Source organism: Lissotriton vulgaris, chromosome 5 (assembly GCF_964263255.1).
Source record: "Lissotriton vulgaris chromosome 5, aLisVul1.2, whole genome shotgun sequence".
Classification (NCBI taxonomy): domain Eukaryota; kingdom Metazoa; phylum Chordata; class Amphibia; order Caudata; family Salamandridae; genus Lissotriton; species Lissotriton vulgaris.
Genome location: NC_141693.1, coordinates 1,949,191,413 through 1,949,263,501, shown reverse-complemented (window position 1 = coordinate 1,949,263,501; position 72,089 = coordinate 1,949,191,413). Strand labels below are relative to the sequence as shown.

The 72,089-nt window shown below is 46.9% G+C and overlaps 1 protein-coding gene across 1 annotated transcript; it reads right to left on the bottom strand.

The window, feature by feature from the left end:
* Positions 1 to 20,466: 20,466 nt before the first annotated feature.
* Positions 20,467 to 23,660, bottom strand: C5H6orf47 (chromosome 5 C6orf47 homolog). The gene has a single exon (XM_086924612.1). It carries the CDS (start codon positions 23,523 to 23,525, stop codon positions 22,707 to 22,709), a length of 819 nt encoding a protein of 272 aa, XP_086780738.1. The 5' UTR covers positions 23,526 to 23,660; the 3' UTR covers positions 20,467 to 22,706.
* Positions 23,661 to 72,089: the final 48,429 nt, after the last annotated feature.

The following is a 72,089-nucleotide window of genomic DNA, read 5'->3' as shown; positions in this document are numbered from 1 at the left end:
GGAGACAAGCAGGAGCCAGGCTGGAAGTTCAAATCCATTAATCAGCCCCTAATTCATTATTGTCAGTTGGGGCAGGGCAGGTGTTGTAACTAATTTTGCAACAATGAAAGCACTTAGCAAGTGCAAAAGACCACTAATCAGGAAGCACTAAGGAAGCAGGTGCCAGCTAAAAAAATATTCGGTGACACATTAATCAGCCCCAAATTAATTCAGGTCACTTGAGGCAGGGAAGGTGTGCTTGCGTTGCCACAATAATGTACACTAACTGGGCAACCAGAGGGTGCTGTGATGAAACAGAGGGTGGCATGGGTGGGCCAGAGGGTGGCATGAGTAGTCAGAGAGTGGCAGTGGTGACAGAGAGTGGCAGTGATGAAGAAGAGTGTCCCAAACAGGCTGGACACGTAGAAACAACAAGTTCGCGAAACTTGCGACCCGACAGGTAAGTTCGCGTTTTGCGAAATTGTACAAAACCCTCGCGAACTGGCAGAAACCCGCGCGAACACAAAAAAAATCCGCAAATTCGCGAGAATTCGCGGATTTTGCGGATTGCGAGTTCGCAAATCCGCAAAATTCACGAACGCGAGATTCGCAAAATTCGCCCATGCTTAGTATTTGTTCTTAAGATAAACTAAAGTTTGCATGGAATTCACACTTATTTCACTAGCTCAACTTTGACAGGGGTGTACTAGGCTGTCCTTTGCCCCTTCTCGTGTATAATTACTCACAGGGTTATAAGCAACAAGTAACCTGGATCGAAGTACTAAAAGGTGCTGATAACTTCTATGAAAAGCACTGTTTCTAACCATAGGGTCTAAAGCCACAATCCCAAAAGAGCCGGTGAGCTAATGCTTACAAACTTGCTTCACATACAGGTGTTGTGTATTTTTACCACTTGGGTGTCAGTCCATGCACTCTGCATCTAGACAGCAACTAGCCTTTTGGCTTTGTCAAAAGTAACTATATTTTGTCATGGCTTTTGTAAAATAGTATTGGGGGAGCTGCCCGGCCAAAGCCAATATATATATTTTTTTAAGCATTGGCTGACATTTTTTGTTTAATCTCAAAAATCACACACTGCCATAGTAATTCCTGGAATAGAATGAAACTACTTTGTGTGTGGATGTGCCCTTTGTGAAACTGCAGAATGCCACCAATCACAGAGAAGTCAGCTAATGGCTTCGGTTGGTTTATTTGCTTCTCGAAGCTCTATGCTAGGATTCTCCAGAGAATAGCTTATGAGCTACTGGTACCTATCAATTTATTAGTAAGTAGCTCTCCTCTGAAGCCCAGCCTAATAAATTAGAAGTTTTTTCTTGGCTGAATGAATACAAGCATAACCCAATTGAAAAGTGTCTATTTGAGACGTAAATGTGTGTATTTAAAGCGGATATTTGAGCTATGGCTGTTGTGTATTACACATGCTGGGACGTTCCAAATTGACAAAGCCTTTTTATATGACTGCTGAAAACCCTACAATGGAGGGAACCATTGCTGGTAATCTTGCACAGAGTGGCCACCGATGTAATCTTGTTTGATGTTGTCATTACAACACTGATAATACTAGTAGCTTGGGAAGACTTTCATTGCACAAGTAGACCTCATTACTGAAGAGGGAACCCCAGCTGTAGTGGATGGAATGTAACTTTACTTTATTGCATGATTAATAAAAATCTTTGCAATAACACTTTATATAAAAAAAATACAAGAAGAATTTCACAATCATGAGTTTTGCAAAAAAGCAGTTAAAAATCGATAAAAGAAAATTCAAAGGATGGACGATGAATCTATACAAAAATGGTACAATGAGTTGCAAATATTTAAAAAAAAGAGACCGTTCAGCATTTACTAGGTTTATGTTGGTTGAAAAAGATTTTTCTTAAGGTAAAGGAGCGGGTCTTTATGAGTCTAATTCAATCGCTGGTCTCAGGATTTTGGATCGTATTAACTATTTTCATGAAGCGCACTAGTCGACAGGCCAGTTGGATATTTTCTCCTTTAAAGCTGATCAGCAAGGCTTGTCTGCGAGTTCGCACACCGTATGGATTCCAGAGCTGGATTAGTAGGACCCTTCGGGCACTGTCTAGGGCTTTACAGCTGCATAACAAGTGTAAAATGTCCTCATTTGGATTATCGCAAAGCCTACAGTTGGAGTTGGATTCCAGGCGTTTCCATGGGGGAAGATGGACTTTTGACGGGATTACTCCCATCCTCAGCCGCAGGAATTCTTCCTTCGCCTTCCTTGAAAAGCTGGTACTGAGGTATGGTTGGGGTGAAGCGCTGGTGTAGCTTTGGATTTTGAACCTCCCATGTGTTCTCCTGGTTAACGCTACTTTATCTTCCTCCATGGAGAGAATTTTTGCTGATTTGTTGACCAAGCGCTTGAAGCACTTATGTGAACAGCTCGACTCCCAAAGGTCTTTTAATGCAAGGGTTTTTATAGCTGCTTGGAGGTAGGCCATTGCAGAGGATCCCTTGTTTGTCTCCTGCTCTTTCCAAAGGTGGGCGTTCAGGGAGTCTGTTACAGCGTGCTTAACTTTGTACCAGCATTTTGCATATGCGCCCTTGCGTGCAATTTGCTGCTTCTGTAGTGGATGGAAGCAACTGTGAATGACAACAACAAACCAATGCATAACGAGGACTAGCTGAAAGTCATGTGTTTATGATACATATAATCATAATAAAATAAGAAGGACTTGGGTAAAGGCAGCCCTAAAAATGATTGCCCAACTGCAACTTTTTTGATTAAATGACTATCGTTTTGATTTTTAGTCAACAGTGTTGCACTAAGGAAGTACACCCAGAAAGGCGGTGGGCAAATATAGCCAAATCACAAAGGCACAGGGTCAACTCCACAGGAATAAAGACCCAGTACCAGCAGCATAAAACAAATCTAGGTACACAGGGCAGTCCGTGAACAGCACAGCCACAATCAAAGGACAATCCACTAGCAGCGTGAACAAGGAATTACAAAAACACAACAGGTCAACAGAACAAATCAAATGCATTCAGTGAACAGCACAACTCTACAGTAGAAGCAGGGTCGGACTGAACACAAAGCAGCCCTGGCAATTCTATCGGACCGGCACCCAGGAAGGGGTGGGGTGGGGTTGGGTCAGGGGGTGGTTGAGGGTGTTAGTGTGAAGCAATGCTACTTTTGTAACTGGGGGCCAATATTGCAGCAGTTCTGCAAAACCGGCCCCAGTAAAAACAAGCCTTTGCAGTGAAATAGTTATCGCATTTGTGAGTGTTTAAGATATTGGTATTGTAAATGACAATGTCTTTTATTGATCTGTTTTAATAATTAACACATAACAAGCATTTGCAATGCAATAGGTTTCGCATCAGGAAAGTTTGAGCTATTGGTATTGTAAATGACTAATATTTTATTTATGTGTTGGTTTTGAAAATAGCGAAATTAATAGCTTTCTCATTCACAATGCCAATAGTTTTAACTTTCGCAAATGTGACACCTATAGCATTTGTAATGCAATATGTGTTGTATTTACGTGACTTAAATGTATTGATTTTACAAATAACAATGTCTTAATTTTTTTTAATAATTAATACTTAAATAAAAGTTATTGTGATTTATAATGGCAATAGGTTAAAGTTTTGTAAATAACTTTTGTGAAGATTATGTTCAGTGTGTTTTATTGTGATGAAAATCCAAGACCAGAAGTGAAATATTAACATCTTTTTGTGACATTTGTAATAAAGCTTGAAACATTGAGAGAACATATTTGAACTAGTTGTTGTTGAATGGTTGCACAGATTGATGTTGTGGTGGCGACGAGTGATGCTGTGGCATTCAGTGATGCTGTGGTAGCGCATAGTGATGTTGTGGTGCCCCGGAGGGATTCTGTGGTGGTGCCGAGTGATTCTGTGGTGGTGCCGAGTGATTCTGTGGTGGTGCCGAGTGATTCTGTGGTGGTGCCGAGTGATTCTGTGGTGGTGCCGAGTGATTCTGTGGTGGTGCCGAGTGGTTCTGTGGTGGTGCCGAGTCGTTCTGTGGTGGTGCCGAGTCGTTCTGTGGTGGTGCTGAGTCGTTCTGTGGTGCTGAGTCGTTCTGTGGTGGTGATGCGTCGTTCTGTGGTGGTGATGCGTCGTTCTGTGGTGATGCGATAGATAGAGTGAGGGCGATGGATAGAGGGAGGGCGATGGATAGAGGGAGGGCGATGGATAGATAGAGGGAGGGCGATGGATAGATAGAGGGAGGGCGATGGATAGATAGAGGGAGGGCGATGGATAGATAGAGGGAGGGCGATGGATAGATAGAGGGCGTAGGGTACTGCCCCTAGAGTACCCTATTCCTGCTGCAAGCAGAACACAGCATTGATGACACATGAGCTGTCCTGCAAAAAGTGTACATTTGTGGTCCCGGAGGATCAGTTTTTGCCCCTTTGCTCTAAGACAGCAAAAGTGAGAAAGAATGAGAAATAAATAGAGATAGAGAATGTGAGAGAAAAATTAAAAGAGGAGAGAAAGAGAGAGAAGGAAGGATGACAGAGTGCAGAAAAACATGTAAGAGAGAAAGAAAGAAAAATAAGGCAGAGAAAGATAGGATATGAAAATAGAAGAAATAAATTAGGATAAATAGATATAGAAAGGAGCAAAAGAAAGGCAGTGAAGGAAAAAGATACATTAGAAGAAAATTAAAGGAAGAAAAAACGAAACAGTGAAATGAATGAATGAAAGGAGAAGAAAAAAGAATGACAGAGAACGGCATAAAGAGACAAATAAGAAAATCAGAATTGAGAGAGGAATGAAGGCAAGAGAAAAAAAGACAACAAGAAAAGGATGTGGTGTAAGGCAAGAAGAAAATGAGAGGTACAAAGGCAAAGAGAGAAGAAGTTTAAATAAAATGGGAAAGAAAAAAAAGGATATATTTTGTGAGTTATTAATGTCTTGAGTAGATGTTGTTTCTTGCAGTTATTGTAATGATGTAAATAAATCTGTATGTGTTAAAGAACATCCTATATAGAAGACACGGCCATGATCTAAATATCAAAAGATGATGCAGATATTGAAAATACCACTAGTTACATTAATCACCGATACAAGAATATTGATACATTAAAAAAGCGTAATAGGTTATTGTTGTTAGATAGCTAGGAATGTAATTAAATAAGAATGAACCCGGCCTAAAAGCATAAAAAGTCAACATTTTGTAAATGTCAGTGTCTTTTACTCTGCATCATGTTTGAAACTGCAGAAAGTGAGAGGTGTCTGCCTTATAGTGTAGAGTCTGCAGCAATTATGACGGTTTTGTCATAAACAGCTTTGCATTTAAAATATACAAGTCCAGACCAGCAGTGCGCAACAACTTTTAACTCCTTACAGAGTCAATAGATTTCACGCTAACAATTTTTTTAAAAGGTCAAAAGAAAAGCCGAGCGCAAACATTTCCTGAGCCTATTATATATTGGGGTACTTTGCGCATCGGGGTTGAATGATAGGGTAAAAATGCGTGAGCTAAGTAGTACTATGCACAAAGTGGAACAAAAGTGTCTATTGTCTATGTCCTTTTCCCATTCAACAGACACATAATGGGTGTGAAAACTGTGGTGTGAACGTAACCCCAATGATCGCATTGCTACACAAGTATAACTCATGTTACATGAAATGACAAGTTTCACATAAGTACGCTCACCATTACATTTTCTTACACAGCCCAAAGAAATTAAATCTCAAATACTGATTATCCACGACAGATTAACAAAATACACCTGTCAGTTAATACGTTCCAGTGCTTAATTTGTAAAATATGAAGTCCAGGTGCTAAGGTTTTGTAGGAGGCAACACCCACTCACTCAGCCCCACCCACTTCCTCCACTGGCTCCACCCACTTACTGTACTGGCACCGCTAAAAGCCAGATGTAATACTCGATCTGAATTTCAGCAAGAGAGCCTTCCGCAAGAAAGGTTTTGATAGGAGGTTTCCTCCGCCACCAAAAAATGCTTTTCAAAATGAAACCAACAGTGCATTCAAAGCACAATTTTGAAATAAATTGGATAAAATGATGAATGCTTTGAAAAGGGAACAAGGTTGAACCTGTACACCAGGGTGTAAGTCTTTATCCCATTTAATACCTGGTCACACTATCCCCTTTCCCACAAACCATTTAAAACCTTGGTGCTTAGCTCTTTCATATGATAGAGCGAGCATGTTTGCAAACATAAAGAATGCAAATAAAATCACTTGTGCTGCAAAACAATATGCATGAAAAAAAACAGCTGGATATGTGTTGCAAACAGATATTAGAAACACTAAAATATGTCTGTTTAAAAAAAATAAGCTGCAGTAGCTTGAAACATATAGAAAGTGTAAACATATAGGAAGAGATTCTAGCTTTTCTTTCACTTTGACATATGAGTGGAATCTGTGGCAGCACTTTGCAGGTAGTCATTGCAAGTCAGATATTATTTGGAGTTCCCACATGATTCTGCTAGCAGTCTCATTGCTGTGAAATTAGAACTGCTTTGCTGTGCCCGAATCTCAAGCACAATGTTGTTTTCCTATAGTAAATGCACATAAAAATGTGATTTGACATGTAGCGATTTTAATGTGGTAAATGCTCTATTTTGTGAATGTGGCGGACTGCTCCCTGATGCCATCACTGGGCATGCAATGAACCAATCACATCGAAGCCTGTGCCAAAGGCTAATAGGGGCTTAAATTAAACCACTGAATGCTCTCTCACAAGATGGCTCACTTCCTGGAAATAAAACACTGCCCTGGTGAGCATGTGGCACCCTTCAAACTAAGCTGCAGTCACTGTGAGAGTACCTGCTGCAAAGTAATGTGGGGGCCAGTGCAGGGGCTCGTATATGAGGTCTCAACTCCACATTGCAGTCATCCAATTGTGTGATCTTCGGCCTAACAGCCTGTGCCCTACCAGCATCTTTGGGACAGATTATAGCACTCACTTTATTTGCTCATGTACAAAGGTCAAGTTTTGAGTAAGATGTTCAGATCTGTCAGGAGCTTATTTATAATCCTGCCGATAGTGCAGCCAACAGCACCCCTAATTAGTTGCATATATACACACTTTATATATTTTCCCAAGCCCTGGGCTGAGCGCTGCTGGGTTACAACACAATGTCTTCCTACAAAGCCCCAGGCCGAAGCCCTTAGCAACTAATCAGGGCCTTGGAAGAGGAACATAGGCTGTTGGTCTTTAGGATATAAATTGTCAGTATTAGCTATTTGAAGCTCCCTGTCTGCATCTATTTTATTAAATAGAGGTCACGCTTCAACAAAAAAAAAGCCTTGAGTCTTCCATAGATAGCGATGTTATGACGCCACGTCTTATACTTTTTATTGTGTGTTAAATCACTTTCATAACACACTAGCAATAATTCGCGGAGATAACCAGGCCGGACTGTGTGTGCTGGAGGCACACAGCCATTGATAAACCTACTCATCGAGACATCCACCTTCTTTTCAACCATTCCAATGTAAGCTTTTACGTGCCGGTTTTTTATCTGCCCATCTTCCCCCATGCGCAGCATTCACTGAAAAAATACAAAATGCTCACTCCTCATGTTTACGTCTGCACAGTAAATTGTGAGCCATCCTCATAGCTGCCAAGGTTCCAGATTGCTATGTGTGACATTTTCAGAATTGTTGTGTAATTATGAGTGACATTTCAATGATTATGAGTGACACTGCCTTGCAAGCAAAAATCTAGCAATTTAGACGAGGGAATCATATAAATATTAGAACTTAGACCCAATTGAGCAAGGGACTACTTACTGCAAACGCCTGCGGCAGCTAACTCATATTTAAAATTAAATTATGAAAATGTTACACATAGCAATCTAAAACCTTGGCAGCTATGTACATCTAGAAAGCAGGTCACATGGCTCCGCTAAGAATTAACACCAAAAGGAGCAAAGACCTGCGTTTAGGCTGTAGAACCACTGGAGCGAAGCTGTGCAATAAGTCCCACTGGCAAGACAACAGTTTAGTAGAGAACACAGCTCTTTACTGGAACATGCCCCACCAATGTAGAAGGGGTATTGATGGGTGCACATGAGGCATTCAGAGGTGTGGTGGACCTGGGCATCACCAGAGCCTGTCCTGATGTCCTGGCATAAATATCTCTATTGTCACACAGGGCGTCTGCGTGATCCTGCGAGTGACAAGTAACACACCAAGCATAAATACACCAGATGACACTTCTGGCAAAAATTGAAATGTGTTGTCTGTCCATGGGCAAGAAGTGAAAACATTGAAACGGCACAAAAGCAGCATTGTCTTAAGTCGGGTAATGTGTATGCCCTGTAATGCTGCTTGAAGCCTGGAGAACAGCAAGTGTCAAAAGTCCCCTGAATCCAACACCTCGCCTTCAGATTCAGGCACACACGGGTAAGTTCAAATGTAGTCTGTCTCGAGTGACAGTCAGTACGCACGCTGAAGAGTCTGTGAACTGATGGACTAAGGCTGTTTAGAGAGAGCCCAAATAATAAAAATAAATAAACCAGGCGAGGAGCTTCACTAAACTCCATGCCGCTCTCCCACACGCGACCTGGGCCTAGACCATAAAGCTGACTCAGGTCTGATGCCAAAAATTAATAAATCAGATGACTCCGGCCCCAACAGTCTGCACTGTGATACCATGCTGTTGAAGCCTCAGGAGAGCCTGCTACACACATTGCTGTTACAGTCAAGCAGGCTGATTATTTATTTATTAAGTTTTATATATATTTCAAAAATTATTTTTAAAATGACACAGCAGTATAATTAAGTGAGTGGCCCTGGGGTCCGGTGCGCTGCTTACTACTACTGCGAGTTTAGTTAACACTTACTTGCACAATTGACTAAACTAAGAGAACAGCGCGTACTCGGTATTAAACATAAACTGTAAATGTCATTTTAAAAACACACTCACTTACAGCATACATGCTTTACTGGTTCACCCTTCAGAGGAGCTTCTCTTCCTGCTGCAGAGTACTTGTTAAACTAGTACTACCAATTTAAATATTTTACCCAAGTAGTATTAATTCGAGTCAAAATAGCAAAATACTGCCCCACAATGTGCAGCATTATGCCACGTAATTTGCGTTTCATGCAGCACAATCTAGTAAACTTTACTTCATAATGTGGCCCTCCATTGCTGCTTATTGGCCTAGAGTTGCTCTCTCTGCCTATAATTTTCCACTGAGCAAAAGCAGTCCGTAGACAACTACATAAAAGCCCAGGTTAAATGCATTTACTCAAAACACGCAAAGCTAAAATAAGATCCAAACGCTCGATCAACCTTAAGCAAAATTAAAGCACTGCCCCCTTCTACTCCTGTCGAGCGACGTTATGTCACAGATAAAGTATGTTTTCTTGCAGTGCTGTGCAGCAGAGCACACACAAGCTCCACCGATGCCGGCAAACATATTACTGACTGGCTCGTGCCCTAATTAAAGCGCGGCTGCATCATGAACAATAAATATGCAGTAAGGGACTTCATCATGTAGTGTACAGTGTGAGTTTGACAACACAGTGCTACTACACAGTGCTACTAAAGTGGCAGGCAGGTTGCCTGGCAAAGTAACTTACTGTCTCAGTTGTGCACTAGTTCGGCAGCATGCACCCGGGGATAGTGACTCCTCCACTGGTGTTTGAGCGAGTTCTGTCCGTAGGTGAGCCGCACCACCGTCGCACTCTGCCGCGCCTGAGGCCTGAGCCTCTCAGGCACCATGCTGATGCTGCCGATGAGACAGTATAGCCCAGAGCTGATTTTCGCCGGCTGGTCCGCCGACTGCTGCAGCCAGCCTCAGGTGCGGGCACAGGCAATCGATTTGCGGCCCCTCTCGGCCGCGGCTGGTGGCCTGTCATCAGTAGCTGTACAGAAATACCACCACCAGCGATTCAAATACCCATTACTCATGTTACTGTGTGAGTGTGACCCGCTGCGTCACCTCGCACATGATGTCGTGCTGAACTGAAATGGTGAACAGTGAGTGAACTATAAAGCAAGCAGCTCAGCTCACACGTGCCTCAATCTTCCACACGACACAATACCAGGTTCACATAAAAGCAGCATTATTTACGGACTTTGAAGTACCTGATTCAGAGGCCTGCAACTGCACGTCATGCTGCTTGAGTCTTCAACTGACTGGCTAGTGCAGCGGGGCGGGTGAAAGGTTAGGAGACTGATTCACATTGGTTCGAGCCCGACTCAGGACACCTGACTATTGAACGCCAAGGAGGGGCGGGGCGGGGCGGGTTAATATTGCTTGTGGTGCCTTGGCGGGGCTTGCTGAGCTTGCTTGTGTGCTTCCCAGAGAGACAGGAGATTAGGAACACGCGCGCGCGGCCGGCTCCGATCGCTTTCCTGAGCGTGCGCGTGACAGTCTCCTGTCTCCTGGGAAGCAGACCCGGCAACTATAGTATCGCGCCTGCGCGATGGCATATGGCTTCGCCATATGCATCGCAGGCGCGAGACCTAAAAAAAGACTGATTTACAATGCCAATAGCTCAAACTCTTGTAAATGCAAGACCTATTTCATTTCAAAGAAGCGGCCATTGTACCAGGCTGCTTGGAAAGTGGAAGCGTGCACTGGCGCACTGAATGTTGCTGGAAAGCATGTCGTGCCTTCAGTATGAGAAACTTGTTAAAGAAAATTGTGCTTACAAACTAAATGAAACATACCGTGTAACAACAGAAGTAAAAGGGCCAGTCCTCAAGGAAGGTTATAAATCAAGACAAGGAGGTACTAAGGAGGCACTAACAAGCCTATTAACGAATCAGAAGCCAGCATTTACAAAGGACAATGACAAGCCAATGAAAAATATGGGTGGACAGTGGGTAGAGCTTCACGTCTATACTCGAATACAGCATGCCTCGCAGAGCAGCTAATGCACTTCCCAGGCTCGACCTAAAAACAGCCTTCATCACTCCAAAATCGGGCCCCACCATCTAGCTCATGCAGAATTGCTTGATGCCCGCTGTTGCCAGTCCAGCACAGAGTAAGAGAGGAATCACTGCTCAACGACCAAAGAATCACAGAGCAATCAAGGGAGAGCCATACAGAATAGAGTAATCAATGAGGGGCACACCCAGAAACCATAGGGAAATCAAAGAATAGCTTAACTATAGAGTCACACAGGAGTCAGAAATGACACACACCATAACAACCATACAAAACAGAGTAAAGAGAGACCAGCCCAACCCTAAAGTCACAGGTTCAGCAGCAGACGGCACAACTAGAGTCACAGAGCTCTCAATGACTGGTACAACTAGAGTCAGAGGCCAAACCTGTGAACAGCACAAACTGCAGACTAATAGAGAAGAGAATAATTATACAAAACAGGGCAATCATTGAACAGCACAACAAGCGAGTCACAGAGCAATCAGTTAAACAGCACAACCAGAGTCATGGAGTACCAAGTGAACAGCAGTACTAGAGTCCCAGAAGTCAGAAAAGAACTATAAAAACAAGGCAATTAATGTACAGCACAACTAGTGTTAGGTGGCAATAAGGGAACAGCAAAATCAGAGCTGGTTACCAGCAAACAGTGCAACCAGATAATTACAGAGCAATCAATTATCAGCACAGTTTTACATCTAGATAGTTAAAGGGCAATCAGTGGACAGCACAACCAGAGACTCAAGATCAGTCAGCGAAAGGCACAAACGCAGAATCACAGGATCAGCAGGAGCGGCTGGGGTTAATGCAAGTGAGGGCCACCGCCCTTCCACCCTGGGCAGAAAGAAAAAGATAAGAAAGAAGACCGAGCTACTGGAAATAAATTGCAGTTGTTGCTCGGTCCCAAACTGGAGTGAATCTCAGATTTTTTCTGGGGATAGGAGTTAGAGGAATGTGGTCTGAGGCTCCTACTCATTGCGCATGTGTTGGATGAGCGAGGATTTCCTCGCCCAGGATGCACAAGTCAGGCCCGTAACTACATATTGGGGTGGTGGCGCGTGGTGGATTTTCATTTTTACACAAGTTTCTCTTTGGGACGTTATTTAAATGGCCCAGGGTGGGAACAAAACTGTGCCATCAAACTAAATGGGCAGGTTGTGTACACAAAGGAGAAGTAGGTGTGTATTTGACTATACCTCCTTCAAAGCTACCCAGCAAATACTTGCTGTGGCGAGAAAAAGGGGGATAGCTTCCTTCTAGCTTAAGTAACCGGGTCGGAGGTGTTATGCTCCGGGGTCTGAAACTATTTCCTGCTAGTTCATGTCCCCGAGATGTTGTATCAAGGCCAGCAGCATGGTGTGTGTGATCTGTGCTGTAATCGCTGGGGCTCAGAAAGCAAAAAACTGGGAGCGTCGGGAAGGTGAGAGCCTTCCCTGCAGTCTTCGTCGTGAAACGCTTTTAATGACTTCCATTTGCAAGGCATGAGGCGTTTTGTATGTGCCAAGTTACAACGTATGAAAAACAAACAATGCAGTAGTGTGCAAGACACACACCTGTCATAATGCATGTTTAAATCATTCCCTGTGTCTGCATTGGTGCTATCCAAATCGTGTTCCTTTTAATTGCTCCATGCTAAGAACAATGTTCCGATAACTCGTTTAGCTTTTACCGTTCCCCCTGGTGCTCCGACCGGCAGTCTTGGTCTCTTACATAATAATTCCACAAATCGCTGAATACACCATATCCCTACTTTACGCTTTTGAATTGCTCTCCGATAATTTACTATAATGTAAATACCAGTCAGCACAATAAAATGTATTACATTATAATCCCATTTGTGTGATTATTCGTATGTAAACAGGCGTACCAACCTAAAATGTTCAGACACAATAACCACTTCCTTGGAATATATTCTCTTTACCCTATGGTTGTTTATTTTTCACAACATATCTCCTTCATCCAAATCATCTGAATGATCACATTCTAAATTCACTCCTTACATGAGAGAATGCTTTAAACAAACAGAGACAATGCTACAGGCTTGATCACTGGAAGATAGGGATGTCACCTTTTCCACAGAAAAATACAAGCCATCTGTTTGCGTTTTAAAAATCTGCAAATGCCTATACCCGATTATTACGTAGAACTGTATATGAAATAGGCTGGATTTGTTTTTAAAGTGTCCTTTCTGTCTTTGATTACTTACATTTACAGTCAGGGTTCATCAAGGTAGCTTTAGAACACATCTTAAAGTGTTTTCTTCTGACATTTACTGTTTAAATTATGAACTGATAAGGGGAAAAATAGCAGTTTCAGGTGATTTTCCAAATTTGTGTACCAGTAGGAAAGAAAAATACTGGTGTACCAATAGAAAAGTAAAATACTGGTTGTGCCGGTACAAAACCAGCTAGGTGGCAACCATATTGGAGGGGATGAAATGAAATGAAAATGCGTTTTATATAGCGCGAAATAGTTGCCCGGAGGCGTCCAAGCGCTGAGATTGCAAGGTGTTGTAAACAGCAGGGCGAATGACATAGAAGGGGAGGAGAACTTATTTAATGAACAAAAGAGTTTTCAGATGCTTCCTAAAGGAGGTCAAATCTGGATTGGACCTTAATTGAAGGGGCAGGCTGTTCCACAGCCTAGCAGCATTGAGGGTAAAAGAACGGCCTCCTGATCTAGCCCGGTTACTTTGGGCACAATAGCAAGGAACGCGCTGGCGGAGCACTACTGTCTGCTAGGGAGGTAAGGGGTGATTAAGGGACGATTGATCAGTGGGCCAGTGGCCCAGAATGACTGATGGGCAATACAAAGGGATTTGAAAGTAATCCTGTCCCTAACAGGGAGCCAATGCAATCTTATTAATCCAGGTTTAGCAGAAGACCTACAGGGAATTTGAAGTAGGGCCCGGACTGCACAATTTTGAATCACTTGCAATTTCCGCAATGTGAAATCAGGGGCTCCAAGATAAAGTGTGTTTCCGAAGTCCAGCCTAGAGTGGATCAATCCCTGTACAACAATTTGTTTGGCTTGGAATGGTAACAGGGGGAGAATCTTCCTCAGCATTCTGATAAGGCCAAAACAGGTGGCAGACAGCTTAACAGCCTGGTGGTCTAGCGTTAGGGACCTATCCAGCCAAATGCCCAAGCTCTTAATGGCGCTTTAATCAGAACTGTGCATGCAGGTCTCATAGATTGATATGTTGTGTGCATTTTAAGAAAGGCCTGACATGCCAATGTTTGGTAAGGAATTTTGAGGTGGTTACGTTATTACGGAAAGGGGATGAACACTGTGCTTGAATTGTCTCTATTAAAAGACAGATTTAAACAGCAAAGTTTCCACATTTCTCCAAAACGTGTAATTTCAGTTTTTATATATTCAGGAATATGTGTTCCAAGTTAGTTGCTTTGCAAGCTAATCCTCTGAAACCTTAATGTCGTCGAAGCCCTGAAAACAAAGCTAAAATCAATCTTGGAGGTAGTGGGGTTTGACCATGTTTTTCCAAGATTAGAGGTTCCCATTCCTTGCCTCCCAAACTTCTCTGAGGTCTCTCAAGAGCACACTTGAGGTCTTCAGATATGGCAAGAGTGGCCTTGCGTCATAAAGCTGAAATGTAATTTAGGTAACAGATACATATTTGTTCACTATGAGTAGTGGCCCCAAAAAGATAATCTTTAGAACGCATGCTTGCAAATGAATTCAGGGTATGACTACTGGTGATTAAAAGGTCCCGACCGGCACGTGAAGTGTTTTAACAAATCAAGACATTGTTCCAGAAACTAGGAAGACAGCCCTAGACAATCAGAAGACTATACGCAAAGGATGTGGAATCTACGTGGCAAAGGCAAGAGGCAGCATGGGGTGAAGAAGTGAAGTACATTGTGATGTTGTTGCGATTTAAAAGATAAGTGGCAGTAATATGTATAGTCCTTTAACAAACTATAAGGAAAATTATACTGGAAAAATTCACCACTCAAACTTACCAAATGGAAGCTAGATTTGCTTGTATTACCATCTTGATAAAATTAGATGCAGATCAAAGTGGTGGTTACACGCCACCACTTCAAAGTTTACTAGCCACCACTGCAGTACAGCCCCAATGACAGAAAGGCAAAAGTGAATCAATGGGGTCCCAGAGTCATCATAACAATCAGTCAGAAGTACAACCTGAGCAACAGAAACAGGAGAACACAAAAGAGCGGAATTATAAAGTTGCGTCATTGCTGCACAAGGTCAGCAGCACATAACCACGCACTGACAAAGCCAGCACCGCATAACTATAGAAACAATAAGTTAGAAATTAACAATCAAAGCCTGTGGGAACAGGGTACAACCACAGACACTTGGAAGTCATCAAGGCAGAACCACTGAGAAATGGAGACAGCATGACACAGCCAGGAGGACAACGATACAGAGACCTGGAGCCAAGAGCAACACCTTTAAGTCAAAGCCAGAGGCATACACTAATGGAGACATGGGGTCAGCATGGAAGAACCAGAGACACAAATTGAGGCAGCAGCGATCAACCCTGGAGTCAGAGACAGCAGAATACAAAGACATAAGGGCAGCATGGCACAACCACAAAGGGAACAGAGCAAAACCAGAGTCTGAAGCATTGGGCCACAACTTTAGAAGAATGGAGCCAGCGGGTCATAACAAAACAGGTATAGAGCCACAAGGGCGTAACCATAAGACCAGAGGCAAACAGCAGTGAGTTCGCAACCATAAAACCGGGAAGATAAAATGATAAAGACCTGGAGCCAGCAAGACAGAACCATAGAGCAGCGAACAATCACTGAGCCAGATGCAGCAGGGCAGAACCCTAGGCATTAGGCTAGAAAGGGGCATACATGGAGCCATGAAGCTAGTAAGTCACAGAGACATGGAGCCAGAAGCACACTACCACAAGGCCTGCGACAGGAGGCGTAGCCATGGTGAAACGGGGCCAATATTCAACAGCAACAAAGCCAGAGTCAGCAGTGCCAAACATCAGCCAGCAGAGCACAACCATAAAGTCACAGGATAACCACTGAATAGAGCAAATGGATCTATTTAGGACCGTGATACACAGATCTGAAGGCACAGGAACAGCAGTGCACAGCCCCAAAAGTAACAAGCATTAGAAATGCAATAGGTCTCGCAGCATTAGAGTTAGTGCTTTTAGAATTGTTTATGGGTTTTTTTGTAAATCTTTAGCATGAGGTTGAGGGTGAGTGAGGGTGAGTGAGGGTGAGGGGTTGAGGGTGAGTGAGGGTGAGGCTGAGGGTGAGGGGTTGAGGGTGAGGAGTTGAGGGTGAGTGAGGGTGAGGGGTTGAGGGTGGGTGAGGGGGTGAGTGAGGGTGAGGGTGAGTGAGGGTGAGGGTGAGAGGGTGAGTGAGGGTGGGTGAGTGTGAGTGAGGGTGAGTGTGAGGGTGGGTGAGTATGGGTGAGGGTGAGGGATTGAGGGTGAGGGATTGAGGGTGAGGGGTTGAGGGTGAGTGAGGGTGAGGGGTTGAGGGTGAGTGAGGGTGAAGGGTTGAGGGTGAATGAGGGTGAGGGAGGGTGAGGGGTTGAGGGTGAGGGGTTGAGGGTGAGTGGGGGTGAGTGAGGGTGAGGGGTTGAGGGTGAGTGAGGGTGAAGGTGAGTGAGGGTGAGTTAGGGTGGGTGAGTGAGGGTGAGTGTGGGTGAGTGAGGGTGAGTGTGGGTGAGTGAGGGATTGAGGGTGAGGGGTTGAGGTGGGTGAGGGGTTGAGTGAGGGTGAGGGTGAGTGAGGGTGAGGGTGAGTGAGGGTGAGGGGTTGAGGGTGAGTGGGGGTGAGTGAGGGTGAGGGGTTGAGGGTGAGTGAGGGTGAGGGGTTGAGGGTGAGTGAGGATGAGGGGTTGAGGGTGAGTGAGGATGAGGGGTTGAGGGTGGGTGAGGGTGAGTGTGAGTGAGGGTGAGTGAGGGTGAGGGTGAGTGAAGGTGGGTGAGGGTGAGGGGTTGAGGGTGATTGAGGGTGAGGCGTTGAGGGTGAGTGAGGGTGAGGGGTTGAGGGTGAGGGTGAGGGGTTGAGGGTGAGTGAGGGTGAGTGAGGGTGAGGGGTTGAGGGTGAGTGAGGATGAGTGAGAGTGAGGGTGAGTGAGGGGTTGAGGGTGAGTGAGGGTGAGGGGTTGAGGGTGAGTGAGGGTGAGTGAGGGTGAGGTGTTGAGGGTGAGTGAGGGTGAGGGGTTGAGGGTGAGTGAGGGTGAGGGTAGGCGAGGGGTTGAGGGTGAGTGAGGGTGAGTGAGTGGTTGAGAACTGAGACAGCACCCTATAAAAACACAGGTCATATGGTCCCATACGTGCAAATGGAAATCTCACATGTCAGAAGAGTGTGCAGGCACCCAGGCCATTTTGGAAAGGGGTGGTGGGGAAACAAACCACTATTTACAAACGGGGAGCAATGTGCGTGCTCAACACACCCACCCCATCGGCCAAGGGTGCAGGATTCGCTGTCAGCCTGGAAGCAGGAGGGAGGTGGCGCCTTTAAATCTCCTGCAGCCTCCATGTTGTCAGATTCCAACTCAATTGACATTTTTCCTGCGTCAGAAGAAAGGTGGGGAATGGAGGGAGTGTTTCATGAGACCAGCCTTTGGCCACTAGGCTGCGGCCGCACACATTATCCCGGAGCTTCTTAGTGAGTGAGTAGCAGTAAGTAACTAAGTGTAATGTTGCTTACTTCCACCAAATGAGGACCAGGACCCAGGTTTGTAGGTTTGCAAGCCAGTTATTTATTCATAATTACTGTACGCAGAAACAGCGCCGAGTGTGCATACAGCGCTACCGCTCCGGGCACTCTCGCGCACTAATCCGCTGAGGCGTGTTGCGTCACACGCACGCCAACGGAAAGCTGGAGCGCACACTACACGAAGGTCACTTGCAAAGAGGGCTTTAAGCAACGTTCCTCCGTGGGAAGCACCGTCAAAGCATAACAAGCGCGATACCGCAAAGGCAGCCACATTTTTATTTTCCCATCGAGCTTTCACTTGAAGTTAAAGCTCGATGGGAAAATAAACACGCAGCTGCCTTTGCCAAAGCAGAATGAGGGGAAAAAAAGTGCATCCCATCTAATGGGGAAAAGAGTGTCACGCCGCCGGTAAAAGATCGAATCCCGGTGCGCGTGGCCAAAAGGACACATGGCAGCAGCAAGGAGGGACTGTTCCAGTTGTCCCCAACCATCAGAAGGGCCTGCTGCACTGCCGCCAGCAACCTGGGGCGTAGATATTGATCAGTGTTACGGGTTCATCGTAGATAAGAGCTGTAACGCCAACCCATCCTTGATCAGACCAAGTTTTCTTCAAAGGTAATGAAATATGATTCTTTATCAGTATGGCTAAATCCGCTCTTCTTTGCTTCATGTATAAGCCTTGCTTAGGGCCATCTGAAGCCTGTTCTTTCAATACCAATGCAATGAGGGCAACAAAGCCCCACAGTTTGTTATGCCTTCGCAAGTACTTAAGACAAGCCGGAGGAAAGAGAGGGGAGGGGGGAGGAGAAATGCGACACGGCGGGAAGGGGAGGGGGCGGAACGGGGGAGGGGGCGGAGAGGGGAGAGGTGCGACACGGCAGGCAGGCAGGGGAGGAGAGGAGGAGGGGGGAGGAGAGTAGGGGAGGCACGGCCTAGCGGCCGTGCAATCAAGTAGTGAGGGGGCGGAGCTGGGGGAGGCTGTGGAAGAGAGTAGGCAAGGCGACACGGCGGGAGGGGGCGGAGCGGGTAAACAAAGACGGACATGCACGCGCCCGTGACTTTTAAGGTCAATGCGCATGCGCATAAGCTTAATGCGCATGCGCATTGACCCTAAAAGTCACGGGCACTGCAAGGAATCGCCACGATTCCTTGCAGTGTGGATAAAGAGTGGATAACTCGCAATACTCTCGCCTTGCTCGATGCGCATGCGCATCGACAGGCGAGACCTAAAAAGCTACTAAAGCAAAATCATACAGCCGACGAACTAGCAGTGAAGGTAAAAAGTGAATTGCAGGTCGAGGAGTGTTCACCCACAGAGAGACACTAGGACAGGCAAAGGCAGAGTCACCAGGGAACTGGAGCAGGACCAAGCTACAGGTACGTACAGCAGTGCATAATTACAGGGTCATAAAGACAGTGGTGACACCCCTTAAAGTCAAAGCAACAACTGTTGAGAATCACATGACAACAGCGAGCAGGCAGTGCACTCCATGAAGTCAAAGGAGGGTTAGTATCCAACCACAATCACAGCACCAGCATCGCGTAACCACAGATTCACCGTCCCAGCAGCGTATACTGGAGTCAGACAGCACTGCAACACCAGAGAACCACCGAGCGATCAGTGAAAAGAGAAATGTGAACGAGCAGGGGCGACAGTGCCGAACGACAGTCACTGTCCCAGCAGTGCGCACACACTCAGTAAGAAAGAGCACTGCAACACCAGAGAAATCAGTGAACAGAGAAAGGTGAACGAGCAGGGGCGGCAGTGCCGAACGGCAGTCACTGTCCCACTACGTACGTACATACGTACGTACGTGTCCCTCCCCCCTCCCAATCCGCCGATAAGTGAACAGAAAAATGTGAACGAGCAGGAACAGTGCCGAACCACAGTCACTGTCCCAGCAGTGCGCACACTCACACACTCAATCAGAGCACTGCAACACCAGAGAACCGCAGAGCCAGAAGTGAACAGAGAAAGGTGAACTAGCAGGGGCGACAGGGTGGAAAGACCCAACACAGTCATTGTCCCAGCAGTGCACACACATACAGTAATAAAGAGCACAGCAACACCAGAGAACCACAGAGCCAGAAGTGAACAGAGAAAGGTGAGCTTGCAGGGACAACAGTGCCGAACAACAGCCACCGTCCCAGTAGTGCACACTCAGTCAAACACCATTTAGACAAGGAGATAACAGAGAAAAGTGAACTAGCAGGGGCAACATTGTAGAACCACAGAGTCACCAGAAGAGCACTGCAGGACCAGCCATTAGACAGCAGCGCAGAAACAAATGGTGAAAGAGAACAGCAATTCAAATGCAATCACTGGGACATCAAAGCATACCAAAATCTTGACGTCAGACTAAACACACAAGCATCCCACATTCATCAGCAGCCATTTTGGCCTTCCACACCCTTCCGAGTCAAACTCGTGCAAGACATTAGAACCAAGATGGAGTCAGCAGGAGTTTATGCCCGTCTTCAGACAGCTACAAGTAAGTGTATTTGTGACCTCACGCTGCATTCTGCAATGTGCAAACTAGTTGGAAATAAAGCTAGTCAAAAATGATCAAAAGGTCATTTCTGTGGGAAGAAACAGTTAGTACCCAGGCGTATTTCGTTTACTCAGAATGCCGAGGTCGACCTGTCTCAGCATTTTAACACGTCACACGTGGACAGAGGAGTGACCGGGACTGACTACCACGTGTTGGCCAGAGGTCAAAGTCCGTGGCACTCCCTAGACAGTGAACTGTACACCTGGCATACAATCTTCAACCCTGTGAAAATAACCGATAAGGAATGACAAACCCCAGCCCCACCCGGAAGGGCCCCCCCAGTAGTCCAGGGCCAGTCACACAACCCCACGTGGTAAATTGGGAGCAGTGCTTGAATTAGTTGAGAAAAAAAAAAAGAAAATGTGACACTAGTGATCTCCATTTATTGTTATACAGGTGTAACACGTTGATATAACCACTCCTGCAGTGTGACGCACAAGTAGTGAAGAAGTGGTTTGTAAGTTCTTTCCGAGAGATCAGTCGTTATTGGTGCAAGAGTACAAGTCCCACGGTCCAGTGTTTTAATTAAGATGCCAGCTGCGAAAATTACATTAAATAAACTCTTCACAGTTGACGAGGCAAAAACAGTTTTAAAACTGGAAATATTCTCTTTGCTTATTTTTTTTGTTTTGTTTTTAAAAACGTTTCTTCACTGCTGTTTAACTTTTTTCACATCTGTACAGCATACGACATTTCATGTAATGTTAAAAGATGTTTTTCTTCACACACAAGCTCAGACAGCCTGGACTTCTGAAAGAAGAAATGGCGCCAGCACCATGATGTGATGTCATAGTTTGACTTAATGTCGGGGAATGATTCCATGTGTCCTCTCAGGCTGCTGAAATGATGTCATACATAGCTTGTCGTCAAGTTCCTGTAGTGACTTTACAGTCACGGTTTGGACAGAAAGAAAGAGAGCAAACACTGTCACATCAGGAATCTAAAAGTCAAGCTGTGTTATTGCTCCAGGAACCACAGGTCAAACAAGTAACAACGCTTCTTCGACATCACCTTAGCACATGACATCACTCCAATAACCTGAGGTCACACTGTGCCTGTCATTTCAATAACGTGACTTCAAACTGTAATTAAACTTCAGGACTCAGACTAGGAATTCGGACCTCAAACAATAAATCAGAATAGGACATCACACTTAGAAGGTGAGAACTGCTTCCAGGCACCCAGAGAATGTATGGTTCTCTTCCCCAGGCTGAACATCGAAAAGGTAACTCTTTTACACTGAAAGCAAATCACTCCTGGTGGACGAAGTCAACAAATACAAATAAATAGAAGGAACACACCATTAGACAACAGTGGAGTAAAAAAGAAAACCAAGGAAAGGGCATATTTTAAACAAAAGTGAGATTACACTGTCTTTTTAAAACAAGGCAGACTTTTGCTGACGTCTGCTATTTCTCATTCCGTACCCCAGTAAAATATTTACGCTAACACAAATCACACTGAAACCTACGTCCGGACAGTTTTAAAAAATAATAATAATAGATTTAACGGCTCTTAATAGTGTGCAAATGCGATAAATCACGAAAGGGTTCAAAAAGTGTTCTTTAAAAATATATATATATATATATATATTTCATACAAATCCCACGTCGGTGACGCAGAGTACCCTCCCCTCGCGGAGCAGTTCATGTTCCCTGATTCGCTGACGAAGACAGAAGTGGGACTGGAGGTGGGGTAAAAATAGACAAGTGTGAGGGGTGGGCGCACCTGTCACACTTCAGTGTTACAGAGAAGATTTGCTCAACTTCTTCCCCAGCGCTGATGATTGTCTGTAGCAGATCACGTAATCACATAGCAGGTCCAGAAACGATCGACGAGACACCATCTCCACCCTGCAGTTTATCAAACGGTGCTTAATACTGGAGCTTTCAGTTTATTGTAATTGACGAAGAGACAGGGAGGTAAAGAGATTTGCTATAGGCAATCCAATTTGGTCAAGGTGTTAAATAGTTCAGAACTCAAGATTCCTTGTTTACAGCAGAGCCACTAGGCCACATCGCAACAACCTGGAAACCATCTAGCCACCTTTCACCCTAGGAAGGGTCGTTTACAAACTCTCTCAAACACCTGATTGAAGAAAAAAAGGCCTGGTAATCAAGACATTGGCCATTTCTTCGACACCAGAGCATTAGACACATAGTCCTGGTGATCACTGGAAGCTTCAGCAGTAAAGTGAGATTTGCCCTGGAAGGTAATACTGCTTACCTATGGTGAATTATCACGGTCTTCTAAAGCATATTGCTGTCGGAGAAGACTTGTGGTAATGACCAGAGGAGAATTTTAAAGTACTCTCAAAACTCTCAAGACATATTCAGAGTATTGCAGAAATAATTTCTGGCAAAGTAACTACCAGTACAGTCTCTTCTAGACATGTTCTACCTATGGACTATGGGTCACTGCCAGGTCCCACCAGAATACTACCGCCTGTCTCAAATTAGTCACTTAACATCCGACCTCAGCCTCTAGACCACATGTCAATTTACCTTCTAGATTATCTCAAGTTGGCCAACAGACCACATCTTATTTCAGTCCCTTATCCCATCTCAAGTTAATCACTCAAACAAAATCCCTCTCTTAGGCCATTACTCGCGTTTTATATGCTCTGTGGGAGACTTTTCCTGCGAGTGCAGAAGCGGCTTTGGCGTGTCTTGGTCAGTGTCGTGGTCACTCCCAAGGACGAACCCTCCCTTGGCAGGGGTGCCATCATCATCCTCCACTTCCAGACCTGCCTGGATGCTGACAGAGAGCACCAGCACCTGCAGGAGGCCAAAGAGACAGGCAAACTGGAGCAGGTACTCCTGGACCAGCCAAAAGACCAAATGCAGACCGTAGGAGGCCACCAAGAACATGGCCATGCCGTGGAGCCAGAGCTTGACCATGCCCCGCAGGCCCACAATGTCTAGGCCAAGCCGGAAGACAGGTGAGCTGAGCCACAAGAAACTGACAACACACAGGTCCACAAGATGGCGGATGAAGTTGAAACAGATCTGGTAGTGTTCAGGGGTTTCCAAATCACTGGGAGGCCTGGGGGTTCTGCGAAGAGCCCTGCGGAGGCCCCACTGCATCCCCTCTCCTGGGGACGCATCCTGTACTCCAAAAAGCGCAGGTTCCAGCGGCTCTGACTTTACAAATGTCGTTTCATCAGAAGCAACATTGACCCCATCGCCCTCGTCAGGCGCACTGTGGCCCCACCACCTGAAATACCCAGAGATGGAGGGCACCTGGAAGTTCCACCTTAGCCATGCTCTTCCAGGTGGCTCTGTTGCCAACGGTGGTAGGGTCTCCTCTTTTACTAATTCCTCATTACCTTCCTCCTCCTTTTTGGGGGTTTCCCCCCTCCACCATATCACCTTGTAGAACAGCTCCGGCGGCGACCAGGACAAGGCTTTCCTCAAGAACATCTCCTTTGTGGGCTCAACTACTCATAGGCAAAAACAGGTTGTGGTTTGTAGATGCAGTCGGAGATGAAGGAACAGGTGGCTCGACCACCACAAAGCCTCTTCCTCTAAAGAATAATCCACATGAGGACAGCAGGTGCATCAAGAAAACAGGTGGCATCCAAGTGCCAAACTGGTCAGAAAACAAGCAGAGCAGGCCCAGGCCTCGCACTGGGAAGCCCCAGCTCGGAGTAAACAAGAGCAAAACAAAAACGATGAAGTCAGACGCCCCCAGTGTTTAGCGTTCAATCCCACAAGGGCCAGATGAGTGTGGTCAAAGTCCTCAAAGGGGGCTCTCCAGGTGAGTGTGGTCAAAGTCCTCAAAGGGGGCTCTCCAGGTGAGTGTGGTCAAAGTCCTCAAAGGGGGCTCTCCAGGTGAGTGTGGTCAGTCCTCGAGGGGGGCTCTCCAGATGAGTGTGGTCAAAGTCCTCAAAGGGGGCTCTCCAGGTGAGTGTGGTCAGTCCTCGAAGGGGGCTCTCCAGGTGAGTGTGGTCAGTCCTCGAAGGGGGCTCTCCAGGTGAGTGTGGTCAGTCCTCGAAGGGGGCTCTCCAGGTGAGTGTGGTCAAAGTCCTCAAAGGGGACTCCTCGGAGGAGTGTGATGAAAGCCCTCAAAAGGGACTCTTTCTGTTCGAGAAACACCACCCAATCTTTCTCTGCTGCCAAAGTCTAGTTTCCAAGGAAACCTCTGTTTTTACCCGGATCTCAGGCACCTGCCTTGGGGCGTTGGCGAACCGCCGAGATACGACATGTTTTCCCGATCTCTGTGAATGCCGGGCTGCTCGTCCGCCTCAGAGGTCGCCGTTGTTCCTTTCCTCGGATGTTATCGCCGATGCCGCCACCCCGGGGCGGGGGCGTCTATCCCTGGATCCGGTGGAGAGTTGGGGCTCCAGCTGCGGGGGATCCTGGACTCCGCTGCGGGGGATCCCGGAGTCAGCAGCAGGGTTTACTTTCAGCCCTGGCGCTTCGGTGTTTCCTCCAGGGCCAGCAGCTCGGGCCTTTCCCCCACCGGAGGGAGAGGGGACGGGCAGGAAACAGCTGGGCGCGGCGGCGCCGCCCCTGAATGCATTACAGAGAGTTTAAAAACCTGGGCCGAGCTACGGCGGCCCGCTGGAGGCAAACAGTCGCGAAGGAGATATAAGTACGGCGGCCCGCTGGAGACAAATCGACGCGATGGAAATGAAAGTATGGCGGCCCGCTGGACACGAACCGACGCGAAGGAGATCTTGGAAGTCATAACAGAACAGAATTAAAGTGCGCCTAGTTGCATCAGCCTCTTTTACAGTATTTCATTATTGAGCGAGAGAGGGTGAATTCTAGTGGGCTTTCAGCCACTCCCGGTAGTCTCCAGCACAGCTGCCGAAGTTTAATTTTACTTTATTTTATTTAATGTGATTTTATATAGCGCGAACGTTACCCGAAGGTGTCGGAGCGCTTTACATACGAACCAGTTGCGATACATAAGGACTTCGGATTACATGAGTTACATTAAAGATACAAACAGAAAAAAATCACAAATGTACAAGTTGTAAATTCACACAAGGAAGAGATAGAAACAGAAAAAAATTGCAATGTACAAGTTGTAGTCACACAAGGAAGAGATACAAACAGAAAAAAAATAGCAAATGTACAAGTTGTAAAGTCACTCATGGAAGAGATACAAATGGATAAACTCTAAGATGTGTTTGGTTGCATCCCCCTGTTTGCACACTCCTTTCTGTTTCTCTTTCAGAGAAACTAAATAAAGTTCACATATTCAATTCTGATTTTAATATCTTTTATTGTTTTTGTGTTTTCATCTTCATTTTTTAGTTCGTAGTATCCTTAATATTAGATCAGCATTTCACACATTATTTCTTTTCATAATGCTCCAATGCATTTCGAGCCATTGCGCTCTTCTTCAGGGAGCCACTCTATTGAACAGAATAAATGCACGAAATGCACGCATATGAACACATTTATGTTAACACATATATTACTAAAAACTCTAATAAACTAAATTATGGTTAAAACCAACATGTGCTTTGTGTTTGATCTCTTCGTATGTGCCCGTGTGTATTGCATTAGATCATGAAAAAGAGGTATGTGTGCTCATCCGAGTGTGTTTCATGAGCTAAGTGACCAAGTTTTTAACCACCGGACATGCCGACAAGTGACTGTAGTAGTGTTTAAAATATAAGGATATGAGTGCCACACGCACTGTGATCCCCTTCTCAACGACCAAACATGCCTATTGGTTACTCACTGAGTCTTTGTCAACGTTACGAAAATTCGCGATGGTAGCTATAAGAAAAGCAATGTGAGTTTTCGTTAGGTTGTGCGCAAGCAAATACTTAAACTGTAAAAGTCACATAGGAATGGTAGAGAGTATAAAGGTCTACTACATATACTAGTGGTTAGAGTTATCTCTATATACACACATATATATATATATATATATATATATATATATATATATATATATATATATATATATATATATATATATATATATATATACATATATTCAAATAGTAGATTGTCTCAGGTCAAGACCCAAAAAAACAGGAGAGCAGAATTCCATTAAGTGGGGTCGGCACCAAGGGAGGGCAGTAGAATGTCTGCTGTTTCGCAAGATGGTGGACTAAGGACAAGAGTGACAACAGGAGACGGTCCCAAAATGGCGTGACGCACATGTGTTTCCAGTCCAAAAGTTACGAGTGAGTGCTCCCCCCGGGCTCCATCTTCGGGGCCGGGCGGCTCCTTCGCCCACATTTGAATGCATTTTTTCCCTGTGGGATGTATTTCTTTGTTAGGGTGGGGGCAGCAAAGGGAGGGTGGTTTCTCCTCTTGGGGGCCAGGCGCCACCTTTCCCCGTTCCGATTCCTTTCCTACGGTGGATTCATTACTTTGCAGGGGTGGGGGCAGCAAGGGGAGGGTGGTGCCTGGGGAGACGCTGCCCGGGCAGCTGCAGGCTGGCAAGGTGGAGGGGTTCTGCGGCGTGCAGTGGTCTTGTTTGGGGGGTTGCTCCGGCTGGCCCGGGGCACCTGGGACCTGGCGGTGCGGGGGGGCCTTACCTGCAGCGGATGGCTGCTTTCTCTCCACCCGGTCCCCGGGGGAGGGCGGGCTGCGGTTCCTGGTTGGGCCTGTTTTCCATGCCAGGTAGCGCCCCGGTCTGTGAACAAAAGAAGGGGGTTCCCCGTTGGGTTTCTTAGAGATATAGGCAGGCCATAGGGGGAGAAACAACTGTCAATAGAACAAAAGAAAGCACCCTGCCTAGGGATATAATGGCCCTAACTAGAGGATCCAAACAATATATAAAAGGGGTGATTAACCTAGGAGCTGACACTGCACACAACAAACACAAGGTCAATCCAAGTAAACTCGACAGAACATATTAGAAATATATATATTTTTATTACTTTTAAATATATTTTTTTAGAGTTGAAGTAACAAAAATATAAAAGGTAAATTGTACTTTAGTTTCACGTGATACATTTAGAGCATAAAAAGGACATACACTGATGTGAGGAAAAGCAACGGAAGGGGAAATTAGTACTGTATTAAGACCTACCCAGTAACAGCCACACACCAAACATACTATCACACTTACTTATATAAATTTTCACTCTACCTAATATTCTAACATTCAACTTTCATTCTTCCATTCATTCTTCTAATCCTGGCGTGTGCAACACATAGATGGTCAGTATGTTGCATAGATCGGGATGTTATTCCAGGCAGATGACATTAATACGGGTCCTGATGTAATTAGGACAAAGAACCGTATTCCTGGAGACACAAGCCGACGCGCGTTTCGGTGACAGGCCAATGGGGCCACACCTTCGTCAGGGCTGGGGGCAGTATACTGGGAGGGGCACAAGTATAAAATCTATATTTTTTTATTAAAAGGAACCACAGGCGTATAGTTGGATCTGCTACGCTGGGGGGCTAATACTTTCTACTTCCATTGACTGGACTCCGAAGGTATTGATCCTGAAGGGTCTTATAAAATGAAGTCAGGCGGTAGTGGGAGTAGGTTAAACTTCAAGGCACAAGGGGTTAATAGTTTCCAAACCACTCCCTGGATATATTAGTTATCCAGAGGCAATATCCAGCGAAATTCAAATCGGGAACAGGAAGGTCTGAGAAGTGGTCTAAGGGTGCCGTATTTCTGATGGTTTAAGACGGCTGGTAGCTATCGGTCGAAATTTCGCAAAAAACGGTGCGCCACACGGAGAGCCACTGCTGTGTTTTCTGCCACAAGGGAGAACGGGTGAATTCGAGTCCTTCAAGGAATAGTCAGGCGTTTTTAAACGGAGTTCCGCCGACCTCACCGGTCGACCTACTGCCACGAAGGAGGACGGATCGATAAGGTTCCTTCAAGGAGTGGTCCGTCGTCTTTAAATGGGGTTCCGCCGACTGCACCGGTCGACCTACTGCGGGAGACAGGATTCTAGCGCCCCGGTCTGTGTCAGTATCTGACACATAAGTTTATGGGGGCGGGGAATGCTTGTTCACTGTGCCACTGGAACGAAGCTACAGCTCGCTGAAAAGCTCCAATCGGGGTGAAACCTGTTCAGGGTTGCTTGTCTTCCAGTTCAGAAAGCTACTGGTTTGGCAGTTCGGATAGACTGTTTCCATTGGAGCAGGGTCAAGCCTGATTTTCATATGGCTGGATCTAATCTGAGGTTGTATGGTGGGCAGAAGAATGAGGGATTGGTATGCTACCCGAGCGGGTACCAGAGATTAGATTTATTGCAAGCATTCGTCCCATCACCTTTTGTGCATTTGCTGTGCTTATCTGCCCATTTTCTTCACTAGTGAGGCAGAACTTGATATAATTGAACTACATATCCAAGAAAGAATATTCTTCATTTATTACAGATAAGCCATTACTGCTCTTCAAGACCAAGATGCTAAGGAACACCCTATTCATGTGCAGTGATGTAATCTGAAGCTCAGGCATTACTTGGGATATACCAATATAGCCAGGGTACGAGTCCTAAAAAAAGAAGTGGAGGGACTAACCAAGATAATCAATCAATCAATCAATACATTTGTAGAGTGCGCTACTCACCTGTGAGGGTCTCAAGGCGCAAGGGGGGTGTGGGGGGGAGTGCCTCTACTGCTCGAAGAGCCAGGTCTTGAGGTGTTTCCTGAATGTGAGATGGTCCTGGGTCAGTCGTAGGTGGGCGGGGAGTGAGTTCCATATCTTGGCCACAAGGTAGGAGAATGATCTTACTCCGGCGGTGGTTCTGCGGGTCCGTGGGACGGTGGGGAGGGCGAGGCTGGCGGAGCGGAGTTTGCCTGTTGGAGTGTAGAACGTGAGGCAGTTTTTGAGGTATTCAGGACCTATGTAGTGGAGCGCTTTGTGTGCGTGGGTGAGAAGCCTGAACGTGATGCTTTTGTTGACGGGGAGCCAGTGCAGGTCTCTCAGGTGGGCTGATAGGTGGCTGTGGCGGGGGATGCCGAGGATGAGTCGTGCGGATGCGTTCTGTATACGTTGGAGTCTTTTCTGACGTTTGACTGTGGTTCCTGCGTATAGGGCGTTCCCGTAGTCTAGTCGGCTGGTGACGAGGGCCTGGGTGACCGTCTTTCTGGTTCCGGTAGGGATCCACCAGAAGATCTTAAGCAGCATGCACAGGGTGTTGAAGCATGAAGATGAGATGGCGTTGACTTGCTTGGTCATTGTGAGAGAGGAGTCCAGGATGAATCCCAGGTTGCGTGCGTGGTCAGTGCGTGTCGGTGCGGTGCCCAGTTCTGTGGGCCACCAGGAGTCGTCCCAGGCGGATGGGGATGGTCCGAGGATGAGGACCGCCGTCTTTTCTGAGTTCAGTTTCAGACGGCTGAGTTTCATCCATTCAGCGACGTTTTTCATTCCTTCCTGTAGGTTGAGTTTGGCGGTGGCTGGGTCTTTGGTGAGGGAGCGTATCACCTGGGTGTCGTCGGCGTATGAGATGATGTTGAGGTTGTGTTTGCGTGCAATGGTGGCGAGGGGGCTCATGTAGATATTGAAGAGGGTTGGGGTGAGCGTTGAGCCTTGGGGTACGCCGCAGATGATTTCGGTGGCCGCGGTGCGGAAGGGAGGGAGGCGGACTCTCTGGGTTCTGTCGGAGAGGAACGAGGAGATCCAGTCCAGGGCTTTACCTTGGATCCCGGCGTTGTGGATGCGGGTTATTAGGGTGCGATGGCAGACTGTATCAAAGGCAGCTGAGAGGTCTAGGAGGATGAGGGCGGTAGTTCCCGGTTGTCCAGTAGGGTCCTGATGTCATCGGTGGCTGCGATGAAGGCGGTCTTGGTGCTGTGGTTGGTTCTAAATCCGGACTGGGATGGGTCGAGGGATCCATTGGCCTTGAGGAATGCAGTCAGCTGTTTATTGACGATCTTCCCGATCACTTTCGCCGGGAAGGGAAGAAGAGAGATGGGCCGGAAGTTTTTGGGGTCTTTAGGGTCCGCTGTGGGTTTCTTCAGTAGGGCGTTGATCTCTGCGTGCTTCCAGCTCTCTGGGAAGGTGGCAGACGTGAGGGAGTTGTTTATGACGTTCCGTAGGTGGGGAGCGATGATGGTGTCGGCTTTGTTAAAGATGTGGTGAGGGCATGGGTCGGAAGGAGAGCCGGAGTGGATGGTGTTCATAGCGTGGGCGGTGTCTTTGGTGCTGATGGGAGTCCAAGCGCTGAGGGTGGTTGTAGGGGGCGTTTGTTTGGTGGCTGGGGCGGAGTCTGAGGGCCAAAGCTGTTGTGGATATCGGCGATCTTGTGGTGAAAGACGTGGCGAGGGAGTTGCAGAGGTCTTTCGACGGTGTGATATCGTTGCTGTTGGCGTTGGGATTGGAGAGCTCTTTTACGATGCTGAAGAGTTCCTTGCTGTTGTGTGTGTTGTTGTCCAGCCGTTCTTTGAACAATGTCTTTTTGGTGGTGCGGATCAGCTAGTGGTGTTTGCGGGTGGCGTTCTTGAGGGCTGTCATGTTTTCTGTCGTCTGTTCGCGGCGACAGGTTTTCTCGAGGGTTCGGCAGGATTTCTTCGATTCTTTGAGGTCGTCGGTGAACCATGTTGTTTTCCTGTTGCCGGGCTTGCCTGGAGGGTTCTTGAGCTGTGCAAGGGTGTCGGCGCGGTTGACGATCCACTGTGTGAGGTTGCGGGATGCGTCGTTGGTGTCAGTGGTGGTGATAGGTGGGTTCTGGCTCAGTGATGTAGTTAGCTCGTCTGCGGTGACTTTGCTCCAGCATCTACGGGGGCTCTGTTGCCGGCGGTGGTGGGATGTGGTCTTCTTAAAGGTGAAGTGGATGCAGCTGTGGTCGGTCCAGTGTAGTCCGGTGGAGTGGCTGAAGGCAACGTGGCTGTTGGCAGAGAAGATGGGGTCGAGCGTGTGGCCGGCAGAGTGGGTGGGGGTGTTCACCAGTTGCTTGAGTCCGAGGTTGTCGAGCAGGGTGGTGGTGTTGTCATTGTTGTTCTCCAGGTGGAAGTTCAGGTCCCCTAGGAGGATGTAGTCTGATGAGCCGAGGGCATGTGGGCTGATGAAGTCGGCGATGGCTTCACTGAATTGTGTACGTGTGCCCGGGGGTCTGTAGATGAGGGTCCCCTGAGGGTGGTCTTGGGGTTGGTGTGGATCTGGAAGTGTAGGTGTTCGGCGGTGGTGAGGGCATCTTCGGAGTTGGTCGTGACGTCAATGGTGTTCGTGTAGATGATAGCCATTCCTCCTCCGGTTTGGTTGACGAGGTCCTTTCGGGTGATCTTGTAGCCGTCCGGGATGGCTATGGCGATGTTGGGGGCTGAGGAGGCGTTCATCCAGGTTTCTGTGAGGAAGGCGACGTCTGGTGCTGTTGTATCGAGGAGGTCCCAGAGTTCGACGGCGTGCTTGTGGACGGAGCGGGTGTTGAGCAGGATGCACTTGAGGTGGTTGTTGTTGTTGCCTGGTCTGGGTGGTGGGATGTAGGTTCGGACGCAGGTGAATTTGCGGGTTTGGCAGGAGAAGGGTCCGTGGGTGCGCTTCAGAGTGGCTTGGTAGCAGGCGGCTGGTCGGCCGGTGTTGAGTGCGTGGAGGGTGGTGGTGTCGTATCTCAGTCGGGTTTCTTGGTTTCGGCGGGGGCCAGGGGTTCTGGCGCTAGGCGCAGTCCAGGCGCTGACTGGGCAGACGGGCTTGCAATCAGTATGCAAGTGACTGCGTCCACCCTGTGAAAAAGTGGGTGGACGCCGTCCATCTGTGTGTACCCCCGACTCGTGCCCGAAATATAGCTCTCTGGCAATAGACTATATTTTTTTTCAGGCCAAGCCTGAGGTAGGGGTTTTCCATGAATTATAGGAGGTAACTGCACAGATGTTAATAACATTATTATAACAAAATAAATCAGGGGTTAATAACTACAGTTTGCATTGCTTTTATCACATGTTTTCTATCCTAGTTTTGTATATTTCCTAGATAGTAAATGATAAGCATGCAATTCATGTTTGGTCTCCAACCTGACCTCTTCAGCAAGACTTCTGTACCGCCAATTTATTTCTGGATGAACTGGTTCCTGGCTTTCTAGCACTGCTTCGCCACTCCGCTCTCCTAACTAATTATGTGTCCATTGTTTTCCTTCTCTCCTGCCATGGACACTGGGTAAGTTACTACCACTGAGCAAGCCAAAGTGTATTTTGGAAAATGCCATAGGCATGCCAGGTGCAAGTAGGCCCCCCTTCTTCATTGGTAAGCATTCTTGGACACATTCTTTTTATTTTTTTCGTTGTAAGCATTTGACAAAAAATGTCAAGGTGTAAGTTAGAGCTGTGTGAGCAGGGAAACCTTGAAAGTGATTGGTTTAGATGTTGAAAATGACAAATATTCTACTTTTGTGTATTTCCTGATAAAAGTAGTATTCTACTTGTGTGGGAAGGTCTCTAATTCCCTCAACAGAAAAGGCCATAAAACGCAATATACAGACATCATATTTTCATAATGGAAATTGATCCATTTTGGCAATGTGAGTAGCTGTGGAATTTGGGCCTGGATTCACCAGCTCCAAAGGAAACCTACTAATACTAGACATTTCTGAAAACTAGATACCTAGGAGTGTCCCGGATGGTGTGACTTGAGTGAATCCCACAATGTTTTCTTACCCAGAATCGCCTGCAAACCTCAAACATTGGCCAAAATCAGTCATTTTCCACACATTTATGTGAAATGTTCCAGACTCTGTGTGACTCCACACAATTCCTACCACCCTGTGTTCCCACAGTTCTCCCAATAAAAACGATACCCCACTTATGTGCTGGGCCCACTACTCTCAATAAGAATGGATGAAAACTATGACCATATGGAATTATAGTGGCCTTTGCACGGTCCCTGCTGGGGGATCGGTGTCTGACCTGCGGCTATCCTCGAGCATGGATCCACAATGGAGGGGCACAGCTGGAAAGGTAAAGTGAGAGCAGACTGTCCCCAATGGCATCACAGTGCCAACTAAACATAGCCTGACTTTAAGGGCAGGTTAGGCCGTTTGGCATCAGAATTCATCTGCAGTTAAAGGTGTGCCAGTATCTCTTTAAAAGATAGACATGAGACTTTTTATTTGCTTCATGAAATCAGCCCTTTAATATGTGCTCTTTTAAAAAAAAATGTCTCTTTGATTTAGGATGACCTTGAAACTCCAAAGTACAATAGATCCTTCTTTAGCACCATTTATTCTTAGTCACATTTCAATTTCCTATTCTTTCTCATCAACACAGAGATCATCTTCTCACACAAACACGTTTCATGGCCTTCTTCACTTTTCAAGACTGTAATAAGTCATACAACAGCTCATTAAACATACATATTAAAAATAATATAGTTAAGCTATGTAGAATCAATTTTTTTACAACCTTATATCAATCCGCATTTTTTAACATTATGTATAACCATTTTTAATATTATTCACATGTTAGCAAAATCTGTATCCCTAAGCATGATTTGTCTATTCAAATCAACTATTCAACTCAATGTACTTCAAGGTTAATTCTACACAACAATATCACAATGACAATATATTGCAGCATCTGTTGTAAGTGGTACTATGTGTATTATTGTATCGGACATGGTATATTGCTTTGGTTTCACCTTCAGACTAAACATCATCAAAAATGTAATAATGATATTAATTTTTAATCAATGAAATTGATCGTGTTTACGAGATTATATAAATATTTTTTCTCTGATTTATTGAGATTTCATGAGATTGATCTGCTACATTGGCATGGTTATTTCACACCTAAGCCATACAAAACCAGCTCAAAGAAAATATTCATTTCATTGCCTCACCTTTGCACATTTGTTATGTTATGTTATCTTATACTGAATTTGTAGCGGGCACTGTTACTCAGGAGTGTCCTGGCGCGATAGAGAGCTGGGGTAGAGTGAGAATCATGTTAGTTTAACTTGCTGAACAGGTGTGTTTTTAGGTGCTTTTTAAAGGGTTGAAACATTTGTTCCATAATATCCTTGATTTCAAAGCCTCTTCATCATGAATATTTGTTAGTGTTGTAACATTCTCTAATTCTTTCATTGTCACTCTGAACAGTTCCCTACTGCAACTTATATTAAAATGTCGCTTCAAGTTTATATGAAAAACAATTTTTCTGGTTTTAGCCAGAGTCCCACTTTTGTTTCTAATGATATAATACCTGGTTGATACAGATGTCAACCCTCCCTTTAAGGGGCCCATTTCACTTGTGTAAGGACCCTGTAAAAGTTTGTATATGGTATCTATTTCATGTTGAAACATGGGTCCTTGTCTTCACTGCAGAGTTCCCTATGCTGTTGTCTCTCTGACCAGATGACACCATCTCTATTCAATCTATTTCTCTCTTTGTCAACTTGTTTCTTCCTCAATCTTGTAGGGATTCCTACTTCTGCCATCCTCATTATTTGAACTCGTCTAAGTGGTTATTTCCCATACCCACTGAAGGTTCTTCGTTATCTGTGATTGCTTAAAGATTAGAACCACTCCCGACTTTTGGGGTGAGGGCTCCCTCGAGACCCCAAGCTGGCGATGCTGCTTATATAAATCGACTTAGATAGCAATTGATATAAGATGGCTCTGCTGGGGCTGGCCTTAGACATTGCCCATCACTGGAAGGACACCCTGGCCCCCTCGGTAGAGTCCTGATGTGAAGGACTGGAATAATGCATGCATCTAGATGGCCCAGTTTATGGAACCTGGGTGCCCTCAGAAGCATGTTGAGGTGTGGCAGGGCAGAGGGGGGAGTGGGCCACCTACAGAGGCATCATTCTTGCCCCAAGGACACATAATAGGTGGTCCCTAAATGAGGAAATCCGGTCCTTCAGGGTCGCTCCATGATCCCTTCCTCAGGGTTGGGATTGGGCTGCCATTCCGAGGTGTCTTGGGCAGCCTTCGCTTCCCCCTCCTTTCTCTCACTCATGCTGGGAGTCCGAATGAGGGACCGCTTTGGAGAACGTGCGATTTGAAATATATAAGGAACATTGGCTGTGATTTTGGCCCTTGGATTCCATTTTTACATATATTAATTATATGCATTATAGACATCAAAGTTATTTAAAGGACACTTTGGGTCCTGTACAGACAAACCTTTTTATCTGGAAAACTGGGATTACGAAGGTGCTGATTATCCTTGTCTTTTTACCTTGGCGTTTACGGAATATTTTTCAAACATGGATCTATCTGACTAATATAAAGACACAATAGCCCTGAAGAAGTTCCATCTGGAACGAAACGCGTTGGCTGATGTCCATGTTTTTAATTGACACTAAATAAAGAATCTATATTGGAATATATACGGAATCCTTTGACTTCGTCCTGGTGCACCGTCCACATTCTTTCAATACATTTATCTGGCCTCCAGTCGAGTAAAAGTGTGGATACTTTGGATGTGTTTGCACCGACATTTTACAAATTGGTTTATTTAAGGAACTGAGGGGCTGAGCTTTTGGTCGGCCGCATTTTCTCTGTTTAATTGTTCACCTCTCTTCTCACTTGTTAATTGTATCTTTGTGTTTGACCCTGAACAGCATCCAGTGGCATTTGGCTAAATGTTGTTATTCAAATACCGCATACACGCATAAGGCCCAAGGTTTGCTCTCCCTACTGGTCTGTTCATTCGTTTCATCCTCTTTTTTGTGTTGCACCAAGTAAGTTGCCTGCTAATTACTTTCTCATTTGAATATGTTTAACTTTAAACAGTGGTTGCTCACTCAATAAAAGCAAAGGTGCTCTTCAAATACCTGCAAACACAAAATGAATGCGATTTGGCTAATTTAGGAAGCCTGGGCAGGTGCTTGTGAAGTGCCCTCCTGACCTTTAGTTGCTGCCTGCTATGACATTGTCTGGGCGAGGATGCAGGTATTTACAAAACTTTCCCTAACCCTCTCATACCCTGCAAACGGTGCAAGAAAATCCATTTTCACTTTGGGAATCGACAGAGAAAACACTTAAAACCTGAAAGGAGATGTATGGGAAGGGTTATCAGCAGGGAAAAATATTTTCATTGTGCTGAAAAAATATGTATTTGTTTAGGAGTTTTACATGAACAGAAAATATATATGCCCGTTAATAAAATGGAATTCAAGAAAGGAGCACGACCAGCGACTATCAGAGCTTCAGCTTCCCATGAGTACTCAAGCAAACTCATGTGATTTTATTCAATTTACAAACAAATATAGGTGTAAATCTACAAGTGTAGATGTCCAAATGCCTTTGTGATTCGCGTCCTGGGTAACTATTATTAGGAGGTAATGCCTGTATGCACGAGCTTGTAGGGGAATGATCCAGCTTTTCATCATTCCAAGGTAGATACAACCAGGGCAATTAAGTTGGTTACTATTTCCAATGCCTTCAAGGCTGTGTCAGCTAACATTATATGAGGAGAAGAACGGGGAGACCATGCCGACGGTCACAATGTGTGTCTCATACCTCACAACACCCTTAGGCAATCTTTGTCATCTTATCCGACAGAGGGATGCTTCCGTTCCTTGTAGAATCGAGTCATGGGAGATTTGTATAGCGCCTTTACACCCCTTCAGGGCGCTGAGGTGACTCATTGCCGGAACCGTTCCACCCAGAGCGAACAAAAGGATCCGCTGCTTGCATTAGGGCGGGGCTCACCTCGCCCAGCTCGGGACAAAGTACATATTTTGGGAGCTGCTCACATACTTATTAAACGTGTTCATCAAAGAAGTCGGGTTTCTTGGTCTAAATCGGCCATTTTTTAGTGCATTTGGCAAACTGAACTGTCTCTTGGACATGAGATTACCATGCGAGGGTTAAAGACCTTACGACCCAGAGGAGACTCGAGCCTGCGGCGAGTGAGCTCTACAGATGGGTGCAGCAGACGCATTAACCCGCCGGGCTGGTTAATTGTGCTCATAGCCGCTCCATCTTTATGACAGCCCGGCTCGTCCACCCCGCACCGGCAGATGGGGCAGGGTCTGCAGCTCCAGCCGGGTGGTGGGGATCGTGTTCTGCAGGGTCAGCCACAGCCGGCCTGGAAGGGGAAGCCACTGACACGTCCACACAGAAAAGCCTACAAATAGCTTGAGAGCAGGCAGCTTAAAACACTGCACCGTGGGCGGGGCATAACCCCCGCATGTGCCTACTCAGTGGGTCACCCATACATACTTACTTGCCGGTCGGCATCCTGCATACATTCTCCGTCATTACTAGCAAATAATGTCAGCCAACAATCTCAGTTCTTAGTGGTGGTCATTGTTGGCCGCAGATTTATTAATATCAATAATGATTATTAATAACAATATTAATAACATACTGGTTGTACAATCTTCATTTGCGAACTCTAGCCATCAATCATGCACATCACATTACAGTTTATGACACCTTCCTCTGGTACAGGTGTCTGTCTCTAGTGCACCCATCAGTTCGTAAATGGCACTTGTGTACAACCAGTTCTTAGTCAGTTTATTGGTGTTCCAGTAGTTGGTTGGCCACACCCCTTTTGGGTGTCATGGAGGGGAGCTTCTCTGCCTGGAGTTAGGTCCCCAGCTCGCTACCATTTGCGCCCTGCCGTCCGGCCGGGTCTGTGCCGCGAGTGCCGTCTCCATCTGTTCCTCCCCTCCTTTGTGCGGCCACGTCACCCTGCCGTGCGGCATTGAAAAGTGAGTGGCCCTCCTCCTACACACCGCCCACCGGTGTGTTTGGTTAGCCAACGATTGTAGGATTTCCGCCAAACGCCTTCCCCACTGTCCAGCACTGCGACTCTGCTGTTCTCCAGGTGTGGGTGGGTGGGCTTCAAACGATGTCGTTGTCGCGCCGCTCTCCCAGCTCCTTCGAAGACGTTGTGCTTCTGCTGGGGAGCGGCGGTGCTTAAATCCTCTTGAGCCCCCTACGGGTTTCAGGTGAACCCCCTTTGATTGGGGGGTTCAAAGGTAGCAAGGTTGACCATTGGTCGCCCCCCGTGGGCGCCCAGGTCACAAGGTCACTTCCTGTCGGGGTGGCTGGTGCGCACCCCGTTTCCGCTGGTCCTGGCCGCTTCGGGGCGCCCAGAACCAGTTCCCATCCCCCTGTTGGCACCGCGTGGGTTATGGCGCCGGCCCTTGAGCCTCCCCCACCCTGCGGGCGGGTGCGGCGGCCTCTGCAACAACCAGCGCCCAGCCTGCGCGCCGCGCGCCACGTCCTCAGAGGACGCCGCAGTCCCAAATGAAAGCATTTAGGGCCAGATGTATCAAAGGTTTTTGTCCATTCTGTGTCTATGGGGAAATATGTTGATACATATGGCCCTAAATCTGCTGAACTTTGCTATTTGATGTATCCAACCATTCAACGCCACCCATCCACTGCGCCATGCACATCCACCCATCATATGTCCATCCAGCAACTCAGCCATGTATCCGTCCACCTGTCCGTTCGGCTACCCTTTCATCCATCTAAACACTCATCCATCAATCCCTCCTCTTTTATTTTATTCATCCGTCTATCGATCTTTACATTCATCTATTTTTCTATTACGCATCCATCCTTTTATTCGACCAAATGTCCATTCATTCAGCCATTCACCCCACCATCCATGTATCCATCTACACACTCAACCACCCCCTTTCAATTTGTTTATCCGTTTGTTAAGTCATCTATTCATCCCTCTACTATCTATCCATCGATTCATTTAGCCAAATGTTCATCCACTTGTCCGTTCAGCCAGTCATCCACCCCTACAGGGATCCATCCATCTATCCACCCATCATCGTCTCCTCTTACAATGTATTAAGCTCTGCTAGCTTCAATCTGTTGACCCCTCATTCCTTTAAATGGAAGAAACTGGGTGGACTTCGATTCACGTTCTTGGCACCTCAGTTCTGGAACACGCTCTCCCCTGAACTACGCCAAATCGACTCATATCCCATGTTCAGAAAGTCCCTGAAAACTTGGCTTTTCTCTCAGGCCTATGACCATTAGCTCACCTTATGCACCTGTCCACGCAGTCCCAAAATCAGCGCCAAGAAACCGTTGGTGAACGAGCGCTTTAGAAATACCAGTTATCATATCATATCATATCATATCAATTCATCCATCCATCAACCATTCATCCATCCATTAACACATCAATCCATCCATTAATTCATCCATTCAGCCAAATGCCCATTCACCTGTCCATTTAGCCAGCCATCTATCCATCAACCCACCTACTCATCAATCCCTTTAACTTTAAAAGCAATCATCCATCCATCATCAACACATCTGTCCATCCATCCCTTTCTATTATCCATACATCCATGTATTTTTTCAGCCAGATGACCGTCCACATGTCCCTTAAGCCAGCAATTTATCTCTCCTTCCATTCGCCTAGCCCTATACATCAGTCCACTCTTCCTTAAATGTATTAATCCATCAAACCATCCATTGTTTTTCTATCATCCATCCATCTATCTATTTATTCAACAAAATGTTGTTCCACCTGTCTGTTTACTCAGCCATCTATCCATTTATCTACTGTAGGAAAGTGCCCCTTTTTGCATGGTTATCCCCCACTTTTTGCCGGACATCTGATGCAACCTGACTTGATGTGCCCTGGGCCCCGGCCAATCAGGCTCCCAGGGCCTGCGTTCTTTCCCAAAACGGTACCTTTGTAACTCCAACTGGCACATTTCTGGCCACAGGTAAGTCCCTTGTAAAAGATACCATGGGTACCAAGTGCACTGTGACCAGGGAAGGCCTCTAAGGGCTGCAGCACCTATTGTGCCACCATTAGAGGCCTTGTACCATAACACCCATATACTGCCATTGCAGGCTGCATGTTTTGGTGCAGAGAAAAGTGAATGGGCATGTGCCATGCCCACAACCCACTGCCTAAGGCCTACGTTAGCCACTCCTCTAGATGGGTGCACTAGCTTCAGATGAGGGAACAGTGTCTAAGTCCATTCTTAGACAGTGTAAGTGTACTAAAGTCATAAAGAGTATATGGTCTGGGAGTTGGTCATTACGAACTGCACAGCTCCATAATGGCTTTTCTAAATCCTGGGAAGTTTGGTAGCAGACTTCTCATTCAAGGTAAAATGCACTCAAAGGGCATCTTAAAGATGCCCCCTGAAAAACAACCAGCCCTGGTGTGGTTCCTGAATGGCTGCCACCATTTGCCACCACCAGACAGGTTTATGGACCCCAGGGTAGAGAGCCTCCTCTCTCTGGGTCCAGAAACAAAGCCCATCCTGGCCATGCCTCCTCTCCCAGGATGGGCTGGGTCCACGAAGGGGAAGCTTCAAAGGCGAATGGCTCCCGCCGGTTCTGTCCCCCTCTTTGGACAAGTAAAACAATCTAGGAGGAGAGATGTGCCCACTCCAACCCCACCCCTCAGGTGGGGGAGGTGAGGTGAAGCAAACATCTCAGTCACCTCCATCTTGAAGATGAGGGGACCCAACCAATCAGGAAGAGGTTTATGCCCCCCTCCCACTGGAGGGTGGCACATTAAGGGTGTACCCAGCCCAAGGTAGGTACCCATAAGTACCAACCTGCACACCCCTTTTAACGCCCCTAAATTTAGTATTTAGGGGCCACTCTGAACCTTGCCTCCTCAGATTCAAGGAAGAAAGAAGGACTGAAGAGCCGTGCTGACCTAGGAAGAAGAGGACAACTACTGCTTTGGCCCCAGCCCCACCGACATGTCTGCCTTCGACTTGCCTACAGCAAAGAACCCTGCATGACCAGCATCCTCCCCCCCCCCCACCGAGCCCGGAGGGCCTGCCTTGCACTCACCTTACAGACCCTGTCTGCCATGAGCACTGGATTTGCTCAACAAAGATTCCAAGACCAGAATATGGATTCCAGCAACTCAGTGATTCTGCACTACTCTGCACCCGCCACCGCCAACGCCCATGGCCCGAGTGGCCCACCACAACAAGAAGGTGTCTCACAGCGATTCTGACATGGGATCTGGTGTCCCCGACCTCCCTCAAGCCTCAAGACAACGCCTGCAGTCTCAACCTGACCGGAGCTGATAAGAAAACCCAATGCCAGAAGACACCCCTGAACCCGACGCCCCACTGCTTTGGGTGGCCCAACCAACGGTGTCCAGGCATCCCCCAAGAAACCAACTCAACTCTCCAGCTGGTGGTCGGCTTCAGGAAGAAGCCTTCCTGCTTGAGCCTGCAGCATCTTTGCTGAACCAAAGGTCTCCATTGAAAAGTGCAGGCCCCCGTTGTCTCCTTGGCACCCTGCACCCGGCCGCCTAGTGCCTCTGGTGGTGCAATTCCACCCAGTGCCGCTGGTAGTGCAACTCCCATGCTGATTGTTGGCTCCTGCAGTGCTGATATTAACCCCAGGAGCTTGGCTCCGACACTCGAGTGAGCTGTTCGTAAGCAGTCCCTACTGAAGGCCCCCTTAGCCCCAATGGCTAACATTGGGTCCTGCACTCTATAACCCGGCCACCCCCTGCCATTGGTGGTGTAACTTAAGTGCCAACTGAGACCTTGGGGAACCTTGATCCTAACCCCCAAAGCACCCACTTAGTTAACTGTGAAACCGATAACCATTTTCTCCCATAGGAACCCATGTTATAACATTTTGGGCCTAAAATGTTCTGTGTTGAACTGTGTTTTGTATGGGAAAAACAGTAACTCGAACTCAACCAATAAAAGTCTTAGTTATCTTGTATTGTGAGACCCTTATGCGTGGTATCTAGGCATACCTCCCCAGTACTCAAAGTAATCTAAAAGTAGCTGAAACATATCCCAAAAGTAATTATTGTGTAATGTAAACTGATTTTTTAATCAATACCAAACTATAACTATTGCAGATTCAACCACAGCTGCATTTCCTTGTGAAGACCTGCATTTGAGAATATATTTTACTTGCCTATGTCAAGTCCTGCTTGGTTCTAAAATAAAAAAATATATATATCTTCTGTATACTTACCCATTTGGCCTCTGAGTGTGTGCTATCAGTCTTGAGTGAGTGAGTACAATAAATGCTTAACACACCGTCTGGTAAGCCTTACTGCTTGCCCACACTACCACAAAGAGAGCTGTTAGTACTTACCTAATTTAGCCTCTGCTATACCTTTGGGGACTCCCTGCACTCTGTGCACACTATACCTTACTTTGGTATAGTATATACAGAGCCAGCTTCCTACATCTACCAATCCATCAAAGAAAGCTGCACCTTGCTACAGGGCTCCATTCTAATCTGTGTATGTGAACAGTGTCTGCTTCCTAGATTGATTCTCCCTTCTAGCGAAAGGGGGCATAAAGGAATGCAACAGGCAAGCCACTGAGTGTAAGACGGTGCCACCCTGCTGTGATATAACAAGCCACCTATGTGCTTCATTAGGTGGTAGCCCACACTGTTGTGCTAACTAACTAGTGTGCAACCTGTGTACGTAGAATCAATGGCTTCAGTACTTTTAGGGCCCTTGGCAGACCTAGGACAGCCTCACAGGGTGCAAGTGAACATCTTAGGTGGGATGAAGTCCACTTTAGTCCTGAGGCCCTCATGAGGCAAGGGGACCTCATCCCCCACTCAGCAGGCCTGGCCCATTTTAAAGAAACCTCAACCAAAAGGGAGAGGGTGGGAGGGGGTTGCACAGCAGTCCCCAGAGCCATGGAGGACTTCTGGAGGGGGGCAACGCAGCCCCCTCCAATCTAATCTAGAGCCCTGGAGAGGTGGTGGTCCCCGGGCGTCTGCAGCGAACACCGTCTTCACTTAATTTGTGTGCTGGGGAGGTGGCGGTCCCCAGAGCTGTGTGAGGGGGTGGAGCCCCCAACGTATTATGTTGTAATGTAGCCCCGGGGAGGTGGCAGTGCCTGGGGCAGCAGGGGGGGAGCGCGTGGCCCCCGCATTTTAAATATTTACCCCGGGAAGGTGGTGTTCCCCAGGGCTGCATGGGGGGCCGGAAGCTAGATTTTCACTCGGACCTGGCCCGCCGAGGGCCTAATTAAGAGTGGGAGCCTGCGCTTCACTTTAAAAAAAAATTCTGCGGGATTTGCGGATCCACCGCAACTCCCGCCAAAATCTTTTACGAAAAAATGCTTTATGGACTTCCTCAAGAGGCCCAGCGGGTCAGGGTGTTAATACCCTGCCCTTTTTTTTTTAAACATTTTTGCTTGTGACTCGGTTCAACCAAGTCACAAGATGGCTGCCACTTACTGGTTTGAAGTGTTGGCAGCCAATCAGATCTCTGGCACAAGATCGGGAGGGTTCGCAGATCCACCGCAGCCACAGTTCAAATTTCTCAGGAACTACTGAATAGATTTACACCATTTAACAAAGAGAGTGCTTTCTGGCCCAAGAGCTACCTTTCTGCCAAATTTGGTGTAAGTCCATTTAGCAGTTCGGTGCTGTAGCTGTGTCAAAATTTTCCTATGGAAATTAGCATGGAGAAAAAAGCATTTTTCGGACCCCCCCCCTTTTTCTTGGCCCCACTTGCCGGATCACTTCAAAATTTTCAAGACAGTAGCTGATGTGACTGCCCCCTTCGATGTTAAAATTTCACGTAGATTCGTCATTTCAAACGTACAGCGGTTTTACGATATGCGCAGCGTTTGGGGGTGGACATTTTGTTGCTACAAGAAACACATCTGCTGGGGAACCATTGCCCCTTTTTGGTGCGATATGGGTATGATAGAGCTTGGCATTCGGGGCTCACTCGTGGCTCCCGCGGGGTGGCAAATCTGGTGAGGCATTCACTCCCCTTGGTGGCTGTCCGGCTGACCCTTGACGCCCAGGGCACCTTAGTGGCTCTCAGCGGCACGCTGCATGGTCATCCCCTCAACCTCGTATTGCTCTATTCTCCCCCCTCAATGCTGACGGCGACCCTAGCCAGATCGGCCGACCTTATGGCATCCTTGCCCCTGGGTCCCAACTTCCTTCTGGGTGACTTCAACGCGATCTCCACACCCGATCTTGACGTGACCACACCCGATCTTGACGTGACCGGCCCTCCTTTCTCTAGTAGAGTATCACAAGCGAAACAGCTGACTGCTTGGGCCGAATCCTTGGGATTGTGTGATGCTTGGCACATTTGGCACTCACACTCTAAACAATTTACTCATACCTCGGCGGCACACCATACTCAGGCGCGCATTGAGGCCATCTTTGTTCCGTTGACGGACTGCCTCCAGATTCAGGATGTCTCACTCCTTCCAAGAGGCATCTCTGATCACTCTCCAGTGTTGCTCCGCACGGATCCCCCCGCTTTCGCCCGACAGACATGGAGGCTAAATGCCTGGTTTCTCCAGGATAAAGACTTTCGGAAGGTGGCGGGGCGGGAACTCAAGCAATACTTCCTCTCTAATGACGGGTCTGTTTCCTCTCCGGGTATCCTGTGGGAGGCGGGCAAGGACACAATTAGAGGGGTCGCTAAGGGTCAGATCAAGATCGAACGAAAGGCCTGGTTGGAGCAAATTAACATGTGGGAGGCGCAAGCTCTGCGCCTGGAGCGAACACCGGTGTGACTGCTCGACATTTCCGACGCAAGACTGTTGGCCCGGCTTCGCTCGGAGGTCAGGCAGTTGTCGCTGGACGCGGCCAAACTCCTCTGGTGCTTGTCCATGGCCAGGGTGTATGGTTGGGGAGACAAGAATGGATCGCTCCTTCACCACCTCGCTATGTATCCTAGGGCAAACCGCATAATTCACGGACATGGCCCAGGCCTTTGCCATCTATTATCGGCAGCTCTACGCTACTAGACCCCCCACCCTCTCTCTCTCAGATTTGCTGGCAGACGGTAGTGGCAGCCTCCCATGCATAGATCCCATCACTCAAGCTGACCTTGATCGACCCATTACCCACAAGGAGATTGGGGAAGTGATCAGCCTTCTTTCTTCCGGCAAGACGGCGGGTCCGGACAGTCTTCCCCAGGAATACTAGGCTCACTACAGGGAGACGCTTGTGCCCCACCTGGCGGGATTGTATTGGGAGGTGGTGGAGAAGGGCTCCTTCCCTCATGAGACGGACAAGGCCACCATTGTGGTTCTGCCGAAATCCCAGCCGTCCTCGTCCTGCTGTGCCGACTACCGCCCAATCTCACTCATTAACACTGAGGTCAAGGTGTATGCCGCAATACTCTCCCAGCGACTTAAACCTCACCTGTCCACGCTGGTGCACCCTGACCAGTGTGGGATCATGCCTTCAAGCGGAAGCTGGCATTTTCTTCGTAGACTGCAATCTGGCCTGGCCCACCATCACCTCCTAACCCCATACCTGGTGATTCTCCTTGATGACTTCGAGAAAGCCTTTGACTCCGTGGATTGGGGGTTTCTCTGAGACGTTTTGGAGAGGATGGGCCTTGGCCCCCGGTTCCGAGCCATGGTCAGGGTTTTGTACTTCTTCCTGAGAGCTCAAGTACTGGTAAACGGGACCCTTTCAGAATCCTATCCTATTCGCAAGGGAATGAGGCAAGGATGCCCACTCTCCCCCCTGATCTTTGCCGTGGTAATGAAGCTCTTGGCGTCCCTGATGCAGTCGTGTGAGCGGGTGCGGGGGTGGGCGTCGCCCAACACCGGGCCGGCCAAAATTGCCCTACATGCGGACGATGTTCTTGTCTACTTGGCAGATCCTGCTCAGTCAGGTCCACACTGTCTGCGCATCCTGCGTTCCTTTGAACAGGCTTCTGGCCTCTGGTTGAACCCAAACAAATCGGTTCTGGTCCTCCTCCATTTGTCAAGAAACTACTTTGACTGGCAGTCAGACATACCCCTGTGCTATCAATTTTTTAAATATTTGGATGACCATGCTCCCCGAGCTGAGCTGGGCCCTCAACGTCACTCCTCTGGTGAAACGTGCCAAGGCGGACCTCCGGAAGTGGCAGTCGCTGGCCCTGAACCCGATGGGAAGGGTGGCCCTATTTAAAATGATGGTCCTCCCCCGCTTCCTCTATGTTCTTCAGAACACTCCCTCGTGCTTTCCTAAAACATGGTTTCATGAATTAGACTGCATAGCCACCAAGTTCCTGTGGAGGAAGGGTAGATCCCGACTAGCGTTGGATACCTGTAGGAACCCTCATTTGACGGGGGCCTGGGAATGACCCATCTCTAGTTATATTATCTCGCGACACGACTCCTCTCTATACATGACTAGTTCATCGTGGGCTGGTCTGACCCAGCCTATAGGCTTGAGCTGGGTGAACTAGGCCTCGATAAGATTCTATCCATCCTGTATGGGGCCCCTATTCCCATTCGCCTTCCCGAGGTGTCGCGCTCGGTGTTGCTGGCCTGGCGGGCAGCACTGCGGCACACCAAATGGACACATAGGCTGAATCAGTGCACTCCGTCGTCGCATGGGACTTGGCTCAAGGAAGTGAACGAACTGCGGGGCTTCAAGGCTTGGGCCCTTTCTCGGCATTTCGCCGCTGGGAGACGTATGGGTGGGGGATCATATGCGTTCCTTCGGAGATTTCCAGGAGAGATTCTCACTGCACCACTCACAATTCTACAGGTATCTGCAACTGCGTCACGCCCTTACAGTGTACACGGCTCCTAGACCACAGTCCTCCCGAAGCTCAAATAATGTTTGGAGACCTGGGGAGGGGTGGCATTTCAAGTATTTATCGCACACTAATTAACAATACTCCCGCCTCCTAAGATCGACGGTGGGCTCAGTGGGAGGATTGGTTGGCCCCCTAGAGGAAGAGGACTGGTGCGACGCACTTATGGCTCATAGAACTGTCACTGGATTCGCAAGGCTGCACCTGGTCCAGCTATACTAACACGTAGCCTATCTCACCCCGGTGCGCCTACATCGGGCTGGGTTCAGTCTGACCCCGGCCTGTACTAGGTGCGGCCACAAGCCGGCCGCCTTCCTTCACATGGTGTTAGCCTGTCCTGATCTCTCGCGCTTCTGGAGGGAAATAGAGGTAGAGCTTACTGAAATCTTGGGGTGGGAGGTGCCCCACAAACCGAAGCTCACACTCCTGGGCATCACTGACGAGTTAGAAGGGTCCAGGAATGAGAAGGTATTCCTGACTACAGTGTTGGCGGTCGCTAAGAGAGATATTGCGGCTTTGTGGAAACGCCCCGAGCCCCCGAGTGTTGGGAGATGGCGGGTTGGGGTGGACTGGTGCGCCATGCAGGAGAAAGTTATGTATGAGGCTCGCGGGTGCCCTAAGAAATACCGTAGAGTATGGGGAAAATGGTTGGGGGAGATGGGTTGATACCCATGGAGTTCGTTCAACTGTTGTACACTCATGTTTCTACAGTACCAGCCCAATGAGCTGCACAGAGTCCTTTATGTAATTCAAGAATCTTACAGGCTTGTTATGCAATGCTGGTGTACTTTCTTTCTAAAATCAATAAAAAATGTGTTTATCAAAAAAACTAACTGTACTTTTATTCAATGGAAATAACCACAGACTCAGGAAAGTTTTAAATCTTTATCTAAATAATGTATGTGAAACCATTCCAAAATACAGTGCAGTCACCGTCATTCATAGGAGAGAATATTCAATTCATAAACACCAAGCATATACTTTGAACTCACACAATAATCAGTGCTCAGAAAGGGAGAGGACAGAGTGAAAAGGACATCAACAAATTACGAGAAAATATAGTTACCATGGATGGTGTGAAAGACCAACCCCCTGGCCAAAGGGCTTGTGAAGGTACCCCGGGATAGGGCAGGAGACAAAGACTCCAGGACAGGTTTAAGGACAGGATAGATGACCTCTCTAGAATACCAACAATTACGTTGCACCCCTCTCTGACACTTTCTTCCTCCTCGAGATTCTTCTGCAATCTTCTGATCTAACCCAATTAAATTAGGATAGAAGGTTTTGCTTCAGGCTCTGATATTGGCTCTTCATCAGTAATTCAGCATCTCACAGCATCAGCATCTCTCCTCAGCATTCAGCTCTGTGTTCTCAGATCTGACTAACTAACTAATGCTATCTTAATCATATCTTTCGTTCTGCATGTTCCACCCATTAATGTTTCAATATCGGGAAAGTACGAAATTTGATTGGTCAGGCAAGGGAGGAAGCTCCATCACACCATGCTTACATGTCATTAAAATCGGTTCAACTATTGTTCGCAAACTCATCGCCTTAATTTTTATTCATAAATTTGATTCTCATACGCTTTCACATTTCACTTTGAAACAATATAATAACATTTTGAATAGGAGTCTTCATCGCTCAACTCTTCACCGTCTGTTCCCATGCTGTAATATTCATTCTTGGCTCTCTTTCAAATGCACACTCATGACCTTCATTGCTACACTCAGTAGGCATGCACAAACTTTGCATCGCTCAGTTTAATCCAGTTATATGAGAAAGGCCCAAATACGCACTAGTGATAAAGTCAGAAAGGCAAATCTTAATTTCACAAATATATACCACCCACCTCTACTCTATTCCCCTTTACTTATTAATACTTTTCCCGCATTAGGATTAGTAAAATGGCTTGTTTTTGTTTCAAGTAAGCAGATGCCATGCATGCGAGTCTTCAAAACTCCATTTTAGTGTCTTCTGCTCATGCGCCAGAATTTCCCTCCCAGCATTAATACGTCATACTATGTAGAAGTAGTTGATGCATGCGCACAACAGTTCCCCGTTTAAAGTGGTATTAGTCCGTCTTCATTGTTATCCGTATTAGTGCACACATACGCAAGCTTCACTAACCCGAGTGTTTACGTGGTGTGTATTAGTTATTCACAACACTTCGTTAATGACTTTGTTAGTAAGTTAAACGAGTGGATTGCATCCGAGCAAGTTTATTTTCCACAAAACCTTGCTCCATCACTGTGATGTGCATTAAAACTAAAAAGACTTTCTATACCGGTTCTAAATATACCTGTCTTCTAGGAAGCACCTGTATTGTTCTATTAAAATCATATGAGATGGTTACTTTCTTTTCAAATGTATTATTTTAGTGCAGACATCTGGTCACCATGTTCAGGTGGTCGAATGTTTCCTTTTTTGTCTTCCTTTAATGTTTGGGGTATAGGTGCTGCCTCACTAATGATATGATTTAAAAACTGTCACCTAGGGAGTTGTGTCAGAGTCGTGAACGTGTCTTGGGTGGGGAGTGGGCTCTTACCTGGAGCCTGCACGGGTCTCAGGATTATAGGATTTATCTGTTTCTGTCCTTGGATCAGGCAGGCTGCAGCATTGAAGGCCACTCGTGTATCACAGAAACCTACTGTGAGGAAGCTAAGTTTACTGACAAAACTAACTAACTAAACAGTAAATGCACTGGTAACCAAGCAACTGAAATGCGTTATTTGCATTTGTACACTTGAATATGTATAGGAAGAGCTGGATTCTACCTTGTAGTAACGCAGTAAGTATGAATTTATATAAGGACTATTTATATTACCTTATGTAGTTAGAATTAATTAGGTATGTCTGGCATATATTTATTTTAGAAAAAGTAAAAATTCGTAAAGCAAAATTGTTTAATGGTTTCTTCTACATCATTATAAACCATAAAATAAAATTAATTATATCTATGTTGGACTCACCCCAATCAATGGTCCTTATATTATTGAGTGGCTGGGCATAAAACAGCCTGCGTCCTTCAAATCTAGGATTTTTAATGTATATAAAAACACTGCAGCAAGTGCATCCAGACACCCAGCTATCATACCTGCTTATGGGAAAGGACTACCAGAGGTGAAGTTAGGAAAGAAATTTGCAAGTAATTGTTTCCACAGAAAGCAGACAGGGGAGATGTTCCTCTTGCAATATGTGTGTTTTAACTTCTATTGGAAACTCTAAGAAGGAGGCTGTGGAGTAGTGTGGCACAGAGGGTGTGGAACAGAGGAGCACTGAGGGTCGGGGTACTGAAAGTGTGCAGCAGAATGGCAGTGAGCATGTGGCGCAGTGGAGCATTGTGGATGTTGAGCATTGGGGCACTGAGGGTGCTTAGCATAGGGTACCAAGGGTGTGGAGCAGTGAAGCACTGAGGGTGTGGAGCCTGGCAGTCTGGGTCACTGAGGGTGTGGAACAGTGTGGCACCAAATGTGTTGCGTGCTGTACCACCAAGGGTGTGAGGCAGTGTGGCATTAAAGGTAGAGTGACCAACCGTCCGTAAATTTCACGGACCGTCCGTAATTTGGATCTTACGTCCGTTGTCCGCGACAATCTCTTTTACGGACGCCTTTTGTATGTAATTTTGGGCATTGGGGAACATCACTGATCCCCTGCCAGAAGCCTCAGCTCCCTGATGGGGCCACATCGCACTCCTCTGAGCACAAGAGCAGTCCCCCCCAGCCCATTATCATTCTGTCTGCTGCTGATTGCCACATACAGAATGACAATGGGCCTGTTTAGGCTCTCACAGCATGTGGTGGGCCTCCTCCTGCCTCGGTCTATGCAGGACATTCAGTCAGGACCGTCAGGTGGAAGAAATAAACAAAAATGCCCATGCTGCTAGGTGAGATCCAGTTCATGAAAAGTTGGTGAAACAAGTTTAAACAAGCACTGGCGTTGCCAATAGGTCTCGCATTAGGAAAGTGTGAGCTATTGGTATTGTAAATGACAATTATTTTTTTAATATGTGTTGGCATTGAAAATATATAAATTAATAGCATTGTTATTTACAAAGCCAATAGCTTACACTTTCCTAATGCAAGTCCTATTGGCTATGGGAATGCTTGTTGTTAGCCAGCAAGGACAGTGCTGTTGTGGTGCTGAGTGATGCTGTTATGCTGCTGAGTGATGTGGTGGTGTATTAGAGTGATGTGGTGGTGTCCCAGAGTGATGTGGTGGTGTCCCAGAGTGATGTGGTGGTGTCACAGAGTGATGTGGCGGTGTCCCAGAGTGATGTGGTGGTGTCCCTGAGTGATGTGGTGGTGTCCCTGATTGATTTTGTGGTGTACATCAGTGATGTGGTGGTGTCCCTGAGTGCTGTGTTGGTGTCCCTAAGGGCTGTGGTGGTGTCCCTGAGTGCCGTGTTGGTGTCCCTGAGGGCTGTGGTGGTGTCCCTGAGGGCTGTGGTGGTGTCCCTGAGTGGTGTGGTGGTGTCCCTGAGTGGTGTGGTGGTGTCCCTGAGTGATGATGTGGTGGTGTCCCTGAGTGATGTAGTGGTGTCCCTGAGTGATGTGGTGGTGTCCCTGAGTGGTGTGGTGATGTGCCTGAGTGGTGTGGTGGTGTTGCCGAGTGGTGTGATGGTGTCCCTGAGTGATGTGGTGGTGTCCCTTAATATTTAACACAGAAACTGTAGTAATGGCCCGGACTAGTGCTTTAATTATGATTTAATACTTGCTGTTTGACAGCTGAGTTTACTGGACTTAATATGTATTGTTAGTGTTGCTGGGGCTGTTATTAAATTGTTCCATGTAATATTAGCAGAGATCCTATTAACAGCATGGGCATAGTTCACACTGACGATTTACATGTATGCATTAGTGGTGCTGCAGGCGCAGTGACACTAAGACGCATAGGGGCAAGGGGCCTGGCCAACAGTATTTTAAGTAAAGCTAATGTTTTAATTTACATCTTTTCTTGGTGATGTATTTTACGGCTTTTGACAGAGTTTCCTGGGTCCGTTCTCTTTGTAAAATATAGGCAAAGATGACATTTTTATTTATCTTGACGACTACAAAGTAATAGCATTTTCCGTGCATTTAAACGTATGCGAAGAGGGAGTTGTGTTTTTAGCCCTTACTTCAGCAGTGACTTCTATTTTTTTTCCTGGAGCTTAGCTTCCTGCTGTTAGTTGATTTGCATCTCACAGATGCTGCCAGGCAACAGATTACAATCTTTATGACGCAGCTTAAAGCACTAAAGTATCCTGTTCTTGTTTCGTTTCCAACTGGGGAAAACATGTGATGTTTCACACTCTTGCAAGCCATGGAATTCCTTCTTTTGTTCTGCACACTTTCAGGCGGCCAGAATACCCCGCCATAAACCTCACAATAACAACAGCCCCAATAAAAAAAAAAATTCAGTCGGGACGTCTGGCCTGGAGGCCTGCAGTGTTTAAACCCCCAATGACCCGCTGTCCACAACAAAATGCAACTGTTTATAACCGACCAGTTAATAAAAAAAGACCTTTCCGTTTTGCAATATTTGTTATATTCTAACATTTCTCACTTTAAACTTTGTTTTCCCATTTTACACAAGGCACCTCATTCCAGCTAGTGTTCACACGTGTTTAATCGTCCTTGTGTCTGTGTTAGTAGTCAGCTGGGACTGATTCGGACTACGTTTTTGTTTGCAACAGGAAGCCAGGGTCAATGTTCGGCGTTTACTCTGGCTCTATAAATTCTCAAGAAGTATTTACTCAGAGTGAATTATTTCCTGGTACAGTTTTGATAATAGTGCTTCGTGTGTATGTGTTGGACAGGCCACGTGAGAGGCTTGCTCCCTCCCCGCACGACCAGGCCCGAGCCCGGCTCTCCAGGTATGACACGCAACAACCACCCGTTTCCCGTCTCATATGGGACCCCTGCCCCTGGACATCTCTACATCATGGGCCCGAATCACTACCGGCCCCCTCGCCCGGCTTGGGCGCCATCTTGGACACAGCACCACTAGGCCGCGTGGCCTCCGATCGACCCTAACCCTGGGCCTGGCCAGGCCCCGACATCCCGGCACCACCATCCACCCAGGAGGTGAGCGGACTACTTGGCAGGTCAATGGGAGAAAGAGGTGTCGATGGCTCTCCCCCGCCAGGTGCCGATCGCCCCCAGCCTCCCCGGGCGCTGGCTCCACCCCCCTGCTGGGTGTCTGGACTCCCTCATCCCGGACCTCCCGACCTCCAAGTGCGAGGGTCCGGACATCAAAGGGGGCCAGACCTATAACTGGGGCAGCTCCAGAGCAGGAAGGCAGTTGTATCCTGGAGTCGAGAGACGCAGTGAAGAACTCATCCTTGACGGACTACTGGCGCTGCCGTAGCCCTGCCTTGCGAACTATCGTCCTGCCTGCTGGCGCTGCCGCAACCTTCTGAAACCTTCATCGTCGTCGGGACCTGCTGGCGTGGCCGCGGACCGTTTGGAACTACCACCTTCATCGGGACCTGCTGGCTCCGCCGCGGCCCGATCATCTAGAACGCCGAGCTCGAGGATTGTGAGCTACCCATCTATCACCGTATCTACCAGATTGGTAACAAGACTGTCCCGCTACCCCTTTTCCCAACCAAGAGACTAGAATCGAGGGGACCCCTGAGTCCAGACCTCCTTGTACCATTTCACCGTACTTAAAGAATTGCTTATAAAGAACGCTAAACCTTATCCTTGTGTGGTGTACATCTGTGGGGGGGAAGTTACTCGTCTGTACGATCGCTGGAGACGGCTCTCCCCGGAGACCTCTCCCCTTATCCTCGGCCGACCCTCCCGGTCCGTCTAACAGTATGAAGCAAGCACTTTGGCATTTGTTCGCTGGAGCTATGCAACATAAATGTTAAAACAAACATGCTTCTGTTTCTAGGAAGGAATTTCCAATATCCACTAGGCACAAAGACAAGCCTTGTAGCAGAGGTTAACAAACATTCCCTTAGTGGTGGATATTAAATCCCAAGCATTATGGTGACAGTTTTACTGATTTATTCATAGAACACTGCTGCGAAGTAGCTCTTTAGTGAAACACAAGTTGCATTCTGGGACTTGTAGTTTAACTTTTAATATTATAAGTATGAGTTAAAAAATCACAAGATAATAAACTGTTGTTGGCTACTAAGACAGGGCTGTTTATCACACATGACATGTATGTTGAAGCTACCCTGCTTTCTATGTCCTAACATCTCTATTTAGAATGCAAAAACGTTACACGTCAGCCCTGCCAAGGTCCCCAGCTCCATGAGTGATGTGCTGCTCTAGTCCAGGTTTATACTTGGAATTCTGGGGCTTGTAGTCTTGTTTATTCTACTCTAAAACGGGGCTACAAATCCAAGAATTCAAAGAGGGAAAAAAACTTGGACGAAAGCAGGTTAGCTGAGACTACCGCAAGACGCCGGACCAAACATATTCCCAGACTGTACTTCGAATAGTGTGTGAATATGTGTGGGTGCATGTGTATGCTTCTCTGACACCAAAGGCACAACTGCTAGGGGTGGCACGGACTCACGTGAAGCTGCAAGGGTTAGAACACTGGGCTCGTGCTTTCGGAGTTCACAAGTCTGTACTAATCAATTTGACCTCGCCCTGAGACATGCTTTTAAAACCCATTATCTGCAACTATGTATATCCAAATGGGCTCAGTTGAAATGAACCAGGACCACTACTCCCAGAATGCATTAGATTGTCCGAATGGCATCACTGCCCATTGAGGGTCAAACGATTCCTGTCCGAGGTACCCTTTCCAATGGATCAGCAGGAGGCGCCCCAGCAATCCATGCCTACGGCAAAGGCGCCATCCGCCCACTCCAATCAGAAGAAACCTAGGGAACTCTTCCTTTCTTTGTTCCGCTTTAGTTGTTTGATCTTTTTACACACGCCATGCTTTCAGCAGATCAGCGGAATGACCATGTAACCTCGGTGAGCAAATACAAGCGGGGAATTAATTAAAATACTCCTTTCGTTCAGCCGGCCTTGAATTGTGGTAAACAGAAGAGGGCTCAATGTATTAAAGGGGAAAAAACGTTAAGATCCGGGCCTTAATGAAAAATAAGCCCACATGCTAAGATCAACGAGGACATGGGCACTCGTTATATGTTGCATAGCCTCGCGTTCGAGCAGCCTGGCCCTCTTATTACCAAGGTCACCTGGCCTGGTGACGCCTGTGATGGATGGGTTCGGGGTGGGTCGGTGTAAGCACCACCCCGAGCGAGGGGCTGCCATATGACGCGTCCAGCAAGACAATACAGTCCCTAGACATTATGCCGGTACCATTTGTACATTAGCACAAGTGCAGCACTGATAAAACAGCGCAGCGCGTGCACTTGCATTGGACCAGGCGCGGGGCCGCGCATTGCACCCCTTTAAGCCCAGTGGCATCGATAGCAGCTCGGATGGAGATGTCTGCTCTTGAGTTAAACTAAACAGAAGTCGATATTCGTTTGTGCGTGCTCTGTGGTTCTTTGTACGGTCGTCTCAGCTCTAGGGGGTGCTGTTCCTAATTGACTTTTATTCAGAGAGTGGCCTTGAAATGCAGGGCTCAGTGGCCAGGGCTTATCTTTAGCTCTGAGTTTTAAAAATGTCAGCTCAGCTGTTGTATTTTTTAGTGGACTGGCCCATACGCACTGCAGCAGCTGTGTCCCTGGCTGTAGTATTTTTAACTTTCGAATGCCGGACTTGAGGGAGGGCTGTGCTCGCCTCTGATGCTGGTGTGGGGAAGCTACTGGCGTTCTGCAAAAGAGCGTGTGAGCGCAGTGTGGCCACATTTCATTTCGAAAAACGCGAGTAGAAGCAGCTGTAGGGGCTACACACGTGCAAAAGACTCGAACACTTAGCACATCTGAAGCACAGCTATTCAGACATGTTTGTGTCTGTCCTGCTTGCTTAGGAGGGGGAGGAGTGCATTTCAATTAACTGCTTTAATTGGTGCCTGGCTGTAGTATTTTTAACTTTCGAATGCCGGACTTGAGGGAGGGCTGTGCTCACCTCTGATGCTGGTGTGGGGAAGCTACTGGCGTTCTGCAAAAGAGCAGTGTGAGCGCAGTGTGGCCACATTTCATTTCGAAAAACATGAGTAGAAGCAGCTGTAGGGGCTACACACGTGCAAAAGACTCGAATAATTAGCACATCTGAAGCACAGCTATTCAGACATGTTTGTGTCTGTCCTGCGTGCTTAGGAGGGGGAGGAGTGCAAAGTGACACAGGACACAGAAAAAGAGAATGAATCCTGAAACAAAAGGCAGAATTAGGCAACATTAGATGGAGAAAGTGTTTGATATCCTAGAGCAGGGGAGATGCAGGCTGTCGCGTGAGATGTTAGGGAAACTGAAAGTACGGCCGGCCACCGGCCAGCCATGAATAATTAGGGGAGGAGAAGCCGCACAGCACACGCTAGGAGAAGCCCTTTGATGTGCTGTGCGGCCGTGAAAAAATGCAATTAGGAGGGAGGGAGGGAGGCTGATGCTCGTGCTTGTTTGGTCATGTGATTCACGTGAACTTAAAGAAAACTGCAGGAATGAAACCCTTGGTTTCACGAGCATTTCGAGCACTTGAATTCTCGCCATTTTCCAATGGAAAAGGCGAGACCTAAAAAAGAGTTATGGGTCTTTTACTGCCTCATCATTTTAAAACTGATGCTTTTTCAATGTTATATTCAACAAAGCCATGGTTGCTGCTTTTTTTAGTTTATGGAACTAGCAACCATTGACAAAGCCAATAGTTATGGCTTGTAGGTGTAACACTTCATGTTGTGTTATATATCTGGATGAAATGACAGAAGTAGCAGATTACCAGTCGGGCGGCACACTATGCTAAGCACAGATTTTTGGCTTAGGTGTTTTAAGCCATGCCCTTAATGACATCGAACCCCCCCTTTGGAGAGACCCCAAGTTTTTCCATCCCACTTAAAGCCCTGGAAATAACACCATGTCACAGTGGCACTGTGCAACATGCATGACTCTTGACTTCCACTTTTTCGGATTGCCTATGTACAGGGGCATAGTGAGCCCTTCCCTGCCCCACCCCTTGCTTTAGGAACTACAGCAGGGGGAGTCCTTGATGGTCCGCTTCTGTCTGCTACTCAGCAGACAAAGGCTCCTCTCATAATTAATGTGAAAAGATGTGTAAGTGAAGGGATGGGTGGATGGCTGGATAGATTAGTGAAAGGGTGAAGGGATGAATAAAAAGGGTAAATGGATGGATAGTGAGACAAAAGATGGACGGATGACTGGAAGGATGGGAGAAAAGCCAAATAGATGGATGTATGGGTGAATGGGTAGATGGACGGGTAAAAGGACGGATGGATCGGTGAAAGGGTGGATGGATGAGTGAACTAATGGATGGATTTGTGAATTGATGCGTGAAAGGGTGAAGGGATGGATGGGTGAGTAAAAGGGTGGATGTAGGGCTGGATGAAAGGGAGGGTGGATGGACAGAAGGGTGGGTAGATGAGTGAAAGAGTGAAAGGGTGGATGGATGAGAGTAAGGATGGATGGATGAATGAAGGAGTGAAAGGGTGGAGGGATGAGAGAAAGGATGGGTGGCTGAATGAAGGAGTGAAAGGGTGGATGGATGAGAGAAAGGATGGATTAGTGAAGTAGTGAAAGGGTGTATGGATGAGAGAAAGGATGGATGGATGAGTGAAAGGACGGATGAGTGATAGGGTCAATGGATGGACACATGAATGGATGAGTAGATGGATGAGTGGATGGAAGGATGGATGGCTAAATGAGAGAGGGATGGAGAGAGAAAGGGAGGATGGATGGATGACTGAAAGGGTGAATGGGTGGAAGGATGAGTGACTGGGTGGATGAATGAGTAAATGAAAGGATGGCTGGATGGGTGAAAGGGTAGATGGCTGGATGGATGAGTGAATGGATGGATACGTGGAATAGTGGATGGATGAGTGTACGGATGGATACGATGAAAGGATGAATAGAGGGATGGATGAGTGAAATGCTGGATGGAGGGATGGATGAGTGCAATGATGGATGGATGGAAGGATAGATGATGGAAAGGTTTGCAAATGGTTGAATATTGATATGGATAGGGTTAGAAGGTGATTCTGACCATCTGAGCCGCCCGGGTTTTTCGCTTTTTGAACACCTAATTGTTGAGCTTTTAATGTGAGAGAGCCTCATAAGTTGGGACTCACCCACAGTGAACTCATAATGAAAGAGACCCCATGTGGATTTTACCCGTGTCCCCCTGGTGAGACTGGGCTGCTGCGCTGCAGCTGGAGTAGGAGGCACTGGGCTGGTTACATGCAGATTCGTGTGTACATGCATTTGCACACGTTTAAGGGCTGCGCAGGGGAGATTCCTGGCATGCCCAGCCCAGGAACAGCTACAAATTGAATGGTGTGGCAGGAATTATGCAGAGCTGGGTGGTGACATGGAATAGGCGTTATACAATGAGTAGAAACATGTAAGGGAAAGTCAGTGTACTTTACCGTTTTCACCGAAAGACCACTTCATTATTCTCCTTTGAGGATGGGGACCACATGGGATAGTTTTACTTTCCTAAGGTCTACAAATTCCAGACATGCACTAAAGTCCACTGTAACTTAGGTGAGAAGAACTATTCTGCAGAGTCCAAAGTCATATCAGTACTGCTTTTGGGTCATCCAGAAATGTCAAACTCCTCTGACTCAGCTCATAACCAGAGCCTGGCTGGGGCTGACACTGTCAGGCTGGATTAATGACCTTCCTCCCCAAGCTGTAGCATCAGAGGGCTAGGCCGTCACGACAAGCATTCCAAGGACGAAGGTCTCCTCTCCAAGAAGAGAAGATGGGTGTAGCTACAGGTTGCTCTGGAGAGAAGGCAGCAAGGGGGGAAGGGGCTTTCAGAGACCATGTGGCATGAGACCCCTGGACGACGCCATTTTGAACCAACTCAGAGGCCTGGGCATGAAGGGCATGAAGGAGGGAGCAGGGGCAGAAAGGTGATGTATCACTATTTGATTGGGCAAGCAGAGACTTCCTGCCAGCCCCTTCCAAACTCTTTTAAAAGAGCGTGCACAGGAAGAGGAGCTCTCTCTGGGGTGTGGTCTGCTGAGGAAGACTGGTATAGGAGCCTGGCGCCCTCGGCAGCAGGAAGGAAGAACCTCCAGACTGGTTTATGACCCTGACTTGTGCCACAAGGAGAGACTAGGACCAGTGAGCAGAAGCCTGGGCCTCTGGGCAAGGAGATGAGAGGCCCAGGAGGAGAGCCAGGCAAAAATGGTGAAGATCGTTTCCCTGCGGACCGAGATATGCCTCCCAGAAGGTAGGCAACCTTTGACCTCTGGCCTGACTGACGACGAAGCGCGTGGGGTTCCAACGCCGGTCTGGAATGGGCTCCCGGGGTGGGTCTGGTCCCTGGGGCTGCCCCCACAAGAAGTTACGTAGGGGAGTGATGTTGAGGTCCCTTTGAAACTGCCCAAGCAGGGTGCCAGGAGCCCACCCTGGCCCCAGACAAAAATAGAGACCAGGGAGCGCTGTCTGGCCCCCCGGGGAATGGTGAGAGGGGCCCAGGATCCCAACTCCGGGCCACGAATCTCTGAAGATCCCCGTGAACATGCCCCCGTGGGGAGCCCACCCTGGCCCCCGGTGAAAATGCAGACGGGAGCTCTGCCGCGCCAACCCTGGGAATGGAATAGGGGTCCGGGACCCCAACTCCGGGCCCGATGCGGGTCGGGAGATCAGGGGAGTGCCGCACTCCCACATGGCCAGAGAAAGGCAAGCACTCCCCCGAGGTCCTCTTGGACCGGAGGCAGCCTTGCATCAGCCCTCAGGAGCGGGCAGACCACAAGAGACGTGTCGGCTCCCGCGGCAGCACGCAAGGGTGCTGGCCAGTCAGGGAGCCAGTAAGGGCAGCTGGGGGGTGGGCTCCCCGAGCTGCCCTCCAATGTATGCATGATGCGGGGTGCCCGGGAGGGACTAGGCCCCTGAGATGAGGAAGGAGCAGCCAGAGGTGGGCTCCCCGTGTTGGAGGGACTCACCAGGAGGATGGGGTCACCACCAGGTGTGTGCCAAGGTGAAGGGGGAGCTGCAGGAGCAACGCAGTCTCCCCCAGCAAGAAGAGGTCAAGTCCCCCCCTGAGTCTCTGGGGACTCCAAAGAAATAACACCTCAAGGGCTCAGCCCACAGTCAAAGCATCCCGGGGCTGGAACTTTTGTTCTACAGCTGGGGGTGTGTTAGGGACTGCCTCTATATATGGAGGACTGTGCTGGGGATGTCTGCAGAAGGGCGTCCCCTGGAGGTCAAGAGGTGCAATTGCACGAGAAGTGCATTTACCAATGTTATTTCTATGGTCGGACCGTAAGTCACATGTGTACTGTGAATTCATAAGCAAAGTGGGGTTATGTTGCCGGACATTCCTGCTAGGGTGCCTGGCTGTACATGCTTAATCCTGTGATTATAACTGTGATGCCTTTTAGGGGTGGCTGATGCTTTAGGTGAAGAACAACTCAGACTGTTAACCCCTAAGATGTAGAGGTGTATACTGTATGGACAGTATAAGATGCTCAGTCATGGGGTATGTGTCCCCTGGGCAGGTGTACCTATTTTAAATGCTTGTGGAGATGATGGGGTGGGTCGCCAATGGGATGGTGCCAGTGGGCAAGGCCCTCGCTCCAGGTTATGTCAACCCACTGCATTAGGGGGCATAGCTGATGTGCATACATGGGAGTGGTGGTACTAGACCCCACCCCCCTGCGGGAGGGGTGGAAATGTTATGCAATGTCACAAGGTAATTCCAACAGCTTATGTATATTTGTTAATTGGTGCATATTATTGAGAAGTGCGTGTCTTTAATAAATGTACTCTTTCTTTTATAAAGCAAAGTACAGACTGGACAATCAAGTATTGCATGTTATTTCTGCGTACTAGTAAATGGCGATTACTAGCCTACACCACCTTCCTTGAGTAAGCCTTAGACTGCTCTGCAACGCTACCCTCTGAGAGTCAAGCGCTACAATAGGGTGTTTGTTCCCAGTGAAGGATAAATGTGACATGTTATTTGTGCAAGCCTCACAGATACTGCCTCGTTTTCCAACAGATGGGAACGCAGATGGAAGGACAGAATGAATGGTGAAAGGCTGAATGATGGATGAAAGTATGATTACACCTTGTAACCTCCATTATCTTAAGTACATTTCCTATAGATTGACTTTCACATTTATATGAGTCATTGTCTCTGTAAAATATGTGTGTGATGTACCGCACTCCAACACTCTGGCCTACTTACTTGGGATGAGTAGCACTATGAAAGAAATGAAATACACATTAGAGAGGGTCTATGTGAAGAGGAGGGTGGTGGAAAGGCCGGATTTGCTGGACCGGGCATTGGGCGTTTACCTGGGAGGCAGGAAAGGTAGGGGGGGAGGTGGTTTTGTTACCACAAAAAGACTTGCACATTTGCTCAAAGATGCACGCTTTCTGAAAAACCATGAATTGCACAATTGTATCAACCTAATATAAACTTCTTTTCACTTGTACTTAAGTGGTTATGTATTTACTTACTTATATACTATTGTGGTACCTCATCTGATGTGTCTGTAAAACTTACCTTTTGTCCTGAATGTTGACCTTCTGTCCTGAATTTTTGTCCTGAATTCTGATCCATTGACCAAGGGTGTGGAACAGTGTGGAATTGAGGGTGTTGAGCATTGGGGCACTGAAGGTACTGAGCATATGGCCCAGTGCTTAGCATAGGGCACCAAGGGTGTGAAACAGTGTGGAATTGAGGGTGTTGAACATTGGGGCACTGAGTGTGCTTAGCATAGGCCACCAAGGGTGTGGAACAGTGGGGCATGGAGGGTGTTGAGCATTGGGGCACTGAGTGTGCTTAGCATAGGGCACCAAGGGTGTGAAGCAGTGTGCCATTGAGGGTGTTGAGCATTGGGGCACTGAGGGTATTGAGCATAGGGCTCAGTGCTTAGCATAGGGCACCAAGGGCGTGGAACAGTGTGGAATTGAGGGTGTTGAGCATTGGGGCACTGAGTGTGCTTAGCAAAGGGCACCAAGGGTGTGGAACAGTGTGCCATTGAGGGTGTTGAGCATTGGGCCACAGAGTGTGCTTAGCATAGGGCACCAAGAGTGTTGAACAGTGTGCCATTGAAGGTGTTGAGCATTGGGGCCCTAAGGGTACTGCGCATAGGGCTTAGAACTTAGCATAGGGTGACGTAAATAATTAATTTACTCTCTTAATTTCTATGCAGGTAAGTACTTAATCAATAATAACTCAATCGGAATGAAAAAAGACAGAGTCCGTGGTGTTAGAGTTTCTTAGGGGTTTTATTCCTTAAAAAGGAATGGTCGTGACCAGGATATCATGTTCTGACCACCACAGGGGTGTCAGAAGGGATAGAGCAAACTTTATTGATATTACATAGCTTATATACTTAATTCACATCATAAGTAATAGTGCAAGAGGCGTAACAGCTGAGAGAAGACAAGATAACAGTATACACGTGGTACTAGTACGTAATTAAGAGGCGTGAACTAGGCGTGAACCAGAGGTGTGTGCTAGAAACGTCACTGATAGGTGACGCAAGTGGGTGTCACCAAGGGGTGGTGCTAACAGAATTGTTGCAATGTCAGCAGAAATCGGAAGCTTGGATGCGCGCGCAGCTGCATGACGTGTGATTGGAGGGGTGCAGGGGACTTGACATTTACACTGACGGAAAGAGACAGAAGTCTGGCATGTCAGATCAACTTGTACTTCTATCATATCTGATATCTGATGTTTAGGAACCATACTATCTGGGCGGAAAGGTTTCTAGGGCAGAAGCTATTCTATGCTAACTGTGGATGCGTGTATAAGCGCCTGAGTGTCTGCATGAGAAGTGTGGGGGCACGGGGCCTTCCATGGAAGCATGGTAACAGAGGCTATGAATTACTTGCATTGAGACAGGTCGGCCCTTTGGCTCTGCAGCTGGAGAGGATGTTTACTGGAGCTAGTAGGCAGGAATGCATTCTCGAGGAGCGGAACAGATAACTCGAAGGTTATAGTCAGTCTTGGCAGAAAGCAGGCTGAGCTGAGCGCGAGGGGCCGCGCTGAAAGTAAGTCAGAGTTCACGGGTACAGAGGTAGCCTGGGCAGAGGCTGTCAGAGTCAGGAGCCAAAAAAGAGGTTCGATGGCAGAAATTCAGGGCCTACTCTGCTAGAGCAGGAAAACATGTAAAGTGTACTACAAAAAGACGGTGGCATAGCATACTTAGGAACGGACTATATAATCCATTCATGGTGGATCTGAAAGAGGACAAGTTAACGTTGGACACAAATGTATTTGCGTCTTCATAGCTGGCACAAGAGGGAAGTTACATGCACTTTAAGCTGGTACATGGAGTCGGTGGGGTACGCGCTAGGGAACATAACATGACCAAAAATTTATATTTCCTCATTCCCTCCTTGTTCCCTACGGACCCTTCATGATATATCGATCCTCATGAATCGATCAGTTTGTTCTTGTAACATCATTTGTTCTTCTTTCTTTCGTTTACGCTTTGAGAGAAAACTGGAATGTTCAATACATGACGTGGCACACAGTCCACAAATCGCTGGCCCACACTGCAGGCACAGGCAACAACTGAATACTAGGACTAGGCCAATGCCTAGGAAGGATAGAATCTTCCATCCCCAAGCTGGTAACGTTGTCCAGAACCAACCGGACCAAGTCCAGGTGCCTGGATTCTGATGTATCTGGTTTGCAATTTTATGGAGACGGGTGATAGCTTGATATACAGATGGTGCGTTTTGTGGTATGAAAACACAGCAACTTGACCCGATGACCTTACAGGCTCCACCTCTATCTGCCAAGATGACGTCAATAACAAGACGATTCTGAAGGACAACAACCCGCATGGCGGACTGCTCTTCTGTTAAGTTACCTAAGGCGGAGGCAGTTTCATTCACTACTGCTTCAAGTGTTCTAGTTAATCTGCGTATTAATTTACTATTCTGGACAGGTCCTAAGAAGAAAAAGAATCCTTTATTAAAGTCGGTGTACTGTTCCCATGCCGTTTCTGTGTAGTCGACAAGTGGGATATCTCTTCTGGGTCTATTCTTTACTAGATTGGTATTTCTATGGTAATCAGGGGGAGCTAGGAAAACAGGTGGCAGAAGGAATGCAATGTAACAGGTACCATCCCAATCTGGAGGTAGACGTATGTATGCGGTATGACCACAAACAAAGTAAGAATGACTGATAGCTTTAAAGGACGATTTTCCATGATCACTGAATTCGACCACAGTAGTGCATTTACTATGACCTAAGTGTACTGAACCTTTCTTCTTGATACATAGTTCACCAGTGACTGGCAATACTGACATAATGGGTAGAACTGGTGCAGCTTCAGATTCAACAGTGAGAATCATAAGGCTAATTGTATAATTACCTAATCCATACACTTCATTTTCTAGATCAGTTCCTATTCTAGTGGGGAGTCCCTCCTTATCTGGGTAACAGACATCTAGCAGGACTAAGTTCAGGTTTCCCCAAACCCAGCCCCCATCGAAAACAGCAATATCAGGATCTAAGGAGTTAATTATTTTAAACCATGCTCCGCAGGAGCCATTGTGAGTGAATGGGTACGGAAAGAGGGGCAGAGCTCCCTTGTAATTCTGGTAGGGAGGGAGTCGGCCACATATCCAGCAATTCGTAGCATTGTTAGTTTGATGAGAATGATGTAACATACTAATGAATGTATTGTTGCGCAGCGCAAGTCTGTAGGAAAGCTCGTGTGGAGGTAACTCACTAAAAGTGTGTTCAGCAGAGACATTATAGGCAGATTGTTCACGCTTGAAAATAGGATAATAGATAGGCAAAACGATACTGATAACAATAATTAAAATACTCAGAATAAACATGATTAATAGTGTCACTATACAGTGACTACGAAGTGATTTACAGTATGTACGTTTCTTTGCTTCTCTCTCTCTCTCTCTATCTCGATCTAGGGGATACATGTCAGAAACTATTTAACCGATTCACCTAGGGGAGGACTTAAACAATTAAACTGTCTGACTTGCTAGATCATAATTTCATGCGATAACTTTCTTGAGGAGTTTTTTCTCGTTCAGATTCTGTAAAGTCTTTTTGTTCGACACAGTCTTTGGTGGGGGTGGACGAGTCTCGATCAGGTTTCAGTCCAGAGAATTTTTTTATATGACTCGTGTGAACCCACCCCTTTCTTCCTTCGATTTTCACGGCCGTCCTTGTTGTGAGAAGAACGGTCTTCGGGGACTTCCAGCGGGGCTCCAGCGGACTCTTTCTGTCGAAGTTGCGAACGAGCACAATATCGCCAGGACGGACGTCGTGTGGCTTTACATCAGTGTTGTCAGGGAAGGCTGCGGCAACCTGTGAACGACATGATTGGAGTGCAGACATCAAGGAGGCAAGGTAATCTGTCAACATATTACAATCAACATCAGTAATCTTTTTCGGAATGGGCGTCCCCCACATATTCGGTGGTCTGCCAAAGACCACCTCGTACGGGGATAGCCCTGATCTCGAATGGGCGACCATTCTCATGTAGAATAGTGCCACTGGCAGGGCGACTATCCAGTCGACCCCTTTCTCCTGACATATTTTGGCAAGGCGGATCTTTAGTGTCTGGTTATGCCTTTCTACAAGGCCTGCGGCTTCGGGATGTCGGACACAATGGAACTTCCACTGGTATCCCAGTAATAAAGAAACTTCTTTCATTAATGCAGATGAGAATGGCTGACCGTTATCTGAGTACACGACACGAGGCAAGCCGTATCGTGGGAAGAATTCACGAACCAGCTGCTTGGCAGTGGTCGGAGCAGTGTAATCTGGGACTGGGTATGCTTCGGTCCAGCGGGACAGAGCACAGACAACTACGAGAACATATTTAAATCCTCGACAACGGTCCATCTGGATATAATCCATCTGGAGGACTTCAAAAGGGTGATCGGGAGGATGAAATCCACCTTGCTCTACAGGGACACTTTTTCCTGGATTGAACTGACAACAGATCATGCAAGTACGCACTTTCTGTTTTGCGGCTGCTCGTAAGTGTTTATTGTTCCAGAGATTTTGTAAACTGTCTAACATCGCTTTCTCTCCTAGATGTGCAGGGCTATGTGCTGTATTTATCATGACTTGAACCATAGAGTCAGGGAGAAACCATGTAGATTTTCCCTTCGTCACCCAACCTTGATCTGTCTGGATCCCTCCTAGTTCAATCCATTTCTTTATTTCTTCTGAAGTAGCATGTGTCTGAATGTCGATAACATCTAGTGTGGGATCCCTGACTGTCATACAGTTTGTCGGATCTGTTGTCTTTGTCGTATCAGTTGTCTGAGTGTGAGTCAGTGCTGTATGTTTTGCTGTCTGATCTGCCAGGTCGTTACCCTGGGAAACAGAATCTGTGACTTTAGTATGTGCTTTACACTTCATAACGGATATGGCTGAAGGCAGATGTATTGCTTCTAACAGTGCTTGAATGAGGGGACCGTGTTGTATCTTGGCACCATGAGAGGTCAGAAAACCTCGTTCTTGCCACAGCATGCCGAAGTCGTGTACAACTCCGAACGCATAACGGGAATCAGTGTATATGTTGACATTTCTGTTCTTAGCTAGAATACAGGCTCGGGTCAGAGCGATGAGCTCTGCCGCTTGAGCAGACAGTGTATCAATACGATGTGTTTCTTTAACTTCAGTTTCAGTGGTCACGGCATACGCGGCCACTAACTCTCCTGTACTTGTTCTCATGCATGAACCGTCCACATAAAGTGTCAGGTCTGGATTTGTCAATGGAACATCTGTTAAATCTCGTCGGGGCTTTGTTACTGCATTAATGATCTCTATGCAATCATGCGGAACTGGATCTGTCATAACTGTAGGTAACAGTGTTGCTGGGTTCAAGATACTGCAACGTCTGATTTCTATGTGTGGCTGGAATAATGTCAATTCGTAACCTGTCAGTCGTGCTATAGTCAAGTGTTGAGTTTGGGTTCTGTTTAAAAGAACCTCTACAGAATGTGGGACTTGTACTGTTAACTGATGTGGGACTTGTACTGTTAACTGATGACCTAGAACAATTGAATCGCTCTGTCTGATTGCTAACGCTGTTGCTGCTACTGACTTTAAGCACGCAGGGAGTGCCTGGGCTACTGAATCCAATGTGCTTGAAAAATAAGCGCAAGGCTTATGTGAACCTGCTTGATCTTGAGTGAGGACAGACAATGCTGTACCGTCACGTTCTGTAACAAAAAGTGTAAACGGTTTGCTGTAACATGGTGTCGCTAAAACTGGTGCTTGGCATAATGCTTTCTTTAATTCCTCAAAGGCTTGTGTATGTTCCTGAGTCCAAGGGAGGGCAATCGAAGTTGCTGCCTCCTGCGTCGTTAACTGGATGAGTGGTTTAGCTAGAAATGCATATTGAGGAATCCATTGTCTGCAGTACGAGGTGAGGCCTATGAAGGCCTGCACTTCCTTTTGTGTCTGGGGTCGTGGCATATTTACAATTAACTGAATGCGATCGGGAGTGAGCTGTCTCCCCACTTTGGACAGCAAGTGACCCAAGTACACAACTTGCTGAACACAGAATTGTAGCTTCGAAGGAGACACCTTGTGTCCCTTGTCGGCCAGGAAATGTAAAACCGTCAATGATGCTTGTTCACATTCGGGCTCACTTTGTGCGGTGATCAGTAGATCATCGACGTATTGCAGTAAAGCGGTATTAACTGGCATTTGAATACAATCTAGTTGTCTTTTCAGTGCTTGGCTATAGATGCTGGGGCTTTCTGTGAATCCTTGAGGTGCGCGGGAAAATTTGAAACTTCGTCCATTTAAACTGAATCCGAAGAGATATTGGCTCTCCGGATCAATAGGCACACTGAAGAAAGCGTTCTTGAGATCAATTACAGTAAAGAACGTTGCTTCTGAATCAATAGCAGTCAATAGGGAGGAGATATCGGGGACCACAGGGTACTGCGGTACAATGCATTTGTTCAGCTCTCGAAGATCAATCACCAGCCGATATACTGGCGGTGCATTGCGGTCTGTACGTTTAAGAATTGGAATGATAGGTGAATTACAGATATTGGAGTTGGTCTCTACGACCACCCCCTGGGCAATTAGCTCTTCAATGATTTTCAGTAAAGCCACTACAGCATCGGGTGGTAACTTGTATTGTCTGATTCTGGGTAGGACAACTCCTGTCTTGAGTGTAACACGATATGGAGTGATATGCATACAACCTACATCAGCTGGGCCTTTTGCCCATAAGTGATCTGGTACATTTTTCAATCTGACATCAAATTCACGTAAAACATAATGACCCTTGAAATCCCGTAGAAAGAGTCTAACTCCCTCCGGGGAACAGCATATTATAGCTCCTAGAGCCTTCAGTGTTTTAATTCCTAACAGATTTTCTGGGCATGATTTCGTAAGTAACAAATCTGTAACTCGGGATAATGGACCCACAGCTAATGGTACTGGTTCCGATACTTCATTTACAATAGGCTGTCCTGAAAAACCAAGGGAAACATTCTGTGAGCCTGAGAGGGGTGCCCCTGGGACTTCATTATGACTGATTGTAGTGCGACTTGCCCCTGTGTCAATTAAAAACTTTCTGTCTTTTCCCAATACGTGACTGTGTACATAAGGACCTTCTTGATCTACAGGAATTTCAATAAGAGGCAAACCACCTTCCCTCTCTAGGCTGTTTCATGTATATCGGGGGTAATCTGGATATGCAGATTGGGCATACTGGTACATCTGTTGGGAAACTTGCTGAGTCGCGGCAATGGGCTGTGGTTGTGGTACTGCTACTGTCTGCGTTGTGTGGGATGGAGCATGCATAGGCTGATTATTCTGCATTGGCTGTACATTTTGTGAGGTCTGTTGCTGGACCTGATCGTGTCTAGGCGGATGCGGTCTTTCTTTAGTTTTTCCTGTTGATATGTTATGTTTCAGGACTGGGCATTCATGTACATAGTGACCTGGCTGTTTACAATAATTACATGTCCCTTTAATGGGAGCTGTAGTGTGATTTGTCTGGGCCCCACCTTTTCTTTGACCGTCGGCTGGGACCGTCTGAGCTACTAACATTTTCATTTTCGTGTCTTTCATACGTTTCTGTTCCTGATCTTGTTCTTCCCTAATTCTGTTCTGATGATATTGTAACATTTGTAACATCTGGGATGGCGTATTTGCCTGCCAAGTACTTTCAACTTTGTACACTCTATTTTTAACTAATGGTAGGGAATTCTCGACTAATTTTGATACAAAAAGGTGTGGATATGATTCGCTGCTAGGTTGTAGGCCACTATTTATAATGAAACATTTCTCGAATCTGGAATAGAAGTCACTAGTATCTTCATCTTGTTTCTGTTTACAGGACGAGATAGCGTCCCAATCTTCCTTTCTAGTTGTCAATAATCTTGGCAAAACCTGTACTATTAATCCGGGTAATGCTTTAGTCCTATCCCCAAGGCCTACTCCTGGGATTCGTTTGTTTTCTTCGTCTTCTATTTCTGCCCATGCTATCTTTGCCTCCCCCACCTCCCAATCTTTTTCCTTTAATTTCTCGTAAATGCCCGTAGGCAACAGTACCTTTAACATTTTCATAATATCATCATACGTATAATCCCCCATGAGTAACATGTCTTTGAGCTCTCTGTGAAAACCTGCAGGGTCTTTATCGTGACACGGGACTAATTTCTTCATTTCTAACAGTTCTAACTTAGTCAGTGGTGTGTGAACATACACACGCTTCAAGACTTGATCCGTACCCATAACTGGGTGTACTTCTCGTAAGGGGTTCTGACTTTCAATGCCACTACCGCATTGCATGTGGTACGTTTTTCTTTCTGGAGGCGGGGGGGGGGACATATTCAGAGCTTATGAAGGTGTTATATTTATGTCGTTGTTCTAGAATTATTTGTATTAACTTGGTGCTGAAACCTCTCCATCTATCCATGAGTAGGGCTTCTAATGTTTCGTGTAAGGGACCTGGGTCCGAATGGTGATTTCTGTACTTGATGAGGAGGTGCTGAATCATGTATACACCTGCTATTTTCTGCTCGTCTGGGGAAAGGTTCAAGAATGTCTGTGCTAACGTATCATCATGATATATGTCTGGGTTTTCGGCCCATAACACGGCTGACCGGGCTAGTTCCTGTTCATCCATAGAATTGAGTACATGGTACCCCATTCGGTCTCGAAGCCTTTTATCAGTTTCCTGGAACTGATGTTCAGAAGAATTCGGGTTTGTTAAAGCAGAGAGAAAAACTCTCTTGTTTTCCGGACGGATGCCTTTCCTAAGGTAGTTTCCCTTACCTACATACGCTATAGTATCTGTAGTCCTTCCTTGTTCTGTAAGTTCTTCTTCCTCCTCGGAGGAAGCTTTATCATTCCCTTTCTGGTGTGCCGTTATCACTGCCCTTCTAATTTTCTGGTACATACTGGCTATGCAAGCCCCCCTGTCATGTTTTCCTTCGGCTATATTTTGACCCCACTTGGTTAGTGCATCTAATTCACTTTGATCTGTCTCGGGCCTGTCTCGTTCTCTTATTAGACAATTTATGAAAAATCGTAATATCTGTGCTTGAATGTCAACTTTCTGTTTATCCATGGCATCCTTGATACTGTCAGAGTCTTTCCCTGTCTGAATAAACTCATATATTCTATCTAGCCGTTCCTTCATTCCTACACAGCATAGCAAGATATCAGTGGCAGATCTTAATCGTAGTGATGCCAATATCATTAAATCGGTTTTTCCGGGTACTGGATCATATCTACAAACTGACATGTTTTCCTTTAATGCGTCAAGGCGGGGGGACTGGAACGTGAAAGGATTCTGCGTGTCCCTTAAATTGAATCTGTGTGTTAATGGCGGGGTCCGAGGACCCGCAGTCGCACCTCCTGAGGCGGACGCTTGGGCATTATCTCTCTGCGGAGTCTGGATCTGAACTTGAATTTGTCGTTTAGTAGGATCAGGTAGGACTTGTTTCGGTAGGTCAATCTTGGGTGCGGGAAGTGGCGGAGCTGGCGGAACAGGGGTGGTCTGTCGCGGTACTGGCGGAACATGATCTGGGGGCGTAGTGCCACCCCCATCCCTGTCAGTAGGCAGGGCACGAACAGGCAGATTGGTGTAAGCTGGTGCTACATCCTCTAGATAAGAATTTAGGAATATGTCTTTAGTAGTTTTATGCATTACTTTAGTTGGAACTAATGGTGGCGGTAAGTTTTTCGGTATTTCTGATAGGCCTTCAGATGTGCCCTCGGCCGCGAGATACATTCCGTTTACAAGATTGTTTCGGGCACGGTCTATTTGTTCTGTTTTTACTCGGATCCCTTCAATAACTAATTCATTTTCTTGGGCCTTTTCTGATTCTTTAAGTCTGTCTTCTCTACGGAGTGCTTTCTCAGCACGCTTATGTGATTCCTTACGCCAGAATTCTATGGCGTCTTTCTGGGATTGTCTAGCTTTCTTTTTCCATAATGCTTCTTCTACCTTCATGATGCACTCGGCATCCCATGTTCCGGTAACAGGCCATCTGTGTCTTTCGTCTAGGTGCTTGGTGTAATCGGCCCATAAATCTAGATATAATATGGCATCTATGCCATGTTTGTGGTACATAAAATTACCTGGAGTGTCCCTAGGGGGAATAGGAATTTCTTCCTCCAGTATCCCTTTCCTAGTTCCTATCTGCTTTAACTTGTTGAAAAACGGCATTTTGCTTACTTATTACTGAATGCTCAATCCTTATTCCTTAATACTCTTGACAGCTAGTTTATACGAGAAACACAATAATACACATTTAAACAGTCACATTCATACCACGACATTAATCACATAAGAACATTGAAGACATAGATGACTACCCCCCTATACTGGATGTACTGCTCAACAGTACAGATACACTGGTGTAACAGTGCAGAAATTCGGAATACTAGATGTACTGCTAAACAGTACAGGTACACTGCCTAAAAACAGTGCAGACCGGACTTGCGTACCCAAACCCGTCTAGATACGACCCAGCAATGGTACTCACCGGGAAGCACGGAAACAGAAGGCCTCGGAAAACTCGACTGGACTCAACTCGGTACTTTGGAAAACTTCGGAGAACTTCGGAAAACCTCGGAAAACTTCGGAAAACCTGGTGGGCCTCTTGACACCTCGGACCTTGCTTCTTTCGACTAGGCTCTGGTCGGGATCCTCCGCACTCCTCACCGCCTCGTCTGGGCACTGATCGCAGTCTTCGTCACCTCCTTGGGTCAGAGGGAGATGCAGGAAATCCTGCCGGTACGCGTAGGTTCCGTCTAACTGACGGCAGGGGACAGAGCTTGCAATGCGCCAACCGGCGCGTGAGGTGGGGGAGGGGTCCCTATTCGGGCGCCAAAATGACGTAAATAATTAATTTACTCTCTTAATTTCTATGCAGGTAAGTACTTAATCAATAATAACTCAATCGGAATGAAAAAAGACAGAGTCCGTGGTGTTAGAGTTTCTTAGGGGTTTTATTCCTTAAAAAGGAATGGTCGTGACCAGGATATCATGTTCTGACCACCACAGGGGTGTCAGAAGGGATAGAGCAAACTTTATTGATATTACATAGCTTATATACTTAATTCACATCATAAGTAATAGTGCAAGAGGCGTAACAGC

Coding starts and splice junctions, on each gene's coding strand:
- C5H6orf47 (XM_086924612.1), bottom strand. CDS start 23,525: ATGTTCTTGAGGAAAGCCTTGTCCTGGTCGCCGCCGGAGCTGTTCTAC.